Source organism: Vicia villosa, unplaced genomic scaffold (assembly GCF_029867415.1).
Source record: "Vicia villosa cultivar HV-30 ecotype Madison, WI unplaced genomic scaffold, Vvil1.0 ctg.000253F_1_1, whole genome shotgun sequence".
NCBI classification, from domain to species: domain Eukaryota; kingdom Viridiplantae; phylum Streptophyta; class Magnoliopsida; order Fabales; family Fabaceae; genus Vicia; species Vicia villosa.
Window position 1 is genome coordinate 357341 of NW_026705106.1, and position 52667 is coordinate 410007.

Consider the following 52667-nt stretch of genomic DNA (forward strand, 5'->3'; position numbering starts at 1 on the left):
GAACTTTTCAATCTCATACTTTGTTGAAGGCATCTTCTCCACGCTCACCGCACCAATTTGTTGTGAAAAACGATACCAATAACAAAGTATAATAGGGAATTAGGGAAGAGAATAAGAACACAAGAATTGGTTATAACTGTTATTCTTTTACTTTCTCTTAAAACAAGATTACAAGTTTACAAAAATAACAAATAACCTCTCTCACCCTAAATTAAGATTTGCAGCTTAGCAATGATGAGAGACTAGTATGTTATTTATAATAAAACCTAACATACTAACTAATGGGCTTTTTCAGCAAGGCCCATTACACAAGCCAACTTAATAAACAAGCTAACTTAACAAATTAGGGTTTAAGCACTAAAACCTAATTTAACATGCTAACAACCCTAGCATCTTCGACATCTGCATGCTAGACCCATCTTCGACTACAGCATGCACACTTCGACACCAGCATGTGAACAATCCTTCGACTTCATGCTTAACTCTGTCGAACTGTCGAACCAAGAAGCTACCCTTCGACAATACTAGAGTTCGATCCAATATCTCACAGTATTTTTAAAGATTTGCACCCCCACTTGTTTTGAAAATGGCTTTGTATTGTTAAAGTTCAACCTTTTTTTTAAATCAACCCTTAGTTTTGTATTTTTACAGCTCAACCAACTTCTTTAAAATCAAACCCTGCCTTGTATTGTTAAAGCTTGGCATCTTTAAAACTTGTTAAGTATTGTTAAAGCTTAACATTTAAAAAAAACCCGTTGAGAATTGTTAAAGCTCAACACCCAAAAATATTTTGCCACTTGGATCTTTATTTTCCTTTAAAGAGGAACTACAAAAGCTCTGACTTTCCTACTGCACTTAAGGGGTATTTAGGCCTGAGATACAATATCATACCGAGCTCACTTTTAAAATCTTTTTTCTCATCCTCCCACTCTATTTAAACAAAAACACATAAGCATTTCATAATAAAAAAACAGTAATAATATATTTGCAAAAAGGTTTCTACAGAGTATCGCAAATGTGAGGGGTGCTTAAAACCTTCCCCTTGCATAACAAACCCACATGTACCCAAATCTCTGATAAGTTTATTAGTTTTGATTTTAAAAACTTTTGTGTATTTTATTTCGCTTTTTCTCCCATTTCCTTTGAAAACAATAAAGCACGGTGGCGACTCTGTTAAAACATCTGAGCTAAGTCAACCTATGGCTCTAGTATCACAAATTTCACCGCTACAGACATGTATTTTACACAAGAAGATTCTAGGTTCCCAAAATCTTATGATAGTGTTATAGAAGGAAAAAATGAAGAAAGACAAGGTACACACTCTTCTACCTAAAGTACCTGTTACCACATGTGACAAACACTAACTTGGCATCGAAGAGTTTTTAAGTACCATCCCCTTTGAAGTTGAGCTAAGATGCCAAAATATCATCTACAAGTTGCAACACACCATCAAATATCTTGACCAACAAGTTTAATACTGAAAAACTCGAGTGTTATATTTGATTAAAGGTTTAGGGGTTCGTTGTACTTGAAGATCGTGTTTGTTTATGACTTGGCATGTTGTAATTTGTTTTATTTTGAAAGCTCGAAATGATTATATCTTTTCTAAGAAGCTTGTAATGTGGATGAGTTGTTCAATCAATGCATTTTGTATTCTTGGAAGTGGTATCTTAAGATGTCATCTGGATACTCTTTTTCATACTATGAGTGCTAGAACAATCTCATCTTGTGCATGAGTCATTAGTAGATAGAGGCATTTTTTGTCCATCACATTGTGAAGTGCTAGTAGTGCCTTAGTTGATATTGGTGCATGGTTATTGATTTTGGGTTAGTTGGGAGATGTTTATTCGCTCTATGTATTAAGTTTGTGCTTCTTTTTTTAACTATTATGCTTTGGTTTTCTTTAACTTACTTTGTTGGCTTTTTTATAATTGTTTGTATTGTTACTTCTTTTGGTATCTCTAATACCTTCCACCTTGTTTTTTTAATGGAAAATTATATATATTAGATTCAAGAAAAATAACAATCTAGTGAACTGCTCATAACGTGAAAATTGGCATAAGAAGTGCCCACCTAGACAAAAAGCAACAAAACACAAGAAAAATAAACAAAAGTAACCCTGTCAAAGATGAAATCACTCTACCTCACTCAAGAAAAGCAAATCGAAGCCGCACCTTATCCAAAAAATACCATGGCTAAAGCCCAACAACAACGATCATCAACCTCCATAGCAGAAAACCTCCAATAGGGAATAATAATCTCCAACTCAAGTAATATCCTAGAGACTCAAAGTTAATATTGGTTCACACACTTGATATGGTTCTTCAGTCAACCAGAGAAAGGGCAAAAGTATTTCAAGGACTTTCTAAGATACCTTTTCCATTCCAGAAAGATGCTTATGTCCTCTAAATTCTTCGTGTTAACAAATATACCTGGATAAATCAAATTATTTCTGGACTTCTAAATAGACCATGCCACCGAGTGCATACCATGATAAGCCTGCCTTAATTTTTAGCAGCAACGCCTAAGGTAACAAAAGTCTCAAATAGAGATACAATGTCCTACAAAATGACTAAAGACCAACCTAGCCACCTAAAAGTCTTATACAACAGGTTCAGGACCACCTCACGCGTAACAAACAAATGGGATACCGACTATACCAAAGCCCCACAAAAACAACAAAAAACCTAGTCGAGTTCAAAAGGGCCAATGCTTAAACAAGTTCTCTCTAGAACTAAACTTGTTAAGGAGTTGCCAAGAGAAGACTACTACCTTAGACGATACCCAACTAACCAAATATGAGATAAAACCTGATTAACCCTATTTAAAGTAAGTAACGAACCAATTTCACCATAAACAATCACACTCTTGTGATATGATTACCCCCCACGGGACCTGGAAGAAATTACCTACTTACTCCTACTTCCAAACAACGAAAGATATACTCTACTAGAAACTCCACCTAAACTAACCACCATTCGTCACACCTACCTTACTAACCCTTCTCCCTTGATGACGATCAATAAAATAAAGCCTGTAAAATCTCTCTCTAAAGGGAATAGTCTACATCCAGGGACGGAGCCAGAACTTTTATGTAGTGAGAGCATTATTTATAAGAATATATTTTAAATAAATTTTTTATTTTAAACTTACTTTTTATGTATGAAATTATTTTTTCTATATATGTTTCTCAAAAATATTAAGATAGGCATCTTAATATTTCTTTTTAGTTAAAATAATGGTGATTAAAAAGAAAAAAAATTAAATTATTTTTTATCTAAGATCTAAAATTAATGGAGTAAAAATAAAATTAATAAAATAAATTTTAAATAAATTAATATCATATTACCTGCTAACAAAATTTGAAGTTTAAAATGTTAGTGGACATTTTATTGAAGGATATGTTTTTTAATATAGTTTAAACTATTATACTTCTAAATTATATACAGTAATACATGTCGTTGAAATTATAGTGGCGGCAAGTGACCTCATAGGCCATAGCTACCTATATAGTTTCGTTCCTGTCTACTTGTAAGGATTATCCTAAAAAGAGATATGATTATCGAACTCAACCATTCTTTAGAGTGTATTTAGATGGAACATTTTAATGAGGTAATGTAATGTTTTGAAGGAATTTAAAATGATTTGCATAAAATTTAGGTTTAATAACATTTTTGGTCCTTGAGTTTTGACCAACTCACGAATCTGGTCCTTCCATTTTAAAACAGAACAAAGCAGTCCCTAAACTATATTATTGGTTGCAATGTTGGTCTTACTCCCCATTTCCCCTTCAAAAACGCTGATGTGTCTAAATTTAAGGTGATGTGACAAATGAACCCCTCCACAAGTACCTGACATATCATTAAAATTAGAATATGATATTAAATAAACACAAAAATTAAAATAATAAAATAAAAAATAAAATAAAAAAGAAATAGGAACTCTATGTCCCAACCTCCCTCTAAATTAAAACAAATAAAATTAAAAAATAATAAAATAATAAAATAAAAAAAGAAATGGGGGAAAAATTAGGAACTATATGTCCCAATTGTAACACCCCAAAATCTACCCATCGAATATTAATAAAAACAGATGTGCGAAAAATGTAACCATACAATGAATGTCACATTTACTTCACATAAGCAACATACATTAATCATAATTATGCAGATACATAACACTTAGAACATGGATGAACTTATAGCAACATATTTCAATTCAATTAATCAACTAAACACCGGAATCATAATTTCTCAACGGTAACAACATCCCATCTTTTATTCACTGAAAACACTTCGCAACTATTAATATTATTCAACTTCAATTCTCTTAACATATTTATTCGACTAAAAAACTTCAAAATCAACTTGATAATTCATAATTCAACTTAAAGTAATAACAATATTTAAACATAACAACAATCGTTCATCCCTCTGAGTGCTACGTATCAGGCCAGACCCTCTTGACTTATTATAGAGTAACATGAAGACTTCATAAATTAACTTCAAACTTCCAGAGTTATACTTTAGTACCTGCCTATTTCCCATGGTAGGGGAAACATCAGTAGAAGGGGTGAGATATCTAACGATATAATAAGATGCATGATAAATAATATAATAAAAATCAGATCGTATAATTTACCACTTCACAAATTTCAAACAACAATTATAACAACAGTTATAATAACAAATAGCAACGACAATTATAACAATAGCTATAATAACTATTACACATCTTTCCAACAATACATGTCACAATAAATCGTTAGCATAATTTCACACTAAGTCATCAACAACGTATTACAACAAAATCATCAATTTAATACAACACTTATCCATCATCACAACATCATCAACAATAATTAATCAACTTGAAATGCGACTCATAACAATGCATATGCATGTGGTACCATTTGGAGTAAAACTCCCAACTTAAACATTTGTCATTCAGGCCATCGTCACTTTTGCCATTTTCAAGCCAACTTAAACATTTGCCATTTTCAGGCCATCGTGTTTGCCATAATTTTTTGGCCGTCATATTTGCCATAATTTTCAGGCCATCGTGTTTGCCATAATTTTCTGGCCGTCGTATTTTCCATAATTTTCAGGCATGCATTATGCATTGGATGCGACTCAATAAATGCAACAATCACATACAACACAACAAAAATCTCATTACGAGGCATACGCCTACATCACTGTTATTACCAATTATTAAAGGTAATCATCATCACAAAAGGCATAAGCCTATATCGTCACTACAACACTGGCCATAGGCCTACAACATCATCATCGTATCAACATCATAATCATAACGATAATATAATCATAATCGCATCACCAACATCACAATATCAACAAGGTATTATTACAACAATATAACAACTATATCAACATCAACATAGAACAATTTTCAACAATAGATTCATTGACAGTAGAACAATTTCAGCAATATGAGAAACAACCACCACAAACAACCACACACACCGCAATAATTTTACACAACCACAAACCGAGGCCATTATACAAACCTAATCCTACATAAAATTCATCATAAATCCCATTATAGAGTCAGGACCCCACCCTTACCTTGGATTGGAGATTACTCTATAATTCTACCGATCGAAGCCTTCTAGCCTTAGCTTCTAACCCTTGCCTCTTTTAATCAGAATCAAAAGCTGGAAATTTTCCCAAATATGCAGCTACAGTGCGATGATGATTAGGGGTGTTCAAAACCAAACCAGCCCAATAGAAAACCGCAAAACCGAACCGAACCAAACTGAAACCGCAAAAAACCGCATTTGGTTCGGATGTGTTCGGGTCATTTTCTAGCGGAACCGCGCGGTTTGGTTCGGTTTGCGGTTTGTATTTGCAAACCGAACTAAACCAAACCAAACCGCATTATTTTATAAAATCTTACTAACCAATATATATTTCTTCAATTTTTTAGAGAAATCAACTAGTATTATGGGTATATTTTATCATATTCTTTGTATGATATTTATTTTAATTTATATATCATCAAAAATAAAATATTATTCATGTATAAATACAAAATATATTTTATTGTATTCTTTGTATAATATTTATTTATGAATGCAATTTCATGTATGTCATTCTTTAGACCTAAGATAAAATTGTAAGAGCATTTTTATGTATCAAATTATAATCTTATTTTGACAATTATAAATTTTTTTATAGTAATGTATGAATGGCTAAACACGAAATTATATTTTTTTCTCTATATGTATGTATATAGCTCAATATTTTTTTTAAAAAAAAACCGAACCAACCGAACCAATCCAAACCGCATTAGTTTGGTTTGGTTTGGTTTGGTTTTATTTTTGAAAGTCAACCGAACCAAACCAAACCGCACGTTTTTTTCTCTCGCGGTTCGGATGATTTTTAGCGTTAAAACCGCCCAAACCGCACCGCGAACACCCCTAATGATGATATCTCGCAACTCAGACCATATTTTGAAGATCCCAATGGTCAAAAGTTAGATATAGGTGTTGCAAACCTACCCTCAAAATTTGGCCACGATCCAACGGTTAACAAATCGGGGATTTTCAATTTAGTGAGACTGCTGCAAGAAAAACGGAAATGAGTTTCTCTCCTTTTTTCTCTCTTCTCTGCAACTTCCCATGACCCATTCCCCAAGTATTTTTCCCTTCTAATTAACCTAATTCATATCTTAACCTAATTTCATTAAACCTATTGGGCCTAACATTCTCAACCCACCTTTTAGTACCACCATCACTTAATTAAGTACATATAATAAATCTAGTATTTTTTTCAATACTATTTCTATAAAAACATAAGAAACGTGATATATTCACAGAAGAATAAATTTCTCTCCCTCTGTATCGTCTCCTTCTTTGTACGAGAAAAACGGCCATGGAAACCAGAAAAAAATCAAACACACAAACAATAACATAAAAAACCTCACCAAATCTTGATTTCAAAACCTAATATATTACTAATTTCAAAAGAAAAAAATCCAGAATCGCAAATCCAACAACAACAAAACATAACATCAACCAACACAGTGTGAGATTCACAGAGAAGAAATTTCAATCCCTAAACAATCAGAGTCAAGGTGAAGTTGAACGAATTAAATAGGAGAATAGAATCACTAATACATCAACAATTCAACGGCAATCAAGTATAAACAGAAATTGAAGAATGCCGATTGAAGCTCTAACAGAAACCATGTGTGTTTAATTTTTGATTGTGTGGTCTGACTGAAATCTAAATCTGAAGATTAGGGTTTTGTTTTGATTGTTTGTTTTGAGAATTTAAAGGTTGAATTAGCAATAAGAGGGATCAAATCTATGTGTTGGTGGAGGTTTGGAAGTGTTTAGGTTAGGTTTAGGGTGATTTTGGATTTCCAAAGGTTGCAGGTGGTTGGAGAAGATGAAGATTCATCTTCTGGTTAAATATCAAATAAATATCAATTGTTTTTTAACTTTATGTGTTTTAATTTCTGAATTTTTATCTTTGTGTTTATTTAATATCATATTCTGATTTTAATGACATGTCAGTACTTGTGGAGGGGTTCATTTGCCACATCACCTAAAATTTGGACACATCAGCGTTTTTGGAGGGGAAATGGGGAATAAGTCCAACATTGCAACCAACAACATAGTTTAGGGACTGCTTTGTTCTGTTTTAAAATGAAAGGACCAGACTCGTGAGTTGGTCAAAACACGAGGACCAAAAGTGTTATTAAGTCTAAAATTTATTGTTTGGATACAAAAATGAAGAATTGTTAAAATAATAAAAATTTATGAAGTATTTTATCTAAGTTAAATTTAATCATTTTTAAATTACATCAAAAACTAAAAAATTTGAAATTCCTCTCATACTCCATAGAATGTATTTGTTACTATAATTTCTTCAAATTTTGCAAATTGGTCTTCATATTTTCTAAAATTACAAAATTAACCCTAAAAATTTTCAAAAAATTGCAAATTGGTCCTTAAAATTTTACATTTTAGTCCTTCAAGTTTTTAAAAATTGCAAATTGGTCCCTACTATTCAATTTTTTAATGTGATCTAAAAAATTTAAATATTATAAAAAATGACTAAAAAAATATAACAATGAATTATCTTAATACTCTATCCAAACAAAATAATTTAAAAATGAATGAATTTCAATTAAATCAATTTTAAATTCTTTTAAAATTTTCAATTAACTCATTCAAACACACTCTTAAAAGTTCTAAAAAAAAATAGATGTTTTTTCACCAAGATGAGCTTTCTCTCCAGAAAATAAATAAATAAATAAAGAAATCACATAAGGTGCATATCTAACCGAAATTATATCTCTTCATAATCCCCTAGCCAACCTCAACCAACCACCTTATTGAATTGTGTCTATGGATTTGCCTTTCATATTTATAATATATATTTTTTGCCCTTAGCAGAATTGGCTATTTGTAAGTCTTCCATCCATGTCAATGTTGCCTCTCGTAGTGCCAATAACTTGGTTGGGATTAGCTGGGTCTCATGAATACTCATGCGTGATACTTTTTATTTATTTTTATGAATGCATGATTATTTTAATTTGGCTATTGTCAAATTATTATAATAAAATTCAAGACAGCATTTTTTTTAATCGCTAGTCTTAGATATCATGCATGATTATTTCTCATATATTTTATAAAAATTCAATTTTAATTATGTCTAAAACTAAAAGGATGATTTTGGACACATCTTGTTCGGAATGGTTCAATTTCAAAGTGCATAATAAATTTGCAACTATAAACATACTATAAAGAAAGATCAATTCTAATCAGGTGCATCCAGAAACATTTAGCCAGGATTAAAATTAGATTTTTATATAAAAACTAAGTTTGAGATTAGTATGTAACTAGTTTGTTTTGTGGATGAGACATGTTTGACTAGTTCTACTTGTAAGATTCTCTTATAACTAGAATAGGTATAACATTAAATCGACATAACTTAATATTCTTACAATAAACGTGAGCTATAGAACCAATATATTATTTATATTTGTAAAAAATACATCAAAATTTCAAGATATGTTTTTTTTATCATTAGGATAAAATTTGATACGTTGAATTTAAAAGTTACGATACTCACATATATTATAATTTTGTTTCTTAAATAAGTTTATAGGTTATAATTTATATCTTATAAACTCATATGATAATTTACACATGTTTAATATTATTTTTTCATCAGCATTATGAGAGAGAAACAGGAGAGAGAAACGAGAGAGAAGTGGGAGGCAAGTAGGAGAGAGAAAGGTGGCTGGAAGGTGGTGGAAAAGAAAAAATGGCTACCGGGAAACAACAACAACCGCTGGGATTTGCGTAGAGGCAAAGGATGCATAGTGGGAGAGGAGATCACAAGCTTTTTCTTCTCCAAATTCCCGGATACATATGGCTCAAAGGAGATGTTCGAAATATTTGTAGACTATGGCTTGGTGGTGGAAGTATTCATTCCACCCCGAAGGGACAAGTGGGGGAGGAGATATGGATTCGTAAGATTCAGAAAAGTGGGAGATGTGAAAAAACTTGAGATGGAGTTAGACAACATTTGCATAGAGGGGAAAAAACTTCATGCAAATCTTCCGAGGTTCCAAAGGAGTGCAGGTGGAAGAACTTTAAGTTATGTAAAGAATGCAGAAGAGGGGAATACTGTGAAGAGGCATCAGCAACAACAGCAAGATAATGGTAAGGAGACTTATGCTCAAGTGTTACAAAAGCAAGGAGGGTTGATGAGTTCAAACATGGAGGCAAGAAGACACAGGGAGCAACAGCCTACATTTGCTCATAGGCAATTTGATGTGGAGAAGGAGGAGATGTCAAGATTTGAGAAGGCATTTGTTGGGGTTGTGGAGGAACCTGGAATGACTTACAATGTGCAAGATGCACTCAATGCTGAGGGATACTTCACCATTAAAGCCACGCCATTGGGTGCAAACCTATGCTTACTAGAAGAATTGGAGGAGGGTGATATAAAGCACCTGATAGAAAATGAGGTTGCATGGGTGAGCAAGTGGTTTTCAGACATACACCCATGGTCACCAGCTGACGTCGATAACGAAAGGTTAACATGGATGCGATGTTTTGGTCTCCCTTGCCATGTCTGGAAAAAACGGTTCTTTGAATTCATCTCAAAATCTGTGGGTGTGTTTGTTTGCATGGATCGTGAAACATTGGAGGGTAGAAAACTGGATGTGGCTAGATTCCTGGTTAGAACGAAATATACCTTGGTCTTAAATATGTGCATTAATATTGGGGTCAACGACAACACGTATAGAATCAAATTGGTAGAAGATACACATGGTCCAAAGAGATTGGTGATTCCAAAACAATGGGAAAACGGTGTCACGGTGGAGGGATTGGAGTCGGAGGATGGAGATGGGGGGGATAGTGGCGATGACATGGACGAGGATGACTCCGGTAGCAAGTCTAGGGCGTCTGATGATGAAGTGTACGAAGCAGATAGGTTTACGGCGCTAGAGTTGTCAAGGACCAAGGAAGGCACGGATATCCAGAGGGATTTAGCTGAGCATGTGAAATCTTTGACGAATATGGAGGGGGATGCAGAGGATGTGCAGAACAAGGATGGTGATGGGTGCCAAAAGTTGGTACATGAAGCCCAAAGGATGGAACAAACAATAAATGCTGATGGAGAGGGAACATTTATTGCAAGTCAACCTGAAGCGTCTAATCACGAGGTGGCTATTCACGAGGAGCAGTCTTTAGCCAACAAAATTCAGCGCTTTATTCCCACAAATGACCTTGGAAAGTGCACGTTGGACCAAGCATTGGAGGATACTGCAGCAAGTCATACACTAATTGGGTCGGAGCAGATTTCATCTTTTGGGCCGTTAAGCCCTATCAGGCCCAAAAAGAAAAAACATGTGGAACAGATTTATGAAAATCTGAAAATTCCTTTTGCCCCTTCGTATTATTCGGCCTTGCTCCATTCTCAGGTTAACAATACCCATATCGCCTTAAATCCATCACCGGCACGGCAGTTATCTGAAGGGACATCCATGGGAGATTCAAGAGACTCAATTCTATGTTGTGCCTCAATTACAGACTCGGGAGTAGTTCAAGGAAACAAAAGAATTTGGAGATCTCTTGAAGGTTTGCCCAAAAAGGTGTGGAGATCCATTAAAGAATTGGGGGTGGAAGGTGAGGAGGATGATGAGGTTTTTGAAGGGATAGTTCGTGATATTGAAGCCAGAGAGCGCCAATGTTTCGAAGCTAGTAAGGTGGAGAAAAACGATGGCTCATGAATTGTGTGACTTTCAACATCAGAGGGGGTGGTAATCTGGTAAAACGAAAGCGGATTGGCCAGATTCTGAAAAGAGCAATGGTGGACATATGTTTCATCCAAGAAACCAAGATAAAGAAGATGGAGGAGAGTATAATTAACAGCTTGTGGGGGTGGGAGGCTTGTGAATGGTCTGCACTAGATTCTGAAGGTCATTCAGGTGGATTGGTCACGATCTGGAGGAAGGGAGCTATCAACACTCACTCTAGCTTCAGAGCAAAAGGACTGCTGGGCATTAATGCATCGTGGAAAGGTACCAACTGCTACTTTGTTAATGTTTACTCCTCGTGAAATATTAGTGAAAAGAGAATTTTATGGAATAAATTGTTAGAATGGAAACACACATTCCCTAAAGGAGAGTGGATAGTGGGTGGAGATTTCAATGCTATTAAGGTAGAGGCTGAGAGAATTGGGAGAGGGCAGACAAATAGCGTAGAAATGGAAGAATTCTCAAGATTCATAGAATTATTGGAAGTTATTGATGTACCTGTAATAGGGGATAAGTTCACTTGGATAAGTTCTAATGGCAAGGCAAAGAGTAGGTTAGACAGATTCCTAGTGTCGGATGGCATCATCAATTTGTGGAATATTGTAGCTCAGGTGACTGGAAATCGTGACATCTCTGATCATAGGCCAGTGTGGGTAAAAGCTTGTAATCAGGATTGGGGAGCTAAGCCTTTTAAGGTATTTAATTGCTGGTATGACCATCCTGATTTTGAGAACTTTGTGAAGATGGAATGGAGCTCATACAATTGCAAGGGCACTAGTTCTTTTGTCTTGAAAGAAAAAATAAAACACATCAGGGAAAGAATGAGATGGTGGAACCACAAGGTTTTTGGTTGGCTAGACTTAACAATTGAGGAAGATGTGGTTGAGCTTAACAAGTTGGAAGAGGAAAACATGTACAACATACTTCAGGTGGATGCAGAGATCCAAAACAAAAGGAAGGAAGTACAACACAGCATCTGGAAGAATTTGCATTATAAGGAGAGTGTGCTTAAGCAGAAGGCTAGGGTAAGATGGATAAAGGAAGGAGACAATAATTCCAAGTACTTTCATGCTATGCTAAGATCTAGAACCAGAAGGAATCATATAGCTTCACTTCAAACTGCACAAGGGATTGTGGAGGGAGTTGAGGAAATAAAAGAAGCAACAAAGGAACACTTTAAGGAGAGATTTAAAGGGATGGGAAGACCTAGGCCATCACTGAGAAGGCTAGAGTTTAGAAGATTACTGAGGGATGATAATGAACTATTGGAAGAGGAGTTTACAATAGAAGAAATCAAGGAAGTGGTATTTAATTGTGAAGGTGATAGAAGTCCTGGGCCAGATGGATTGAACTTAGCTTTCATTAAGAAATTCTGGGATGTGGTGGGAGAAGACATAGTACAATGTGTTATGGACTTTTACAATAAAGCTACATTACCAAGGGCTATGACAGCCTCTTTTATTGCATTAATTCCCAAGATCGAGCATCCTCAAGGATTGGAGGATTACAGGCCTATATGCTTAATTGGATGCATCTACAAAATCATATCCAAACTATTGGCAGCCAGATTGAGTAAAGTGTTGGGGAGTTTAATTTCTAAGTCACAAACAGCTTTTGTACCAGGAAGACAGATCCTATATGGTGTGGTGGTGGCAAATGAAATAATTGACTTGGCAAAAAGAAGGAAGGAGAGTTGCTTGATGCTCAAAGTAGATTTTGCAAAGGCCTATGATTATGTTGATTGGGGCTACCTCAAAGAGATGCTATGGAAAATGGGGTTTGGCAAACGATGGATGCAGTGGATGGAGGCAACTGTCTTCAATAGTAACATGTCTGTCCTACTGAATGGTAGTCCAACAGGTGAATTTTCAGCTCAAAGGGGGTTGAGGCAAGGTGATCCACTCTCACCATTTCTATTTACAATAGTAGCTGAAGGCTTGGCAGGGATGGTGAGGAAAGCAGTTGAAATAGGGATGTTGAGAGGTTTTCAAGTCAGTGATAGGAGTTCTTATGAGCTCCTGCAATTTGCTGATGACACTGTGCTAGTTGGAGAAGCTTCATGGAATAATTTGTGGACCTTCAAGGTAATATTGAGAGGTTTTGAGATGGTATCTGGGCTTTGTGTCAACATGTGGAAAAGTAAGCTCTTTGGTGTAGAAGTAGACCAGCATTTCTTCCAATCAGCAGGTCAATTTTTGTGCTGTAAATTAGGTAACACTCCTTTCAAGTTCCTTGGTGCTACTGTGGGTGGGAATCCTCGAAGCTGTAATTTCTGGAAGCCAATAGTTGAGAGCATCAGAACCAAGCTCTCTCCCTGGATTGGCAGACTGTTATCAATTGGTGGCAGGGTGACTCTGATTAATTCAGTAATCACCAACCTACCTGTGTATCAAATTTCTATGTATAAAATGCCTATGCAGGTGATTGAAGACATAGTGAAGCTGCAGAGAAACTTTCTATGGCACGGTTCTGATGTGAAGAAGGGAGTGGAATGGATCAGCTGGCACACAATATGTAAGAAGAAAGAAGATGGAGGGCTTGGAGTAAAGGATGTGGCAAAGTTCAATGTGGCATTGCTAACAAAATGGATCTGGAGATTCCTAAAGGAAGAAGGTGCAATATGGCAAAGCATTTTGGAGGGAAGGTATGGTCTGTTATATAAGAGATTGTTATTCAATTTGGACATTGAAAATCAATCTTCTGAGTCTATTTGGTGGAGGGATCTGTTGAGGGTGGGGGACAATGCCAGGGCTGGAGGTTTACTAGGCAGTATAACAGTTAGATTGGGTGATGGAGCCAAGACACCATTTTGGCAAAGCAAATGGTTGGGCCAATTTGCATTATTGAGGACATATCCAAATCTGTTCAGGGAGCTTGATAATAAGTACAATAGTGTGCAGGAAATGGGTCTGTGGGATCAAAATAGGTGGGTCTGGAGAATTGTGGGTAATGACTCAACTCTGAGCCAAGTAGCCATGGAGGAATGGCAAGAACTGAGCCAGATCCTCAGAGATGTGGTACCAGTCAGATCTGCAGAGGATTGCTATGTGTGGCCTCTAAATGGATTGGGAGTATACAATGTCAAGGATTTCTATAATCTACTGTCCTCTGATCCAATAGATGGAGTAATGAATGCTAATAGGAAAACTGCCTTGGATATAGTATGGAAATCGTGGCTGCCATCAAAGGTGAGAATTTTCGCTTGGAGGCTATTGAAGGATAGGTTGGCTACTAGAGTTCAATTGGCAAAGAGAGGGATCATTGAAGACAATAATGATGGGTCATGTGCTTTTGGATGTCAAGCACAAGAAGACATTCACCACCTGTTTCTATTATGCCCTGTTGCAGTAGGAGTTTGGAGACAAATATATCAATGGCTTGGAATAAGTATTCAACTCAAACAAGACTGTTGTCAAGACTTCCTGCAGATGGTGGAGAAGCTACAACAATGGTGCTCGTATAGGAGAAGGGGAGTACTTTGGATGACTGTATGTTGGAGTTTGTGGAAACAACGCAATGAGATTGTTTTCAACAATGGTGTCTGCGATGTCGAGGAGATTTTTCATAACGTTAAGATGTATTCTTGGTGGTGGCTAGCGATAGGTTGTAAATCAAAGGTTAATTGCAGTTTTTATGAGTGGACTCATTGTCCATTAGACCATATGTAGGGATGTAGAGAATCCGTTATCATAGTTGGGTTATGTTGTATTGTATAACTTTGTGCACCTTTGGTGCCTTTTATTGAATCCATTGCTTATCAAAAAAAATAATTATTTTTTCATCACAAATTTATAATTTATTTTTTTAACTTACAATTTATTTTTAGACGCTATTTCGAATAGCATTTTAACTTATAAATTAATTAGACTGCTAATTTTATCAAAATACTTCAATTAACTTATCAACCATCAGTTTTAATCATGACTATAAATTATTAGTCATCAGACATCAACCATAATTTATAAACTATCAACTAACTTATGAATCAATGTTATTTTTACCAAATTTAAAGTAAAATATAATGAGAAAATCTAACTCTATAATGAAAAAGATTACGTAGATAAGATAATTAAGTATATATTTGTTAAAATAATGTAACAATGATGAATATTGCTAACTATTGTGTGACAGCTATGTTAACTTCTTCAATTTTTTATTTGTTTCTAATGGGATGACTAATTCAAAAGGAAAATTAATTGAATGATAGAGGCATATATCATCATGATAAAGGCAAATCAAAATGGTTTTGCAAATGCAAAGACATTTTCTTTGCTCCTATAACCGTGTGGAAGTTTCTACCCTCCATCCCAAACTCTCAAACTTTTCTACTTCCACTATGTCCCACATACTCCATCTCTTGTCTTTACACCTAAGACTTATATATACACTTGTAGATACATTATATATATTCAAATACACTTGAAAAGTTTTTAAGAGTAAAAAGAAACATCAATTCAATTCAACTATTTCAATGGTAGATATCCCACCTGGTTTTCGTTTCTTCCCAACTGAAGAAGAGCTTGTTAGCTTTTACCTAAAGAACAAACTTCAAGGAGAAAGAAATGCTTTTGGTAGGGTTATTCCTGTCATTGACATCAATGGCGTAGAACCATGGAATCTCCCTCGTAAGTTTTTCACTGTTCAAACCCTAAATCTTCTCAGTAGTATTCTCTCTGTATCAACAACTTGTTTACATTAATACATAAATATAAATAAATACAGCGATAAGAAATTAAAGTTGCATCAGCGGTTTAAATTCATTTAACTCAACTAACACGTATATCAGTTAAACAATTTCGTCCGCCTAACTATCTTCTTATTGCAATGTATTTTACATTTTTGCAGCTCTTGCGGGAGAGCTATGCCGTGAAGATAAAGAGCAATGGTTTTTCTTTTCGCCGGGGCAAGAGAGAGAAGCAAGAGGAGGGAGGCCTAATAGAACAACTGGTTGTGGTTACTGGAAGGCAACAGGTTCTCCTGGTTATGTTTATTCTTCTGATAATAAGGTTATTGGAGTGAAGAAAACAATGGTGTTCTATAGAGGAAAAGCTCCTAGTGGAAGGAAAACTAAATGGAAGATGAATGAATACAGAGCCATTCAATTGTGTAACCAATCCAATACTGCCACACCTCAGGTATATTGCATCATTCTATCGTCATCATATGTAATAATACATATATAAAAAAAATTGATTTTTAAATCAAGAAATATTTAATAATTTTATTTATTTTTATTATTTAATTCAAATTCAAATTTATTAGTTTATTAACCGGATGATTTTGATGTGTATAGTTAAGGCGAGAATTCAGCGTGTGTCGAGTATATGTGATATCAGGAAGTTTTAGATCATTTGACAGACGTCCATTAGAGAATGAAAGACATGATCGATTTCAAGTTAACCAGATCGATCAAAATTCATTTGTTGCCACGTGTACTAATCAAAATGCAAAAATGGATCATGCATCAAGTTCATTTGAAATTTCTCAATTAGGAGGATTCCAAAGTGTTTGTCTTCCAGAGGTTGGAGGAGGTTCAAATAGCAGTAATTGGAATGTAAATAACAATGGTGATAATGGGGATGAGGTTCAACTCCAAGAACCATTATGGGAATGGGAATGGGAACATTTTAGTTGGACTTAATTCTAGGTCAAGCAGACCCGTCAAGTATACGTGGCTAATTCAGATCCTTAAATACCAACCAGCCTGCAAGGTATAAACAGTAGATTACTTCTAATTGTAATTCTTTCATTTTTTTTCTTTCTAATTTTCATTGATTAAATATATTTTTGATTTCTTGAATATATCAAATTTTATTTCTATTTCTATTTATGATTGAATTTTTAGAATGACATGTAATTGTTAAGATCTAAAAATATCATTAACTTAAAATTTAACAATTTAGTTTTTATCAAAATAATTTAGTCTAATTTAAAATTAAAGTATGAGTGATTAAAGTCTCACATTGCTTACGAATGGGTGTAATGTTGGATATATAAGAGAGATGACTCATTTACCTAAGACCTTAAGGTTTTGGGTTGAGATGTGGTTTCTCGCTCTCTTGAGATCCTGAAGCATTAGTCCCGTTGGTGCTCTCGACTCTCCCGAATTCTCCAACAATGGTATCAGAGCCATGGTTCGGCTTGGTGGGGGAGTGGAAGCTGGATCCGGTGTAGGATCCTGTTATAGGATGTGGGGAACTCACACTTGTGGTGGAGAATGTTGAGTGAAAGTGTGAGTGTCTAAAGTCCCACATTGCCTATGAATGAGTGTAATGTTGGATATATAAGAGAGATGACCCATTTACCTAACACCTTAAGGTTTTGGGTAGAGATGTGGTGTCTTCCTCTCTTGTGGTCCTAGAACATTTGTTTCATTGGTGCTCCCGACTCTCCCAGACTTCCTAACAAAAACTCATTTTAAAATTTTTTTAGAAATTAAAATTGATACATTTAGAATGATTAAAAATATTCTTAACCCTATGCCTAATCCAATTATTTAATAGCGAGCATAAATTTTATTTGGTGTTTTTTATACAAAAGAAAATTGATATAAATAAATTGAGTTAAATAAATATAAACTACCGGTTTAGGATTCAATTCATGTAGCATCATTATTTATATTTACGTATTAATATAAATGAGTGGTTAATATTTATTAAAAAAATTTATTATAAAAAATTGATATAATGTTAGCACGAACGTACAATGTTTGGGAGGTACACAGTGTTTTTGTAGGGAAGACAATGCATTTCTAAGTTTTAGAAAAATAATGTACTTTAGGAAAAATGAGTGAGTTTCTTTGACACCTTTAAAAGATGTTTTCACTCTATTTTTGGTACAAAACTATCAGAAGTGAAATTCTAATGAGAGAAACTTAGAAAGACAAAGGGAGAGATCCTTAGGGTTTATTTTTCAAAAAACTAAAATATTTTTTAAGGTATCTAAGAAAATTAGAGAACACTTCTAAAAATTTTGGATTTGTGCAATACATATATTGAGTAGAGAATTGATTAAGAAACATTTGAATAGAAAATATGCAATGTTCTTATTTTTTTTATAACTCATCTTGTAATCTCTTGTAAGAACTCGTGAAGTACGGTGAATCATAGAACTTTTCTTTGTTATAGTATATGTATATCGATTTGATTGAATTGGGTAAATAAATATTGTGTATTCGCCACTTTATTTTACTCTTCTTCATTTTGATTTTTTATGCTAATTGGCATATTGAAATTTTTTAGAGACTATTTATTTTAGTTATCATTGTTCTTTGTCTCATCCATTTTTATTCTTAGTATGTTTAAACATTTGATGTTTTAATTTCACGACATGTTGCACCCACCGTAGGCCAAAAGGGTTAATTTTATAGGTGAACACCATGGGTTCTAAATGGGATATTGGAAATTTTCTGAGGATAACAATTTTAAGTTGTGGAAAGTGAAATGAAAACAATCATATTTCAAAAAAAATATGTAAGAGCATTGAAAAGTGATGCACTAATTTCTCTAGGCTTAAAACAAGCAAAGAGGACCAAGATGGCAGATGAGACCAAAGTGTCATTATTTTGTACCTTAGAGATAAATTTCTTAGGGAAGTCACCAAGGAGATTCCTGTGGCATAGATGTGGGTTAAGGTTGAATCATTGTATATGACCAAATCATTGACTCATATGTTATGTCTAAAACAACAACTCTGTTTTTTTTATTAGTAGATAACAAATTCATTGTAGCGTAATTGACATAATTTAACAAGATCATTGACGACTTGCAAAATATTATGGCAAAAAATTATAATGACGATAAGGATTTACTCTTGGTGAACTCGATATTTAGATTTTTGAGCATTTTAAGAATACATTTCTTTATGGCAAGGAAGATATTATCGCTTTGGAGGAGATCCAATGACTATAATAACTAAGGAATTAACCAAGATTAAAAAGTTAAAGGTAAGCGATAGTGGAGAAGACTTAAGTGTTCCAAGAAAGAAAAAAAATGAGAGTATAGGAAACCAAACGGGAAATAAATAAAAGTCAAATTCTAAGGATTTTGATGATTAAAAGTTAAATTCTTCATTTGTCACAAAATTTGTCACTTCGATAAAGATTGTTTTGAGATGAGGCAGGGGTGATTCTACTCAGCTTGTGATTTCCTCCTATAAGTATTGTTATAAAAGTGATGGTGCACTAATAGTGATGAGTTTGGAGACAACAAAGAGATGGATCAAAGAATTAGGATTCTCATATCAGATGTTCTAAAGGAATGAATACTTAGATTTTGGAGTTGAAATAAAGTGGATTCTAAGGACTCGTTAATAATTAGGCTTGGAAAGTTCATAGTATTGGTAAGATTATACTTAAAATGTTTGGTGTCTGTGAGTTCCTTCTTCGTGATACGACGCATGTTGTCGAGATTAAGCAAAATTTGTTGTTTATAAGCATGTTTGATGAACATGGAGCGTTGAAAATTTTGCATGATGCATTGATTATGGCTAAAGAGTCTAAAATATGCGGGTTGTATATTTTAGATGGTTACATTTTTATTGGCCAGACAACATAATTTAGTCAAGTATTTCATGACAAAACTAAGCTATGGCATATGATATTAAAGTATGTTAGTAAAAGAACTTCGATTGAGCTAGCAAAACAAGGTTTGCTAGGAAGTTAGAAATTGAACAAAGTAGAGTTTTATGATTACTGCAAATCATGAAAACAATACATGGTGAAAAGTTTGAGAGTGGTATACATATGTCTACTAGACCGTTTGAGTATGTTTACTTAAATCTATGAGATTTAAAAATGGTGGAAACTCATGGGAGTGGTTTATATTTCCTCACTATTATCAAGCTTTTTCTAAAAGAGTATGAGTCTACATTTTGAAAAATAAAAGTGGAATCCTTGAAAGGTTTGAAGAATGACATACTTTAATAAAAAAATTAGTTTGGAACAAAAATGAATGTGCTAAGAATTGGCAATGAAATTTGTTTTAGAGAAGTTTAATGAGTTTTTTAAGAAACAGAGTATAAAGATGCATACAACTGTTGGTGGCACACCTTAACAAAATGGTCTAGTTGAACACATGAATAGTATAATTTTAGAGAGGGTAGGTTCATATTGCTGGGTTCTAGGTTACCAAATATTTTATAGAGTGAAGTTATTGCTACGGGGCCTTATTTGATCAATAGATATTCATTCACACGAATAAACTTCCATACATCTATGGAGGTTTGGAGTAGAAAATTAGTAGACTACTCTAATTTTTCATTCACAACCATTCTAACCAAAAACAATGTGCAAACCACTAAGGTGGATCATAAATCACTATATTAATCAAACGTTTTACCACAAATGTGACTCGTTCCCCCAAGTCCAAAATATCTATCTGCCTTTGGTTGGCTTTGTGATCAACACATTTTTATACTAATTATTCAATTGTATATTTGGTAAGGAATTTATAGACATATTTTGGCATCTTAAATAACCTTTAATTAATTTTGATGATAAAAATGAGAATAATTATCTTGCTCGTATGTATGTTTAAGTGTGCAGACCTTAATATATATAAGTAGAAAAAACAAAGGTTTTGATATAAAGCATTTGTCACTAATGCATTTCTGACTTTGATAAAAAATGCCTCTGATGAAAAGCGTGTAAATCAAATCATATTTTAAAGCATCAATTATATATAAAATGATTTCTATGATATCAAACATCTATCAAGTTATTCATATTATGATATCATCAATTTTCAAATGTTTCAAGATCGTTTGTTTCCAAGCTTCAAGATAATTGTTTGTTTCTTATTCACTCTAGTTTGATTTTGTAAAATACTATCAAAGAGAAAATACAATAAAATAAAGAACATTAGTTTAAGGCGCAAAAAAGATAAGGTTGAGGAATCATTTTCATATAGAAGCCATTAGCACGAAGTCATATAAGTCATGACATGAAATATAGGAATCATACTAGAAATTATTAAATATTGTATATTATCGGCAACAACATGGTTTCAAAAAAGTACTAGAAATAGATTACCCTTACTGCTCATTTTTCTAATTTATGAGAAATAAATATCATAGAGAAACATTTGAGAAAATCATTTAGAGAAACCAAGTGAACATTTTTGTTAACTTTTGATTTTTACATTGACGTTCAAAATTTAAAACCAAAATCTTACAATCATCTTTAGTGAGCTCTTTGATTGATTACTTTACTTTAGGAAAAGAAGAACAGAAAAATTGATAATTAGTCTTATAAAATGGTCTGCAACTTCCAAACCGGATATACCGTCTCTAGCACTACTATGCGGAAGTAACTACTTCAATAACGCTAAAAACCAAAATGAAACCTCATTGGGGAAGAACACGTCGACCGACAAGGCATGCTCCAAAATTCTCTACAAAATTGTAAATAGGCAGCGGAAAGAACTTTGAATCTAAAGCACCTGTCAAAATAAAAATCAAAAAAGTAATATTTGTCTTTGTTATTAACAACCAAAACTTGATCACATGTCCGAGTTGTCAAGACAGACCTTGGGATTCTTACACCACATGACTAAATTATCTGATATTGTATTTGACTTTATTTTAAACCACTTTCATGCCAATATTTTTCCCTCTCTACCATTTCTTCAATTTGGATATCCTCATTTCGAAAAAGACTTTAGCTTCTTATATTTTCAAATGCTCCTGGCGCAAGTGGCCCAAATAATAGCTAACTTCATTTATGACTTTCTTCCTCTACCTATCAACCTTTCGAACTTAATCAGGTGCTTCCATCCGACTTTATGAAAAGCTGAAACTACTTGAATCCTATTACAAAAGGAACTTCATACACCTACAAAAATCGAGTACTTAAAAAAAGGTGAGAAACCGACTTCTCACTCCTGCACACCCTACCTACCCTTGTTCTAACATTCCCCTCATAGCTAAGTTATCTTTCGTAGAAATTCTATTTTGTAGCATTCTCCAAACAAAAAATGACACTTTTGAGGGGATTACCTTTTTCCAAACCTTAGTCCAAGGATGACTAGAAATTAGTTGATCAATCGACACCAAAATTTCATAAGTCTCTTTTAGAGAATATTCGTTTGATGTGGCACACTCCCATATCTCCAAACTACAAATATCCTTCCATCAATTTGAGATTTCTAATAGCCCCAAATTTTAAACCTTAATATCCAACCCATATTTGTTAACCAAAGGCATCATACCAAATACCCCTCATATCATTACTTTCCACTCGTATTTTCTTAGTAATGCGATGTTGAACATCCTTAAATTTCCAATATCTAAGCCCCCTATATCGACCTACACACCTTCCATTTAACTCAATTAATTTTTTTCTTCCCGATTATTCCAATAAAGTTTTAATTTTTGTAAAAAAATGCTGATTTTTTTATATCTCATATTACACGACAAAATTAAATGGATAGTCCTAACCAATAAGGAGTAAACAACATCACATGTGTTGTCCATACTCTCTCTCTCTCTCTCTCTCTCTCTCTCTCTCTCTATCAACCTGTCCCACCAAATTTTTATAAGTCTCTTTTAGCGAATATTCGTTTGATGTGGCAGACTCCTATATCTCAAAACTACAAAATATACTTCCATCAATTTGAGATTTCTGGTAGCCCCAACTTTTGAGCCTCAATATCCAACCCAATTTTAATAACCAAGACATCATACCAAATACCCCTAATATCATTCTTTACTTTTCATTCCCATTTTCCTAGTAATGTGATGTTGAACATCCTTAAGTTTCTAATCTCTAAACCCCCTATTTCTATCGACCTACCCACCTTCCATTTAACTCAGTTAATTTTTAAGTTACTTTATTGTAACATGTTGGTCCTTTGAATTTCTTTGTAACAATTTGATCTCTTAAATTATTTTGTTGAATTATGATCTAACTTTATATTTTTTGGATGCTATTTTATGTATTTAGGATGTTAATATATGCATTTTGTTGCAAATTTATGTATTTTGGGTTATTGGTTTAAAAAAATTGAAAAAAAAAGGATAAAAAAATTAATTGTTCACACATTTGTTAACTTCGATCAAGTTGTTAATAAAAACTTAAAAGACCAATTTATTACACTAAAATAATTTAAAAGACTCTTGATATAATTTTGCATAATTTTTGAAAATCTCTTACTACACCCGTTGGGATTCTTAGGCATCATGTGTGCTTCCAAATTTGTCCATCTGCTTTCATAAATGTACATCCAGAAGCGTCTTTTTTTACATTTACGTAAAAACCTTTCGTAGATGAATATACAGAAAACTTCCTTAAGTATATCTATGAAATAAACCAGATACAGAATACCAGAAAAATAACATTTGTAACGATAAAAACAACATTCATAGATTAAAATCGACATTACATCGATAATTTCAACAGCAAATTAAACATTACATTTCAATAGTCTGGTGGATGCTTGGACATCTTTAAGATTTGCTCGACCATTCTTTGCACTGTAGCTACGAACTCGAGCGAGATTTTCTCTTTGAAACCAAAATACGTTTGCCAAATTGCCAAAACATCTGCTCGGTTCTTGAGCTCAAAGTTGTTGTAAACGATGTTCCCTCTATTATCAAATAAATGTGAACGATACTTGAGCTTCACAACCTCTCATTTGTCACTGTAAGATAGGCGGTAGTGAATTCCGTCAAATATAACATCGAGCGAGGTGTACTCGTTGAGTTTGAATGGCTGCCCGGGTGTTCTACTATCGGAGTAGGAGACACTTGTGACATACCAATGGACATTGTACTCATATTAGACATTTTTGTGTTTGTGTGAAATACAATATTAGAAACCCCAAATTTATAGAAAACTTAAGTGAATATGGACCATCCATTTTCTGTCACAAAATGTTCCGTATGTATATCCACGGAAGCAACTCATATATTTTGGTTCCGTAGTTATATCTACGGAAAATACCCATATTTTGCAAATTTTGATCCTTCCGTAGATACATCTACGAAAATTTCCCTGTTAGTTTATTTAGCAGAACAAAATTATAATGCAGTCCATAATACACTTTGAAACTACAAAACACATCAAAAGAACTATCATCGTTTAAATCTATTGGTGGTTCCAATTTTGACTTTTCCTTATTCGCTTCCTTCTCAATGTTGTTTAATCTTTATAATTTGTGCATCCTATCAACAAAAATATCCAGTCATGTCTCGGCATATTCAGAATGATGAAGCGCCAATTCCGGTGACGTAGGTAGTATGGGGCATCCCGGTTTCAAGTAAACTTGCACAAAATGACTCGATTTTAAAAGTCATCCAATACACATGATACGATCATTTGGATTTGTAGGTGCTGCAGTGTGGAGGAGGAAAAATGTTACCGAAAAACCATAACGCGTCAAGTTAATGCATAACCTATCATACGCACATGCAATAAGATGTCCCATTTCCAGGAATTTCATCCATTTTTGACATCAGTGCTTAAGCGCCCAACCAAGGACCAAGAGCTTCGTTAACCGCTTCAAATTTAACTTCGTCACCATATAACCGTGTGTACGAATCTTTATGCGTCTTCAACTCTTGGATAAGTTTATGAAGAACAAGCGTATGGCTATCCTCTCTATTACCAAGCAACACCGAGACGGCCCGGTAACCGCAATTACCGTCTCCTGCAACATTGACGATCTGCTCAATGTATTTGTGCATAAAAAACTGACATTTTATCGCTGAATGGAATTTTCGGTGGAATAGGCATCTCTTCGATAATTGGAATTTTCGACGGAATAGGTGTCGGAGGCGGTTTGCTTATGCGAGCTTCTTTCTTTGAACTTGTTTGAGATTTTTGAGATTTTGGAGTCAGTGAATTGTGAAAAAGTTTATCGGCATGTTCACAATACGAAGGAGCCCGAGTAGTCGAGTTGTCATTAGGTGTAGGCTTCAATTTCTTTGGTGCATCATTTGTCTTAATCGATTGAGAAGGCAGTTTCATATCGGTTGTTTCAGGATATCCAATCTTTCGCAATTGTTCTTTGATATGGAGTTTCATGTTGTCATCGGCTTTCAAAAACCTATCTTGTATCGGTTCCAATTCATAAGTAACAGAGATATTCGATTATTCGCCTTCGATGCAACCATCATCATCAAAACTAAGTCTTTTCCAATGAGGGTTAACTTCGTCCATTCTTATTGCCTCACCTAGTTTCATCTTTTTAGCAATAACAAGAGACCATAGGTTTTAGAAATAGTACAACCACACTTTGCGCTATCAGAACCTACAACTTCGCCTTGTTTGGCCTCGTGAAAAATATAGTTAAACCTGGCCCGAGACACATTGCCAATCAATTGAGAATAAAGTATGTTGTCCTTAAATTGATGTTCCAACACCGTAATGCTCCGACCAAATGTGGTTTGTATCTCATTGTGTTGGTTTTTAATCATGAGATTTACACAATCCAAATCTTGACACAAGTCACCTTTTCTATTAACCAACAATCTTTCAGACTAGCATGTGCCAACTTAACTCTGTTGGTGGTTGTATTCCAAAGATGTCGTACATTATCAGTCCACGCACAAATAACCTTCTCCTTCACCTTATCAAGAATAGTGCTTTCAACATATTTTAATAAATCAGGATATTTTTCACACATTTTCCGAAATTGAATGACGGAATCAAGATATAATTCTTTTGTCCAAGAATTTACAATACGACTCCATACATCCATTATTTGTTCAACAATCACACCAGGCTTCATTAATTTTCCATCTTCGATCTCTACTTGTTTCTTCCCTGCCGCGGGTTTAACCTTACTTCTCACATTACATGTTATATGATATCGACAAAGTAACTCATTAGAAGAAGGAAATACCTTTGCCATCACATTCATCAACACGGTATCACGGTTCGTAACAATCGCCTTAGGCATCTCGACTTGTTCCTTCAAAAGTGACCGACACACCTCTAATGCCCACCTAAGATTGTCCTTTTTTCACACTCCAAAAAAGCAAAATCAACAGCGTATGTCTTCTCGGTGGATGTAACACCTAAGATTATACTTGTTGGTCTTGTAGGTAGAATCGAGAAGGAGCACTATCGGGAATATGTTAAACAACTTTATCGAATTCAGATGAGTCCAAAAAATATCTCGGACCGTAACCCCATTATCGCAGGTTCTGTAATGCGACACGTATTTGTTACCATCCAACAACTTCAATAGTTGTTGCATCTCACTTCTATCTCCCCTAACCACCTTATTATTGCGGTACCAGATGTTATACACTTACTTTATATATGATACGTTGTCGGGTTCCTTCCGTTTCAATGTGCCAAATATATTTTTCGGTTGGACAAGATTCAAGGACATGTCACTTGTAACACCCCGATATCCGCTGCACGCATCAACCGTGTCGGATATGGTCAATTGGTAGCAGGAATTGCTATGAATATGTACTTAACCCCTAGGTACATGGTTCGATTCCTGCGGGAGGCAAAAACAATATTTCCTGGGCAGCCGATAAGCGGACCTAGGGGGGATTATTGATTAAGCTGGTAACATGCTCGGTTGGCCGACACGGTTGATGCGTGCAGCGGATATCGAGGTGTTACATCACTAATAAATGTCTTCTCTTTCCGATTGAGCCGACATACACTAGGATAACCTTGTAATTTTGCACACAAGTCATGGTTATGCAAGCCACAAATAACACTAAATTTCCACTTCTTGCTAGCTAACATCTAACCACAAATTTTAAATGGACACTCGCATTTTCTAGTACTCGTGTCGCTCTTTTAAACTTCCTTAGAGGAGGATGATATTTCCCGCTTCTTTCGTAGATGTACATACGGAATACTCCCTGAACTGAATTAGTTTGCCACTTTCCCCAACGTTCACTAGTTTAAAATACTTTCATAGATACACCTACGGAAAAATTCAACTTTTAGCAAAAAAAAAATGCTTCCGAATATGCATCTACGAAAATAGATGACATATTTAAAGTTTCGCCAGATACATAAGAGAATCAAGAGGTGAAATGAGATATTCTCTAATTTTTTTCTTTTGGACTATTCCAATAAAATTTTAAATATAATTTTGATTTTTGAAAAAAAAATGTTGATTTTTTTATATCTCATCTTACACGAGAAAAGAAAAAGGAAATCCCGAACCAATAACGAGTAAACAGCAATCACGTGCGTTGTCCATATTCCCTCTCTATCAACCAGTCCCACCAATACAGCGAGATCCCCTTTGACACACCGGTCTGTAGCCCACTCTCAGAATCGCAAACCAACCCATAAAATAAAATAAAAAATAAAAAAACTTCGATTTCAACGTGTTTGTTTTGAACGCACAGTTTAATCCGATTCCGGTTTCCATGGAAACAATCTCAAAGATCTAGCTTCTAGCAGACGACGCAGTTTTTAGCCGATGGCGATCCTCTATGCTTTGGTTGCCAGAGGCACGGTGGTTTTGGCGGAGTTCAGTGCCGTCACCGGCAACACAGGCGCCGTCGCTCGTCGCTTACTCGAGAAGCTTCCAACCGAATCGGATTCCAGACTTTGCTTCTCTCAAGATAGATATATCTTTCACATACTCCGATCCGATGGCCTCGCGTTCCTTTGTATGGCCAACGACACCTTCGGAAGTGAGTAGTCGCCGTTCATTTGTTTTCTTGATTTATTGTTTTTGACCTAATCGCTGCAATATCCAATTCTTTAGTTTGAATTCCTTTTTAGGAAGAGTAATTTTGCTTGGCTGAGTTCTTTGGTTAATTTCTTTTGTTTAAACTTCTAATGATTATACAATTGTTGTAAATTGAAAATCAACTGTGTGTTGGTGAGTTGAAATGAAAAAAAGGTGCGATTGAAGTCTGCATCATTGTTTATGTGTTGTTAGTTCATCTATTAGGAGATTCAATTGTATTGCGGAGAGGTTTCTTGAAGGTTGTTTCTGGCTTCCGTTGAGTGTTTGGGACTGATATCGTGCTTGATAGTGATAGTGGTATGACTTTCTCCATTGATAATGCAAATTATGCAACCGCGTTTGAAGCTGAGGCTTCCTTAAATTGGCATATTGCGTACATTATGTGGCACCATGTCTGATGCGGCCACTGCTTTTGAATGACGCTTTTCCATTAAGGAAATTGTCGTGAGCGGAGTATGTGAACCATCGATAACTATAGGAACTGGACTCTCCAGACACTGCAGACTGAGCTTTGGGCTTATATTAAACTCTTTCACCTTTTAGGCTTGGAACTCGAGGGAATGTAGACCATCCTTATATTTCAGACCGATTCTTTAGCTTTACCTTTTAGGCTTAGAGCTAGGGGATGTAGACCAACCTAGATATACCTAACCGAGCATGTGGCATGCAAAGACATATTTATAACATATGTATCTGTCTTAATAATACTTTTATATCTGTCTCCTCTAATTAATACTACCTAAACTTAAGGCAATAGATTGCGTGAACCTCATCCAAAATATTGATGAGACCATGAGAATACAGATTACACACTGGGTGAGCATGATCCATAATATTTTATCTTGAGTATTGGTAATATTTAGCTAGAACTGTTATCATGTGAGTTTTCAACACATGTTCCAAACTAGATTCTCTTTGTGCAAAATGTTATGATGCCCAATACCCTACCAAACCTAGACATGACTTAAACTGATTCTTGAGTTAGAAACTGTTGAAGAAGATTGTCCCATAATTGTTCAATTAAATGTCTATACGACACTGCATTTTGATATGTGGTATTGCACAACTTCAGCTTCTGAAATTAGAGGAAGTCCTGTTGTTGGGTAGTCAAACAGAATAGTTAATTACAACAAGGTTTCCAAACCCAGGAAGAAGCCTAGTGCCATCTCCCATATGCAAGTATCTTACTGCATCAAAGCAGGTTTCATTGAGAAGTTGTATAAGAATTCTAGTTGTCCTCCAACGGAAAAATGTTGGCATTATTTCCAAGTTTTTTGAAACAAAAACCCACCCTTAATTTGAACAGTTTGCTTCTTTCACTGTGAGAAAATTAAGGGCCAGTTTGATTATTGTTTTTCTGAAACAATTTTTTTGGTTAAAAAAAAACCAAAATATCCATTTGATCATTTGATGCCTACTTTTTAGCTAAACAAATTGGAATTCCTTTCCATATTTTGTTGTCAGGTTATAAGTTGATAACCTGTTTTATTAGTTTATATTTTCTTTCACTTGTTTCGAATAATTCTTAACTCACTTCAAACCATGACCACCATATCTGGAAGAGTCCTCAAACTATTATAAATTTATTCTCTAAATAAAACTCATCTAACAGATGTTTTTTGGTATTTGTATTATGTGAAATATTCTATAAAACACAAATAGATCAGGCAAGCTCTTAGGTTTTCATTGTTTGCCTTTCTTGGGTAATCCTGGTTGAGCCTGTTTAGCAAGTCAAATATGTAGCAAATCATCTATTACTTGTTGCATAAGTGTCATTCCAGCTAATTCATAATAAAAGATTTGCTATAACATTCATATAATGCTTTATGTTGACTCTTGAGATCTAAATACCTTTTGAGCTACGCATCTCACTTTCAACAAGGTCATTTTTATTCCAATGATGGAATTAGCTATAATTATTCCTAGACTCTGTCAACTAGTAGTAATATTATGCTTGTTTTTGGTAGGTAGATCTATAACTTCATTTGAGGCTCCACTCCACCTATCTATAAACTATTATCAGAGAAGACATGCTTTGTTTTTTTTTTTTCTTAATTGACTACATAATTATTACCTTCAATTTAATCTTGTCCAAGTTGTTAGGAATTTTCCTTTCTTTTTTGTTTGTGAAAACCAATCAGTTCAAAAATTGATTTATAGGATTAGTGTATTTATCTTTGCATGAACATGGACTAACGGTCATTAGCAAATTTGTAGTCGATGAGTTATGAAGCAAGAACTTACTGTTCTGTCCCATTCTTTGTTACTGTTTTCATATGCTTACTATGTCCCATTTTTTATTTATCCAGGGAGAATCCCTTTCTCATACTTGGAAGATATCCAAATGAGGTTTATGAAGAACTACAGCAGAGTTGCCAATTATGCACCAGCTTATGCAATGAATGACGAGTTTTCAAGGGTTTTGCATCAGCAAATGGAGTTTTTTTCTAGTAATTCCAGTGCCGATACCCTCAATCGTGTGAGGAGTGAAGTTGGCGAGGCAAGTAATTCCAAAGAAATCTTTATCCCTCATTCTGTCTTTTGATGTATCCCCGCCCCATCATTTTATTTATTTAGTACAAATTTAGAAAATGAGAACATAAGCTAATCAAGGTTAATGATATGATAGGGAAAGTTGTGCTCTTGCTAGTTTAATATGAAACTCTATTTTCTCTTGTTAAATCTACCATATTCCTTGGTATGCACTGCGAGCGACAGCCAAAGTGGTATAACTGATAAAAAGCATCACTCATCCCATGGAGTTATACCTATAGCCAATAATATTTACTAGCGAAGTTGTCTCCCGTTTTTCTTTCTGAAAATCATCATATGTCGATTATTTTGCAGCTAGCTTCTGAAGAGCGTATGAGATTTTAAGTTGTTCTGATGCTGTAAATGTCACTTAAGTTGTTAATGTTTGTCATGCATATGGTAAGGCTGTTTAAGTCCTATGACATAGTTGATAACATTAGAATTTTCACTCTATCATTCAGATACACACTATCATGGTGGATAATATTGAGAAAATATTGGAGAGAGGTGACCGGATTGAACTTCTAGTTGACAAGACAGCAACAATGCAAGACAGTTCATTTCACTTTAGGAAGCAATCCAAGCGCCTTCGAAGAGCTCTTTGGATGAAAAATTTCAAACTCTTGTGAGTGAAATTTCTTTCCTTAATATAAGGAATATATATTTGAAAAGTATAAATTATTGATCTGGAGTATCAAAAGTTCTTTGGATTTATTTTTTTGCATTTTTGTCCTATCCTTGCTTTGACTGTATAAATTTTGATATATAACAGGGCGTTATTGACGGGCTTGATTGTATTAGTCCTTTACTTAATAATTGCTGCGTGCTGCGGTGGCATTACTCTATCATCCTGCAGATCCTAATTGTCTCTCCTTCTGGTTCATATATTTTCTGAGCTCTGCAATGGTCAAGATTCCTGTCAATATCTACCTTGGAAACTTCAGTATTTCAGATTCTAAATTATGAGCTGAGTGGGAAAATTTGGTAAAGAAACCAGAAACAGTTGCGCACATTTTCTCCCTTTCGTTGTTCTTGGTTCTGTATTATAAGATTACACACGAAAGCCTGCTGTGATGCTGTTTTTGTGATTATAGGACATAATTCTGTAAATGTGGATTTTACTATCTTTTATGATCTAGGTTTACATTGTTGTTGTTTATAAATTATTGCAATTTCCTTGTACACTTTAATGCTTCGTATGTCAGTGGTATTGAAAATTTAGGGTCAACCACCCTGAATGTTTATTTGAGGTTTGAGGATTGATCCTTCACATTTACACAATGCTACTTTAGTACGTTAAGTTGGTAATAAATTGTTTCTAATAGGATTATAAATAAATGTTTTAAGAAAATTTATTATTAAATTATTAAAATTATAAGAAACTATTAAAAAATATTTTGAAATTAATAAGTTAGATAGAAATATCTTAACTTATAGTCACTAAGAGCATCCACATCCATACCACTCAATTTGGTGGTATAAATGGACCCCACTTAATATATTATATTATTTTATAGTTTTTAGTTATTTAATTGATTAAAATACATCTCTCAAATATCCATACCACTTATTTAAAATTTTAAATTGGGTCCCACTAATACTACTATTTACTTCAATTCAATTTGTGATTGGTTAAAAGGAAAAAAGTTTCCCAAAACCTGCCAAAGCCACGGTGCCACAAAAGGCAACGGTGGTTTATTGATAACTGAACCATTGTATTTAAATATTATTATTTTCTGACATTGGGTGGCTTTATATTGTTACGCTACCACCGATATTCATACTCTAAGGGTTAAACTACACCCTTAGCAACATATTATAACTAACTTCTAGAGAGTTGTAGCAACCGTGCCAGCTAACACAACTCTAAGAATCAGAAAGAAAAATTAAGTTTTTTTAACATTTAACTTTTACAACCCTCCCCCAACACACGCTTAAGACTAAGGTGCGTTTAGCATACATTGACCTTGTCTCTAAAATCAATAAACTTAACAGCACGTAGGGGCTTGGCAAAAATACCAACTTTTTGCCAATCACCAGTCACATGAAGAGTTCCAAGCCGCTTGTTCAAGATCTTTTACATAATAAAGAAGAAATCAATTTTATTGTTGCATATATTTAGTGGAGTTGGTTGCATGTCTTTATTGTAATACCCTAAATCTCACACATGAAATATCACATAATTTAATTATAAATATAACCACGTAGGATTGTCACACATAAAAAACACACATCCTATTTCGTAACACGAATTTCAACATAATAGTTTCAAAATTTGTAATTTGGTATTTACACGACGTCCAATTCATCTGAAGCTTACTTGAGATGTTTACACGACATCCAACTTATCTGTCTGGTATCACATATTCATATGATAAGACATTTCATAACCTGTCATCGCACACTCTCATTTTAAAGTATCATCGCAGCGGAATTATCATCAACAATTATGGAAGATAAAGTAAGTAATGACGTTTAGTCTCATCCTTTAACTTTAATAACAAAATATGAGTTGTAATCAATCAACTCAACAACTTAAGAATGCTCAACAACGAAATTAGTCTTATGACTTCAACATAACAAACATAAGGAATAAAACAAGTGATCCCAACCCGATGTTACATAATCAGAGCAAAACGCTACTAAATAAAACGATAAACTAAGAAGCAACTCCATGAGTTGACTTCCACTTACTTCCGCAAGATCTACTCTTGAATATCTGCACGATGTCCATGTAAGACGACATTCAAATTGAAAGGGTGAGGATACAATTCAATAATTAGCGGTGAAAGACAATTGGAGTAGATTAACTAACAATATCACACACCAATTACAACAACATAAACATATCAAGTATTCTCATCCACACAAAATAATCACAATTGTGAGTGCATTTGCCCATTAGATATTTTGAATGATGTCAAAATTAGAAAAACTTTAGTATTTATGTATATTAAACGATATCTCTGAGTCATCATGTGCATTTTAGCATTGGGGATATTATAACGCACCTAGATCATGTTTGAAAAAGATATCATGCATTAAAAAATTAATTACATAGCAATAAAAACCAATTGCAAGCTTCAAAAATCACTTTTTGTTCAAAACTCAAGTGTATGTGTGTTTATCGTGAAAATTAGTAAACAACCGCTAGTCCTCCAAAATAACAAATATCTTGGTTGCTCGCGGGATCGACTAGATTGATCCTAGGACATGATCTAAGTTTCAGATTTTGATATATGGATTGTGCTCATACTTGGTTTGGTTTTGTGTTTAATTTGTAAGTGAAAAGAAAATAAGTTGAAAGGTAAAACGGATTACAGAAATGATAAAGCTTTTTTGACTCGAAAGCGATAAAGAAAGATAAAAGACTCTATTGAAGATAAAAGATTTTATTGGAAATAAATATTAACTGGTAAAAGGTAATGTAATTCGATTAACATAAATTGGTAGTTCGTACGTACATTCTCAACACTTGTAACACCCCAATTCTACCCAGTAGTTATAAGCAAAAATCAGGGTGCATTTAAAAATCTTCATCAAACAATGGGATGTCACATTTCAACTTAAACCAACAAATAAACAACTTGTATTTCATTTAACATAGATACATAGCATTCGGAAACATAACTTTATTCAAATGAATCCAACTTCGACTTAACTTTTAGAATCAACTTAGAAACATCTTTTATTCAACTTAAAAATAAATGTCAACTTAAAATACAACAACTTAAATAATAACGAGTATTCTCCGAGTGCTACGTATCAGAGCCAGACCCTCTTGACTTATCAAGGAGTAACATAAAGACTTCATAAAGATAACCTCAAACATCCACCGTTAATCTTGAGTACCTGCCCATTTCCCATGGTAGGGGAAATATCAACAGAAGGAGTGAGATATCTTACAATATAAAGGAATGCATGATAAATAATATAGGAGATATAGATCATACATAATTTCACCACTTCTCATCACATAACATCTTACAACAATTTTCATCACAAACAACTTATTAATATAATACAACTTTCAAAACGGCAACTATGTCATTGATCAATTAGGACAACATATTCAACTTCACAATTGTAATATCATCACGTCACAACAAACATCTCATCATCACGCCACAAAAAACATCTCATCATCTTAACAATTCAAATGCAATTCAAATGTGACTCGACTTATGCAAATGCATGTGGTACCATTTGAAGTAAAACTCCCACCGTCTCAAAATTGTCATTGGGCACACCGTCGCTATTTGCCGTTAAGGCCACCGTCGCTTTTGCCACTAAGGCCACCGTCACTTTATGCAATAGATATGACTCAATGAATGTGACATCCACACAAAACAACATACATAACACATCACAACATCGACTAAACACCATTACTTTTATAGTAATTCATCAATTCACATTCACGTCACTATGTCATATCATCATACAACATTAATTCACTTCACAATAAATCACAATACAACTTATCAACATTGACCATATGGTTTACAACAACAACAAATTCCACATACTAGCAACAACGACAACAATTTCGTCGTATTAATAACAACATCAACTAATTCATCATGTTAACAACAAACATCAATAATTTGTCTTATTAACAACAACATCAACACATTAACAACAAACATCACATTGTACGAATCAAGTAACATCATAACACGTTATATTCAACTTCATAATGAAAACATATTTATTGCAAATTCATCGCAAGACAACATTATTAACTCATACCTATCAAGACGTACACATAATTGCATATAGTATACAACATCATTCATCATCAATAAAAACATGATTTCAATCACAAATTCATGAAAATTCATCATAAGCCTTAAGCTTCTACAACATACAATTCATGGATAACAACATACAATCAAACCCCACCCTAAAACATCATTATACAACCCCTTATCATGAAAGAATCTCACCCTTACCTTGGGTTTTGGATTGAAGCCAACTCTATCTTAAAACCTAGCTTTCTCCTCTTCTCTTCTTTCTCTTCTTTTCCCAATTTCACCAAATGAGCTTCTAACTCTCTATATTCTCTAAAACCCTTGTTTTGTTAAACCCTTACTATCTTACAAATTGCTAATGGACTCTAATTAGCACCTCTCCATTACTAATTCTATCATAGGCCCAATAACTAATAAACTTACTAACTTATGTTATTTACTAATAATACTCAATAAATAACATAAAATCAATTAAACACACAATTAACACATAATTATCAAATAATTCACACAACACACAATAACACAAATAATTAAAAGAAAAACGGGCGTTACAACTCTCCTCCACTTAGAATATTTTTGTACTCGAAATTCTATCCGACATAACCATCCTCAACTTCGCTTTCAACTCTATGATCCTCAATTGCGTTTGACAACACTCCGACTGCTACCACAACTCAACATGACTTAAATCTAGTGTCAATTATTCGATATTTCTACAACATACTTGTTAACAACTTAGCAACCACCACATGAATCTCTCATCTTATCAGCACTTAAGGTAGCAACAACTTTAACACGCTTATACATGGAGATGCAATCTCACCTCATTAATTTAGCAACCGAATCATCACTGCTCGACAATACTTGACATATCGAATTTTAAGGTAGTAACAACCATAACCCTCTTATACTTGGGTGTTCAACGCCACACCATTATCAACACTTCCTATTATTGTAATCATACTCATCTCTTTGGTTATCCTGGTTCATTTGAACTCAAACTACTCCAATCCACCCTATCAAGGTGGTTTCGCCTCTCTCTTACGAGGTCTTAATCCACTAATCAAACTTGATTACAACAACGTTCACAATGACAACCGTCAAAGTCTTCTTGAGATAGACCACTACCCGATTTCTCAAGGAACAATAATTATAAAATTACAACTAGAAAGTGTTTAAGAATTGCTTCTAGAAAGCTATATCACAATTGTGATGTATACACAATGTTTAAGAACAATGCACAAAAAATAAAAGAATGAATGAATAATAATTTGAGAGCTCTTCGTAATTTTTTGTGCGTGAGAATTCTTGTTTCAAACTTCAGTAGTGTCTTCAATATATAGTGAAGCTTTGGATCCATTGAGAGACACACTTCTTCATTTTTGGAAGGTTGATATAATTCATTTTAAGTTCTTTCCAAAAATAAGGATTATGTCCGTAGAATTAAAGTTCCAGCCGTTACTAGAAGATCTTGAATTAAATGACTTGTAACAGAACTAAGTATCAGAATATTATGTATCAGAGCATTACGTAAGTGTTTGGTGCAAGAAGCGTTTTTCTTATCAGAGTTTGATCATAACTTCTGCTTCTGAGAAATCACAGTCCAAACCTGAGAAATTGATAACCTCACTACTTTGATCTTGGGGAGCTTGTTATAGTGACTTTCAGAATATGATCTTCTTAGAATGGAGATCAAGTGGCAAATACTTCTTGCTCTTGTGCTTCTTTCAGAATTTGTTTCTTATTCTTTGATCTGGGTAAGCATCAAAACTTCTGTAACATAAATAAACGATTAGGGAGCATATATGTTCTTATTAAAATTATGTGTTTGTTATCATCAAAACTATTTCAAAGATGTAGAACTAAACTTTGTTCTAACATCAAAATTGGAGCCGTTGTCAATCCCTCCTTCAGCTCTATAAAAATTTCTTCACATTGAATATCCCACACAAACGCTTTACCTTAGCAAGTCAGTTGTGTTAAAGGAAGTGCTAACTTAGAAAAGCCTTCGATAAACCTCCTATAATAACCAACCAAGCCCAAAAAGCTTCTAATCTTCGTGACTGATTTTGGAGCTTCCCACTGCAACACTGCATCTACTTTGGATGGATCCAAAAAAATGCCATTACCTGAAATGACATGACCAATAAAACTAACCTTCTCTAACCAAAGCTAACATTTGGATAGCTTTTCATATAGTTTATTCTCTTTCAAAACCTACAATACCACACTTAAATGTTCGGCATGTTCTTCTTTCGACTTAGAGTAAATCAAAATATCGTCAATGAATACTACCACAAACTGATCTAAGTAAGTATGAAAGATGCGGTTCATATATTCATTGAATATTCTCGGCGCATTAGTGACACTGAAAGGCATCACCGAATACTCATAATGCCCGTATTGGGTTCAAAAATCCGTTTTCTGAATATCTCCATATTTCACTTTAATCTGATGATAACCCGATCTCAAGTCAATCTTGCTAAACACACGTTCACCCACCAACTAATCCATAAAGTCATCTATTCTCGGAAGTGGATACTTGTTCTTGATTGTTACTTTATTTTACTGCCTATAATCAACACACAACCTCATACTTCCATCTTTATTTTTCACTAGAAACACCGGAGCTCCCCAAGGCGATACACTTGGTCTCACGAACCTCTTCTCAAGTAAATCCTCCAATTGCTTCTTCAACTCTGCCAACTCAGATGGTGACATCCTGTATGGTGCCATGGAAACATGTGTGGTACCAGGGACAAGATCAATAGCGAATTCGACCTCTTTTTCTGGCGGTACACCGGGAATCTCATCGGAAAAGAATTCAGGAAATTCACGTACCACCTGTAATTTATCAATTGTAGTCTGATTCTCAACAGATAACGACGCCATCAACGAAAATACACGTGCTTCATTTTCACCAATTCCCGCAATTGTCTAGCAGATATTAAACCAATTTCCTCCTCCTCGACAGGAGTAGAAAACCGCACATATTTGTTATAACAAGTAATATGAACATAGTTATATTCCAACCAGTTCATACCCAAGATCACATCCAATCCACTCAATAAAAAATAAACCAAATCAACAGCAAAGTCTCTGTCAAAGATCGACAAAGGATACTTCAAACACACTAGAGATGTAGTCACTGATCCCTTAGCTGGAATATCGACGACCATCTCTTCATTCATAGAAGACAACACAAGACCTAACTTTTTCACACAATCACCAGCAATAAAACAATGCATATCACTCGTAACAATAATAGTAATTAAGGGAGTACTATTAATGAAACATGTACCTTTGATTAGTCTGTCTTTGCTAGATGTCTGAGTTCCTGCTAAAGCAAACACTTTCCCACTAGATTGTACTTTCTTCGGCTTCTGGCACTGAGTACTAATATGTCCTTCTTCGCCACAGTTGAAGCAAATCACCTTTGTGCTTACAATAAGCTATTTCATGCCCGACTTTACCACAACGGAAACACCTCTTTACATATTCAGTACATGCATTACTTTTATGACATGGCTTCCCACATCTGAAACATACTATACCAGCATGAGCATCTCCCCCATTAGTCCTCTTACCCTCAGCAACTTTCTATTTCCCCTTACTAGCTGGAGTATCATAAGGCTTCCCACAGTTCTGTTGGTGCTTACCCCTCTTCTCATTTATGATCTTATAGCGAGCATTACTGTCCTCCTCATAAATTCTGCACCTATCTTCCAAACCCAAAAATTTACGAATCTTTTGGTATCCAATTGCCTTCTTGATCTCGGGGCATAACCCGCTCTCAAATTCGATACAGTTGGAAAACTCAACAGTTGCCTTGTCATAATGAGGATAAAACTTTGCCAGTTCCATGAACCTAGCAGCATACTCCGTAACTGACAAATTTCCCTCTTCAGTTCGAGAAATTCAATTTCCTTCTTCTCGCGAACATCCTCAGGGTAATACCTCCTAAGAAATTCCTTACTGAATACAGCCCAAGTGATAACTTCACCTGCAGTCTCCAACCTCTGACGAGTCTCTAGCCATCAGTCATCAGCTTCTCCCACCAGCATATGGGTACCATATCGTACCTTCTTCACTACAGAGCAGTCACTCAAAAAATCCTTTCCATCTCCTTGTGCCATGCTAGTGCCCCATCGGGATCTTACTTGCCTTTGAAGGTAGGAGGATTCTCCCTCTGTAAAGTTGCCAAGCTGCGGGATTTATCATTCGCACCAGCGTTAGGATGATTCTGCATAGCCTAAGCCATCGCTTCCAAGGCAGCAAAAGTCACAACATATTTCCTTCCAGCCATATTCTGTTCCACACCAACAACAAACAACGGTTAGAAAACTAAGTTGACAATACTCTATTGTCAAACAACACTACTGATTCGACAACTTGGCCGAACGGACCGATCTGCTCTGATACCACTAATGTAACACCCTAATTTACCCCAACGAATATTAATAAAATCAGAGTAAAAAATTTCATCACAAAACTATGATGTCACATTCTTCAAAACATATGCATTTGCTCGTAATAATTAACGGATACATAACACATTTAATGTTGGATGAACCGATCAAAATAACATAGCCTTCAAAACAACTTTATTACACAACAGAAAATATTCTTGATTAAATTATAACCAGCATAATAACTTAATTCAACAAATGCCAACTTCAATATTCAAGAAGGCTCCAATAATCATTTAAAATCCAACAAAGAAAACAAATAAGCATTCATACCCTCTAGTGTTACGTATCAGAGCAACGACGCCAACTTGAACTAACTGAAGGTAACCATCCTTCACTCTGAATCACTTCCATGTTACCCACGTAGAAGCAACATTCAAACAGAAGGGGTGATATATCATAACAATATAAAGAAGCGTATGATAATAAGCATATGAGAATAAAGTCATGCACATTTCACCAACTTAAAAAAATTATCATCATCCATCAACATGTAAAAAGCAAGTATTTAATACAAACATTCTATTATCACTTCATTGATTATAAAATGCAATGAGATCAACACCGACTCATATGTATGTGGTACCAACAGGGCATGAGCCCTCAATATAATGCCAATAAATAGAGGCAGCAACAAGGCATAAGCCCACAACAAATTGCCCATCAAGGCCAACAATAGAGCATAAGCCCTCAAAAATGCAATGTATGCGACACCGACATGTAACAACACAGTTATGCAACCACAAGGCATAAGTCTTCTACAAACGCCAATATATGTCATCAACTCTTCATCATCATACAGACACATCATATACTTATAAACAACAATCAGCAAACAAGATTCAAGATGTCTTTCTCAAACAATCATCCACTCCAATGCATAAACTTAGAAAATTCAAGTATTTGGCTTTTCATAAAACTCGACTCAAAGACCATTCAAACGATTCTAGAAAATTACGAAAAATTCACTAAAACTCATGATAAATCATTGGTATTCAAGAACCGATTCAATTTTGAAAAATATAAACTTTTTCTCCCAGGTCTCGCTAAGCGCGTTTAGCTCGCTAAGCAAAATAGCGATTATGCAGAAAAATTATACTACGGTCAGCTATTGTCCAAGCCACTTTTCCCCCCAAAACCCATCCTAGACAGTCCGGTTTTACGAAAGAATCATATATTCATGTTCCTTTATTCATATAACATCAATTGGGATCATAAAAACGCAATTCTAAGACATCACTTTCGACACTGAATTCACGGTCAAAACATGGAATTTCGTAATAACCAATAACAAGGCCAAATTTCATGAGATAGAAACCATACAACACATAGACATCACATAGCAACAAGAAATTATCATCAAACATGCATCAATTTATCAATTATATGGATTTCCCATCCAAAACCTAAGAATATCAACATAGAAATCAAAATCCCATTCCTATCTACTAATCATCATACCCAACCTTATAGAGTTAGAACTTCACCCTTACCTTGAATTGGTGATTCCCTACTCTTACAATGGATTCCTTGCTCTAGCCTCTTTGTGCCTCTTCTCTTCTTCTATGATAACTCCTCTTTTATCAGGTTATGTCTAATTTCCCTCTTCCTAATTTTGTTTTCTCTTTTAGTTAACCCCTTACTAACTTCTACCTCACTAATGGGCTTAACAACAACACCCCACTATTCCTAGTGCTAACACCAAATATGCCCAATTAATTATTTAATCATTTATTATATTATTATTATTCAACTTCTAATAAAATAGCAAAAACACTAATGTTTAGCCACACCCTCATGTTCCTACACTTTTAGACATACACCACTCAAACAATACAAGTTCACAAGTAAATCACAATTTCACCAAATAATTCATAATTGAATAATTAAATAATTGAATAAAAATAAACGGGCGTTACACGATGCATTGGAGGTGATGGTAGACTATATAGAAGTTAACCCATAGGATGCCATTAAGGAGCTTGACTTCACCCACGGGGCTCATGCTAGGTTTAACTTTTTGTAGAAGGTGTTTACAAATGAGATAGCGAGACCACATACAGTTGTTGGTGATAAAGCAGATATGGCTGCATCAAGGGTATGCTATAAGAGCATACCTGTTGTATTTGGTGGCACTGTCATTTTTGTGGATAAGAGTGCCACTTATGTGGATGTCATATACCTGCGGTACTTTAAGGACTTTAAGCATATCCATAAGTACAACTGAGGGGCGCTTGTTTGGTGCACTTGTACTCTAAGTTATCTAAATGTTGTATGTGTAAGACAAGACATGTGACAGACAGTATCACACTTTTGACGATAACATTTCTTCATCTTATATCAGTTGTGTGCCATTTTGTTAATTATTGCAATGCTGTTACTAACTAATGATTCGTGTTTTCTAACTTGGATCCTCCAACACTTCCCACGCATCTCCAGTTGGTCACTTGAGCCGACTTATATTGAAGATAAGTGCATGCTTCTGAATTCGCCCTACACAAAAGGAATCAAGCGACATAGCCGTTCAGAGTGTATATTGACCACTTGGTATTTGAGGATATACAATTTCCTTGTTACGTCGATCACTGTCAAACGATTCCCTTTGATGACATTTTCTTATACTCAGAACAATTGGCTTGAGGGTCACGTTTGACGACTCCTTATCTGCCTTAGTGCGTCATGCGTCAATTCAACTACATGTAGGACATTCCTAGAGATCCTCTTGTGACTGCTTCTCCCACTATGAAACACGGAGATATGGATGCTATGTTTGATGATTATCTTAATCATATGGTACTAGAGGAGGCAGAAAGTACCATCGCTGAGAACAATTGGAGCTACGTAGATGGTTACAACTGGTGGTTCTTTCGGGTGTCACATCCTTATTTGGTACATGATGCTCTAGGAGATCCACCTAGGCCAACTCTTCAGGAGATACTAAAGGAGGAGTAAGCTAGGGAAGATCATGCTGTTGATGTATTGCCTAGCTGTCGTCGTATCATGTAGATTGGCCAGGCGTATATTGACGACATACTCTTTCTGGATGGCTCTAAGACGAGGGCGTTATAGATGCCATGAATGACAGAGGCTCAGGAGGCTCTGCTGTAACACCCCAATTCTACCCAAGCATATAGGTACAAATATCAGAGTATAAAAATTAAATTCATAAAAACAATTAGGGTATTACACTTAAGTAACCTCATCACCAAACATAACATACTCGCAAAAGATGCGTAACACAATTAATCAAAGAGGAAAGATTCTCATAAACATTTGACAGTATTTATATATATATATATATATATATATATATATATATATATATATATATATATATATATATATATAATATGAATACATCCAAATGATCAAATATACAACAAAAGGATCCTATAAGCATCATCTACAAAATAAGTGTTCGATCCCCCCTAGGTGTTACGTATCACGAGCGGACGACACCAAAACTGACGACTACTAAAAGAGCACCTACGCTTGCGGATCACCTGCACATTACCCACGACTAGGTAACATTAAGGCAGAAGGGTGAGAATATAATTTATAATGAAAAGCATGATAAATATAGTAATGCCAACAAGTATCATCAAGAATCATACAACAAGGTAATCCACTAAGTCAGCCACAATCAATATATAAGTAATGCGATAAATGAGTAAGAACATAATGGTAAGTACATATGGAGATGAATGAGATTCGACTATGCATATGCATGTGGTACCAAATCCGGAGTAAACTCCTCCTTGTCATTATGACAAATACACCTTGCCGAGCATTATGCTGGGACTTCTTTCCCTCAGGAAAATACACCTTTGTCGAGCAGTAAGCTACGACTAACCGTCATCGAGCATTTATCCCCCACTGATGACCTCTTGCCACTCGGGCAAATACACCTTTTTACCGAGCATTAAGTTCCCACTGGTAATAATTGCCAATTCAGGCCACCTGTTAATAGCATTCCGCCATTAACGTAATGAAATGTCATGCTGTGCATACAAACGACTCGATTACATAACAACAACAACAATAATATAACTCGGTCACATATCCACATCACACCGGTTATATTAATCCACACAGATACATCACCAAAATTGCCACTCAGGCGTTCATATTCACACAGCACACATATACCGTAAAAACATACTTGATTAGCAAATATCATTTCACAAAATACATTTATGAAAAATCATTCAACCACCAACACACTCCTCTTTATCATAAAGCATACTCAAGGGTTCCCATAATACTTCAAACGGCGCGTAGAAAAGACCTACGGTTCGAAAGATACAACAAAACGAAGTTTGGAAAAACTATATTTCGCACAGTCCGCTTGAGCTCCGCTCAGCGGACCCAGACAGAAAATTATTAAACAAAACTGCAGAAACTCCGCTCATCGGACCTTCACAGAGATTTTTCTGCAAAAGGACCTCCGCTCAGCGGACCCAGGGCCGCTCAGCGGACCCAGGGCCGCTCAGCGGACCTGCGTAAACCTAGAAAAATCAGTTCTGCAACAGACCTACCAAATCCCACCCAATCATCTCAAAACCTCAAATAAGCTTCCCTACACATCCTACACAATCCATACATGCCATACATTCATTCTAACAATCAATGATCCATGGTTCACTCACTAAATGTCAATAACCTAATAATTCCTTCATGAGCAAGAAAACATGGAGAAATGAAAAACAAACATGATCAATGAGGATATCTATCATCATACTACACATACACACCACAAAATCATGTTTATAACTTCAAAACTCACAAAACACCTAATCCACCATTGTTGGTCAAACTTAGAAAAGAGCAAGAACAAGAACAAAACAAAACTATAAGAATCATACAATCAAGATAAACTAGATTCACCCCCTTACCTTGGTTAGATTCTTGGTTCTAGCTTGGTTTGGATTTCTACAATTCTCTTCTTCTCTTTGTTTTTCTCTTCTTTCTCTTCTCTTCACAAGTTTTCTCTCTTTTCTCTCTAAAATATCTCTTTTTCTCTTCTATTCTAAGACAACATATATTTTACCTCCCTATAACTCTTGCTATTTCTCTACTTCTCATTTTCACCCACTCAACTCCCATAAATTCCAATTTTGGCCCAAATGTTACTAAACATTGATTCTAACCAATTAACACCCAAAACATAATAATTACACACATGGAAAGTAATAAGTAAAATATTAGCATAATTAATATTTACTGACTGACTCGACTCAAAAACGATAAAATTTAGGAAAATGTAGCAAACATCACAATTAATCAGAAAAACACATTTACGGGCGTTACAACCCTCCCCCACTTAAGAGATTTTCATCCTCGAAAATAAAAATTACCTGCTACAAACAACTCATGATAGGAGTCTCGCATCTTACCCTCCAACTCCCAGGTCAAACTCTCACCTGCCACACTTAACCATACGACTTTCACCAAGGCGATCTCCTTGCCCCGCAGAGTCTTAGTCTCACGACCCTCAATACGCACCGGCATCGTCTCAACCGTCAGGTTCTCACGCACTTGCACATCATCCATCTGAATCACATGGGATGGATCCGCAATGTATCTCCTCAACTGAGACACATGGAATACATCGTGAAGATTAGCAAGACTTGGCGGTAGCGCCACCCGATACGCAACTTTGCCCACTCGCTCTGATATCTGATAAGGACCAATAAAACGCGGAGTAAGCTTCCTCGATTTCAAAGCTCGCCCAACACCCGTCATAGGCGTAACTCTTAAGAATACATGATCACCAGCTTGGAATTCCAAATCTTTCCTTCGCTTGTCATGATAACTCTTTTGCCTACTTTGTGAACTTCTCATCTTCTCACGAATAAATTTCACCTTCTTCGTAGTCTCTCTTACTATCTCAGGTCCGAGTACCACACTCCCTCCCGATTCAAACCAACATAATGAAGTTCTACACTTACGACCATATAGCGCTTCAAAAGGTGCCATTCCGATACTAGAATGAAAACTGTTGTTGTAAGTGAACTCTATCAACGGAAGATAAGTATCCCACGAACCTCCCTTCTCAAGAACACATGCCCTCAACAAGTCTTCTAACGATTGAATAGTCCTTTCGGTCTGACCGTCCGTCTGAGGATGATAAGCCGAACTCAACCTCAACTTAGAACCTAGAGCCTCTTGTAAACCTTTCCAAAAATCTGATGTGAATCTCAGATCTCTATCCGACACAATACACAACGGTATACCATGTAGTTTCACAATCACCTTGACATAAATCTCAGCCAACTTTGCAACTGGAAAAGTGATGTTAATAGGAATAAAGTGAGCAGACTTTGTCAACCTATCAACAATCACCCAAACTGCATCAAAACCTCTCACAGTTTTCGGTAAACTCGTCACAAAGTCCATAGAAATACTATCCCATTTCCACTCTGGAATATCCAACGGTTGCAACAACCCTGCAGGACGCTGATGTTCCACTTTTGACTTATGACATACCAAACACGCATACACAAACTGAGCCCCATCTCTTTTCAAACCATACCACCAAAAGATCTTCTTCAAATCCCGGTACATCTTATTGGCTCCCGGATGAATACTCAAACTGCTTCTGTGACCTTCCTCTAAAATCATCTTCTTCAGCTCGGAATCATCAGGTACACAAATTTGACCACGGAATCTCAAAACACCCTGACCATCCACTCTGAATTCGCCATCATCACTTTGATTTGCCACCATAAACAAATCAACAAGTTTCACATCCATCTTCTGTCTCTCGCTAACGGTCGACAGAAAATCATTCGTCACTTTCAACATACCCATCTTCACACTACCTGGCGTCAATTCACATACTAAACTAAGATCACGAAACTGCTCCAAAAGCTCCCACTCCTCCACCATCATAGCGGACATATGCAAAGATTTCCGACTCAAAGCATCGGCAACCACATTAGCTTTACCAGGATGGTAATTCAAGCTAAAGTCATAGTCTTTCAGGAATTCCAACCACCTACGTTTTCTCATGTTCAATTCTTTCTGATTAAATAAGTATTTCAAACTCTTATGATCACTAAAGACCTCGAACCTTGCACCGTAGAGATAATGCCTCCAAATCTTTAATGCAAAAACAACCGCAGCTAACTCTAAATCATGAGTGGGATAATTCTTCTCATGAATCCTTAATTGCCTCGAAGCGTAAGCCACCACCTTACCTTCCTGCATCAAAACACCACCTAACCCCATATGTGATGCATCACAATACACCACAAACGGTTCCTTAGGATCAGGTAAAACCAAAACCAGAGCTGAAGTCAACCTTCTCTTCAACTCTTCAAAATTCCTTTCACAAACTATGTCCCAAATAAACGCCTTACCCTTGCAAGTAAGCTGAGTTAACGGAAGTGCCAACTTCGAAAATCCTTCTATGAATCTTCGATAATAACCCGCCAAACCTAAGAAGCTTCTGATCTCAGTAACCGATCTCGGAACCTCCCATTGTAGCACTGCATCTACCTTGGATGGATCCACTGCAATCCCGTTACCTGAAATCACATGACCAAGAAAACTCACCTCTGATAACCAGAACTCGCACTTGGATAACTTAGCATACAACTGCTTCTCCTTCAAAACCTGTAGTACAACAAGCAAATGCTCCTCATGCTCTTCCGGAGACTTAGAATAAATCAAGATGTCATCTATGAAGACCACAACAAACTTATCCAACTGATCATGGAATATGCGATTCATATACTCCATAAACACACCAGGTGCATTAGAAACCCCGAACGGCATCACCAAAAACTCATAATGCCCGTACCGAGTCCTAAACGTAGTCTTCTGAATATCTTCCTCCTTCACCCGAATCTGATGGTAACCAGATCTTAAATCAATCTTGCTAAACACACTGGCTCCCACCAACTGATCCATCAAGTCGTCAATCCTAGGAAGCAGATACTTATTCTTAATTGTCACCTTGTTCAACTGGCGATAATCAATACACAACTTCATGCTCCCATCCTTCTTCTTTACCAACAAAACTGGAGCTCCCCATGGTGAAACACTAGGCCTCACAAAATGTTTTGCTAGCAACTCTTCCAATTGTTTCTTCAATTCCACTAACTCTGATGCCGACATTCTAAATGGCGCCATAGACACAGGCCTCGTACCAGGAACTAGATCTATGGAAAACTCCACCTCTCTCTTTGGCGGCACATCAGAAAAGTCTTCAGGAAACACTTCGGGAAATTCTCGCACTACTGGAAAATCCCCAACTGCAGCTCGACTCTCCACAGTCAACGATGCAAACACACTAAACAATTATGCCTCATCTGCTAACAGTTGATTCAACTCCTTGGTAGATAAGACACCAAATTCCGCATCCCTCTCATGAAATGGAAACCTCACCAACTTATGATAACAATCGATATGGACACGATTATTCATCAACCAATCCATTCCCAGAACCACGTCTAACTCGTTCATCGGCAAACAAATCAAATCAACAGTAAAGTCCTTACCAAAGATTGATACCGGACAATTCTTACAAACTAAGGAAGTAGTCACCAACCCCATTGCTGGTAAATCGATAACCATCTCACCACCCAAATCAGATAGAACAAAACCTAATCTTTTAACACAATCATCGGCTATAAAACAATGGGAAGCACCCGTATCAATAATAGCAATTAAATAAATGCCATTAATAAAACAAGTACCTCTGATCAGTCGATCACCCTTATCCGTCTGAGTTCCAGCCAACGCAAACACCTTCCCACTAGCCTGAACTTTCTTCTTCTGACATTGACCGCTCATGTGTCCCTCTTCACCACAATTAAAACACACAACTCCCTTGGACGCACAGTCGGATGATATATGTCCTACCCTTCCACACTTGAAACATTTCCTCGCGTCACTAAAGCAGACATCACTTTTGTGGCCAGGTTTAACACACTTAAAACATACAATCTTAGCAGGAGCATCTCCCCTACTAAACTTTGGTACATAATTTATCTTTTGCTTACCCTTCCTTCCATCATACGGCTTCCCACGATTCTGCGGACCTTTGTTCCTCTTTTTCATTAATCACCTTATGATGAGCATTATTATCCTCATCATAAATCCTACAGCTGTCCGCCAAATCTGGAAATACCCGAATCTTCTGATACCCTACTGCCTTCTTGATATCAGAACGCAACCCATTCTGGAACTTAATGCACTTAGAAAATTCTGCTCCCTCACCAACAAAGTGCGGGTAGAATTTCACAAGTTCATTAAACCTTGCCGCATATTCTGACACAGACATGTTGCCTTGAACCAACGCCAGAAACTCAGTCTCTTTCTTTCCAAGGACATCCTCCGGGTAATACTTCCTCAAAAACTCCCTCTTGAACACCATCCAGGAAATCTCTTCACCGGTTGCTTCTAACCTTGCCAAAGTCTCCAGCCACCAATCATCAGCCTCCACAGCTAACTGATGAGTGCCATACCTGACTTTCTGCTCTTGCGTGCAATCCATCACACGAAAGATCCTCTCCATCTCCTTCATCCAAGTCAAGGCTCCCTCGGGGTCATGCGTTCCTTTAAACACAGGAGGATTCTCCCTCTGGAAAGTCGCTAAACTCCGAGACCTTGCATTCTCATCCGTATGCATAGCTTCAGCCATAGCTTGCAATGCAGCAGCAATAGCAGCGTCATTACGTCCAGCCATTTCTAAACTTCACAATAACACCAAGAGAAGTAAGCCCAAATAATAACACAAGAATGGTTAGACCAAACGACACGACACTTGGTCGGACAAGACCGACCCGCTCTGATACCACTAATGTAACACCCCAATTCTACCCAAGCATATAGGTACAAATATCAGAGTATAAAAATTAAATTCATAAAAACAATTGGGGTATTACACTTAAGTAACCTCATCACCAAACATAACATACTCGCAAAAGATGCGTAACACAATTAATCAAAGAGGAAAGATTCTCATAAACATTTGACAGTATTTATATATATATAATATGAATACATCCAAATGATCAAATATACAACAAAAGGATCCTATAAGCATCATCTACAAAATAAGTGTTCGATCCCCCCTAGGTGTTACGTATCACGAGCGGACGACACCAAAACGGACGACTACTAAAAGAGCACCTACGCTTGCGGATCACCTGCACATTACCCACGAGTAGGTAACATTAAGGCAGAAGGGTGAGAATATAATTTATAATTAAAAGCATGATAAATATAGTAATGCCAACAAGTATCATCAAGAATCATACAACAAGGTAATCCACTAAGTCAGCCACAATCAATATATAAGTAATGTGATAAATGAGTAAGAACATAATGGTAAGTACAGATGGAGATGAATGAGACTCGACTATGCATATGCATGTGGTACCAAATCCGGAGTAAACTCCTCCTTGTCATTATGACATATACACCTTGCCGAGCATTATGCTGGGACTTCTTTCCCTCAGGAAAATACACCTTTGTCGAGCAGTAAGCTACGACTAACCGTCATCGAGCATTTAGCCCCCACTGATGACCTCTTGCCACTCGGGCAAATACACCTTTTTACCGAGCATTAAGTTCCCACTGGTAATAATTGCCAATTCAGGCCACCTGTTAATAGCATTCCGCCATTAACGTAATGAAATGTCATGCTGTGCATACAAACGACTCGATTACATAACAACAACAACAACAATAATATAACTCGGTCACATATCCACATCACACCGGTTATATTAATCCACACAGATACATCACCAAAATTGCCACTCAGGCGTTCATATTCACACTACACACATATACCGTAAAAACATACTTGATTAGCAAATATCATTTCACAAAATACATTTATGAAAAATCATTCAACCACCAACACACTCCTCTTTATCATAAAGCATACTCAAGGGTTCCCATAATACTTCAAACGGCGCGTAGAAACGACCTACGGTTCGAAAGATACAACAAAACGAAGTTTGGAAAAACTATATTTCGCACAGTCCGCTTGAGCTCCGCTCAGCGGACCCAGACAGAAAATTATTAGACAAAAATGCAGAAACTCCGCTCATCGGACCTTCACAGAGATTTTTCTGCAAAAGGACCTCCGCTCAGCGGACCCAGGGCCGCTCAGCGGACCTGCGTAAACCTAGAAAAATCAGTTCTGCAACAGACCTACCAAATCCCACCCAATCATCTCAAAACCTCAAATAAGCTTCCCTACACATCCTACACAATCCATACATGCCATACATTCATTCTAACAATCAATGATCCATGGTTCACTCACTAAATGTCAATAACCTAATAATTCCTTCATGAGCAAGAAAACATGGAGAAATGAAAAACAAACATGATCAATGAGGATATCTATCATCATACTACACATACACACCACAAAATCATGTTTATAACTTCAAAACTCACAAAACACCTAATCCACCATTGTTGGTCAAACTTAGAAAAGAGCAAGAACAAGAACAAAACAAAACTATAAGAATCATACAATCAAGATAAACTAGATTCACCCCCTTACCTTGGTTAGATTCTTGGTTCTAGCTTGGTTTGGATTTCTACAATTCTCTTCTTCTCTTTGTTTTTCTCTTCTTTCTCTTCTCTTCACAAGTTTTCTCTCTTTTCTCTCTAAAATATCTCTTTTTCTCTTCTATTCTAAGACAACATATATTTTACCTCCCTATAACTCTTGCTATTTCTCTACTTCTCATTTTCACCCACTCAACTCCCATAAATTCCAATTTTGGCCCAATTGTTACTAAACATTGATTCTAACCAATTAACACCCAAAACATAATAATTACACACATGGAAAGTAATAAGTAAAATATTAGCATAATTAATATTTACCGACTGACTCGACTCAAAAACGGTAAAATTTAGGAAAATGTAGCAAACATCACAATTAATCAGAAAAACACATTTACGGGCTAACTTCGAAAATCTTCACAATTAATCAGAACTTGAATTTCTTTAATCTTCAGAACATTCACAGCTTCTGATTCCTGCTTCCATTTAGGACAGCTTCAGAACTTGAATTTCTTTGATCTTCAGAACATTCACAGCTTCTTATTCATGCTTCCATTTAGGACAGCTTCAGAACTTGAGTTTTCTGGATCTTTAGAACATTCACAGCTTCTGATTTCTGCTTCCCTCGGATAGCCTCAGAGCTTTGAATTTCTTCTTACATCACTTCATGCTAGATTGTATCAGAACATTGTTGAATGTACCAGAGCATCATCAGAGCATCTCTACATCCTGAAATGTTACAGAACAAAACTAAACGACAAAAGTCAGCATGAATGAGTTAGAACATAAAATGTGTATCAGATAACTGATAATATTAATCAGATCATTTATCATATATTTTCTCCCCCTTTTTGTCATAACATCAAAAAGCATAAAAGATTCAGATGTAAAGCGAGAGACAAAAGGAAAGAAACATAAATAACTTTTCATTGATTGACTAAGCAGAAGTACAAGAGTTATGCAGAAAAGGTTTTTCATTGATTAACCAAACAGAGTTACAGAAGATGTATGCTGATACACAAGTGCAACTAGCAAAGAAAGCTACAGGTACACAAAGACTACAATCCTAGCCTAGTCCTAATCTAAGCCAGTATATCATGAATCCCAGCGTTGTTCTTGCCCTTGCTTGGTCATCAAATCTTGAAACTCTGCATGCCTGAGCAGCTCCCAGAGAAAGAAGTAAATGAATACAAAGGAGGAACTGAGAACAGTTCACCAGGAGAGAGCATATTCTCATATGGGCTTTCCCTTAACATAGAAGGTAAGTCCTTATGGAACCTAACTTCCTCCAATATCTCAAGAAAGTCTTCTTCCTTTGGACAGATGTTGATAACAGCATCAAAGAAGAGATCTGACTTGAGAAGAACTTGGAATGCCATTCC

At 35.6% G+C, this 52667-nt stretch overlaps 3 protein-coding genes across 3 annotated transcripts; 2 read left to right on the plus strand and 1 right to left on the minus strand.

The window, feature by feature from the left end:
- The first annotated feature begins 15612 nt into the window (after positions 1-15612).
- LOC131625979 (NAC domain-containing protein 90-like) lies at positions 15613-17131 on the plus strand. The gene is made up of 3 exons (XM_058896808.1): positions 15613-15932; positions 16153-16442; positions 16601-17131. Exons 1-3 carry the CDS (start codon positions 15779-15781, stop codon positions 16946-16948), a joined length of 792 nt encoding a protein of 263 aa, XP_058752791.1. The 5' UTR covers positions 15613-15778; the 3' UTR covers positions 16949-17131.
- A 10359-nt stretch (positions 17132-27490) lies between these two features.
- Positions 27491-31769, plus strand: LOC131625989 (vesicle-associated membrane protein 714-like). Its single transcript, XM_058896818.1, has 4 exons — positions 27491-27924; positions 30293-30483; positions 30977-31140; positions 31288-31769. The coding sequence occupies exons 1-4, from the start codon at positions 27708-27710 to the stop codon at positions 31376-31378; spliced, it is 663 nt and encodes a 220-aa protein (XP_058752801.1). The 5' UTR covers positions 27491-27707; the 3' UTR covers positions 31379-31769.
- A 6068-nt stretch (positions 31770-37837) lies between these two features.
- LOC131626008 (uncharacterized) lies at positions 37838-39136 on the minus strand. The gene is made up of 3 exons (XM_058896834.1): positions 38887-39136; positions 38353-38681; positions 37838-38209 (listed from the first exon to the last, which is right to left on the minus strand). The coding sequence occupies exons 1-3, from the start codon at positions 39134-39136 to the stop codon at positions 37838-37840; spliced, it is 951 nt and encodes a 316-aa protein (XP_058752817.1).
- Positions 39137-52667: the final 13531 nt, after the last annotated feature.

Coding starts and splice junctions, on each gene's coding strand:
- LOC131625979 (XM_058896808.1), top strand. CDS start 15,779: ATGGTAGATATCCCACCTGGTTTTCGTTTCTTCCCAACTGAAGAAGAG. Junction 15,933..16,152: donor AGAACCATGGAATCTCCCTC/GTAAGTTTTTCA, acceptor ACATTTTTGCAG/CTCTTGCGGGAGAGCTATGC. Junction 16,443..16,600: donor CCAATACTGCCACACCTCAG/GTATATTGCATC, acceptor TGATGTGTATAG/TTAAGGCGAGAATTCAGCGT.
- LOC131625989 (XM_058896818.1), top strand. CDS start 27,708: ATGGCGATCCTCTATGCTTTGGTTGCCAGAGGCACGGTGGTTTTGGCG. Junction 27,925..30,292: donor GGCCAACGACACCTTCGGAA/GTGAGTAGTCGC, acceptor TTATTTATCCAG/GGAGAATCCCTTTCTCATAC. Junction 30,484..30,976: donor TGAGGAGTGAAGTTGGCGAG/GCAAGTAATTCC, acceptor TCTATCATTCAG/ATACACACTATCATGGTGGA.
- LOC131626008 (XM_058896834.1), bottom strand. CDS start 39,136: ATGGAACTGGCAAAGTTTTATCCTCATTATGACAAGGCAACTGTTGAG. Junction 38,682..38,886: donor GCCTTATGATACTCCAGCTA/GTAAGGGGAAAT, acceptor ACTGTGGCGAAG/AAGGACATATTAGTACTCAG. Junction 38,210..38,352: donor GAGACTTTGCTGTTGATTTG/GTTTATTTTTTA, acceptor AATATCTGCTAG/ACAATTGCGGGAATTGGTGA.